At 43.3% G+C, this 71,744-nt stretch overlaps 1 protein-coding gene across 3 annotated transcripts; it reads right to left on the bottom strand.

The window, feature by feature from the left end:
- Positions 1-21,705: 21,705 nt before the first annotated feature.
- On the bottom strand, positions 21,706-56,295 carry LOC142759132 (embryonic protein UVS.2-like). Of its 3 annotated transcripts, XM_075861008.1 has the most exons (16): positions 56,213-56,295; positions 52,544-52,565; positions 51,720-51,785; positions 51,444-51,578; positions 51,222-51,339; positions 50,137-50,165; positions 49,930-50,011; positions 45,441-45,562; positions 38,333-38,442; positions 38,001-38,226; positions 36,019-36,137; positions 34,968-35,190; positions 22,911-22,955; positions 22,320-22,370; positions 22,161-22,214; positions 21,706-22,017 (listed from the first exon to the last, which is right to left on the bottom strand). In XM_075861008.1, exons 1-14 carry the CDS (start codon positions 56,276-56,278, stop codon positions 22,336-22,338), a joined length of 1,398 nt encoding a protein of 465 aa, XP_075717123.1. In that variant the 5' UTR covers positions 56,279-56,295; the 3' UTR covers positions 21,706-22,017; positions 22,161-22,214; positions 22,320-22,335. The 3 variants fall into 3 exon arrangements, with proteins under 3 accessions (XP_075717123.1, XP_075717125.1, XP_075717124.1); XM_075861009.1 differs by lacking the exons at positions 21,706-22,017; positions 22,161-22,214 and adding an exon at positions 27,553-27,609 and having other exon boundaries at positions 22,328-22,370; XM_075861010.1 differs by lacking the exons at positions 51,720-51,785; positions 52,544-52,565; positions 56,213-56,295 and having other exon boundaries at positions 51,478-51,574.
- Positions 56,296-71,744: the final 15,449 nt, after the last annotated feature.

The following is a 71,744-nucleotide window of genomic DNA, read 5'->3' as shown; positions in this document are numbered from 1 at the left end:
CCTAGCTTTGTGATTTGGACTTTCTGTTTACCCTCGGGCTGTCTTGTTACCTGTTCTAGAATTGCCTGCATTGCACCTCTTATCCAACACAGACATCTGTTAAAGCAACCTGGCTTCTATGCAGAAAAAATATCCTGCCTTGCGGTGGGCACTGGCAAAAACCATAGAGTAGCCTTAGACTCCGCTGATGAGAGTTGTGACGGATTTGCGGTTGCGGATTTACTTGCACGCTTGTTCCAGACAGTTTCCAGCAGCCTTTGGGGAATCGCTCACCTAGCAATTTCATAAACTATCAATCTGGAAATCGCTCAATTAGTGGTTCCACAACATATACTGCAACCCATAGTATATATGCTACTTCCCATAGTATACATGCGGCTTCCCATAGTGTATATGTTGCTTCCCATAGTGTATATGTTGCTTCCCATAGTATATATGCTGCTTCTCATAGTGTATATGCTGCTCCCCATAGTCAGGGGCGTATCTAGGGGGGCAGGCGGAACATGTGCCCTTGGCGCAACTAGGATGCAGGCAAAGGGGGGCACCGCAGAGCAGCAATATCAAAACATCTGATCACCGCTGATAGGCCCTGATAGAGTCCCAGCGCAGGCTGGCGTGATGACGTCACTGGATCACGCCGGCCTACGCAAGGGTCCGGAATTCGCATGGAGCCGGAACAAGGCTAGGTAAGCTGTGTGGCACCATCTACAAGGGAGGGCTGTGTACAATCATCTACAAGGTGGCCTGTGTGGCACCATCTGCAGGGAGGCTACGTGGCACCATCTACAAGGGAGGGCTGTGTGGCATCATCTACAAGGGGGCTGTGTGGCACCATCTACAAGGGAGAGCTGTGTGCAATTATCTACAAGGGACCTGTGTGGCACCATCTGCAGGGAGGCTACGTGGCACCATCTACAAGGGAGGGCAATGTGGCACCATCCTACAAGGGGGCTGTGTGGCACCATGTACAAGGGAGGGCTGTGTGGCATCATCTACAAGGGTTCTGTGTGGCACCATCTACAAGGGAAGTCTGTGTGGCATCATCTACAAGGGGGGCTGTGTGGCACCATCTGCAGGGAGGCTATGTGGCGTCATCTACAAGGGAGGGCTGTGTGCAATATCTACAAGGGGGACTGTGTGTGGTGCTATCTGCAAGGGGAGGCTGTGTGTGACACTATCTACAAGGGGGGGCTGTGTGTGGCGCTATCTATAAGTGGGTTTGTGTGTGTCGCTATCTACAAGAGGGGGGCTGTGTGGCGCTATCTACAAGAGGGGGGCTGTGTGTGGCACTACACCGCGTTCCAAATTATTATGCAAATTTTATTTTTCGCTGATTTTCCTAAATAGTCGATGCAAATGACAGTCAGTATAATCTTCAAGCCATCAACCGTTGGATTATAATGCACATTTTATTGAACAAATCTCCTAATGATAACAGATTTTTTTTTTAGAAGTAAAAAACTAAAAATGCACTGCTTCAAATTATTATGCACAACAGAGATCAAAACATTTTAAAGGTTGTAAAGAGAACTAAAATGGTCATTTGTTGAATTTGCAGCATCAGGAGGTCATATTTACAGAAATCAAAAGCTCTTTCAATCAAAAAAAAACTTAACAAGCCAAGTTACATATTAACATAGGATTGATATCACCTTCACAATTCTTGCATCCATTGAATTTGTGAGTATTTGGACAGTTTCTGCTTGAATTTCTTTACAGGATGTCAGAATAACCTCCCAGGGCTTCGGTTTTGATGTGAATTGCCTCCCACCCTCATAGATATTTTGCTTGAGGATGCTCCAAAGGTTCTCAATAGGGTTGAGGTCAGGGGAACATGGGGGCCACACCATGAGTTTCTCGCCTTTTTTGCCCATAGCAGCCAATGACACAGAGGTATTCTTTGCAGCATGAGATGGTGCATTGTCATGCATGAAGATAATTTTGCTACGGAAGGCATGGTTCTTCTTTTTGTACCACGGAAGAAAGTGGTCAGTCATAAACTCTGCGTACTTTGCAGAGGTAATTTTCACACCGTGACTGACCCTAAAGGGGCCTACCAGCTCTCTCCCCATGATTCCAGCCCAAAACATCACACCGCCACCTCCTTTCTGACGTCGCAGCCTTGTTGGGACATGGTGGCCATTCACCAACCATCCACTACTCCATCCATCTGGACCATCCAGGGTTGCACGGCACTCATCAGTAAACAACACGGTTTAACCCGTTAGTGATCGGCCCATAGTCTTTTTACGTCGGTCACTAACGGGCCTTATTCCGATGCCATAGACTTTTTACGTCGCGGCATCGGAATAAGTAAACAGAGCAGGGAGCTGTCAAATCTCCCTGCTCCCAGCTGTCAGATAAGATCGCCGAGTGTCTGTGTCTCCCATGGCAGCCGGGGGTCTTAAGAAAGGCCCCCAGGTCTGCCTGTAATGAATGCCTGCCAGACAGACAGTAATACACTGCAATACAAAAGTATTGCAGTGTATTATAATAGCGATCGGAGGATCGCATAGTGAAGTCCCCTAGTGGGACTAGTAAAAAAGTTAAAAAAAAAAGTTTAATAAAGTTAATAAAAAAAAATTTTAAAAAAAAATGGAAAGCCCACTTTTTCCCCTTTACTATTAAAAAAACAAAATAAAGTTAAAAAGTTACACATATTTGGTATCGCCGCGTCCGTAACGGCCCCGACTATAAAGCTATTACATTACTTAACCCGCACTGTGAACGCCGTAAAAAATTAAATAAAAAACTACGGAAAAATTGCTGTTTTCTGTGAGTCCTGACTTTAAAAAAATGTGATTAAAAAGTGATCAAAAAGTCGCATGTACTCCAAAATGGTACCAATAAAAACTACAAGTCTTCCCGCAAAAAAAAAACCCTCATACAACTGCATCGGCGAAAAACGTTACGGCTCTTCAAATATGGAGACACAAAAACAAATAATTTTGAAAAAAAAGCCTTTTTACTGTGTAAAAGTAGTAAAACATACAAAATCTATACACATTTGGTATCGTTGCAATCGTAACAACCCGCTGAATAAACTTCTTGTGTTATTTATACCACACGGTAAACGGCGTAGATTTAGGATGCAAAAAGTAGTGGCAAAATGTCAGATTTTTCTATCCCCCCCCCAAAAAAAGTCAATAAAAGTTAATCAACAAATAATATGTACCTCAAAATGGTGCTATTAAAAAATACAACTTGTCCCGCAAAAAACAAGACCTTATACAGCTATGTCGACACAAAAATAAAAAAGTTATAGCTCTTGGAATGCGACGATGGAAAAACTTAGAAAATAGCTTGGTCATTAAGGTCTAAAATAGGCTGGTCATTAAGGGGTTAAAAATTAGTCTTCATGTATTTCTGAGCCCACTGCAACCGCTTCTGCTTGTGAGCATTGTTTAGGGGTGGCCGAATAATAGCTTTATGCAAACCTCTGGAGGATCCTACACCTTGAGGTTTGCGGGACTCAAGAGGCACCAGCGGCTTCAAATACCTGTTTGCTGCTTTGCAATGGCATTTTAGCAGCTGCTCTCCTAATCCTATTAATTTGTCTGGCAGAAACTTTCCTCATTATGCCTTTATCTGAACGAACCCGTCTGTGCTCTGAATCAGCCACAAATCTTTTCACAGTACGATGATCACACTTAAGTTTTCTTGAAATATCCAATGTTTTCATACCTTGTCCAATGTATTGCACTATTTCACGCTTTTCGGCAGCAGAGAGATCCTTTTTCTTTCCCATATTGCTTGAAACCTGTGGCCTGCTTAATAATGTGGAACGTCCTTCTTAAGTAGTTTTCCTTTGATTGGGCACACCTGGCAAACTAATTATCACAGGTGTCTGAGATTGATTACAATGATCCAAAGAGCTCTAAGACACAATACCATCCATCAGTTTAATTGAAAAACGAATAATTAAATGTTTATGACACTTAAATCCAATGTGCATAATAATTTGGAACACGGTGTATATATGCTGCTTCCCATAGTATATATATGCTGCTCCCCATATTATCATATGCTGCTGCACATACTTTAATTGCTGCTTCCCATAGTGTATATGCTGCTTCACATAGTATATATGTTTCACCCTATAGTATTACTGTAAATGCTGTTTTCCGTAGTTTATATTCTGTTTCCCTATGGTGTATTTGCTGCTTTCCTTAGTATTATATGCTGCTCTTCATAGTATATATGCAGCTATTATATGCTGCTCTCTGTAACGTCTATGGCCGCGGCCCGTTGTTCTGACTTACCCTCTGACGGCGTGAGCCATGGACATGTAAGTTCTCAGCGGCATCACCCTCCTGAGAGACGCTGGAACGCACTTCCTGGTTCAGAGACTGTCTCCCGCAGGGCGCGCTTGACCACGCGTGCACGGCCTTAAAGCGAAATCTGCAATCAGCCCAGAATGCTGCTGGACTATAAAAAGGGCTCTGCCCTCTTGATTATTGCCTGAGCGTTGTTGTATACCTAAAGTTTGTCTTGCAAATGGTCTCCTAGTGTCTTCCAGTTCCCAGTGTTACCCGTTCCTGCTGCCTGTACCCTGTATCCCGTGCCTCTGTGCCGTCTAGAGTTGAAGTCGAGTTGTGTCTTCCGCTGCATCTACTGTGTCACACCCTGCCGGGTGTCCGTCTACTGCCGGAGCCTTATCTTCAGCCTGAATTACCGCTACTGTCTACATTGCCTCAGGTACTCTTTCTGAACTATAGACTTTGTATTGTACCTGTTTGGCCAGCTGCTATGCCGCTACGCGGTACGGCCCAGTGGGACCACACCCTGCGCCGTGACAGTACGCTCAGGCCATGGACCCCACTGGTCAATTCAAGGGCCTGTCACCCTCACAAGCCATGCAGGCACACCTGCAGGTTCTGCGAGCACGACAGGATCAACTTCTTGTGGCAGTAGACTCCATGGCACAACAGCTAGGGGCGCTAGCTGCTTCCTCCTCTGCTCCTGTACAATCTCCTCCAATTGATCCTCCTGGTACACCTCCTGGCAGCTCCGGTTCTGATCCTCGGTTCTTGCTGCCGTTGCTGCCTCGTTTTCATGGAGACGCAAGTAAGTGCATGGGATTTCTTAACCAGTGTCATATCCACTTCACCCTGCACGCCACAGCATTTCCTTCGGACAGAGCCAGGATCGCCTTCATTATTTCATTACTTTCCGGCAAAGCCCTGGCATGGGCGAACCCAATCTGGGAACGACAGGGACCCGAGATGCTGAACCTTCGCCAGGAGGACGCCTCTGTGGGCGAATACACCATCCAGTTCCGGACCCTGGCAGGAGAACTGTCCTGGAACAATGAGGCGTTGGTAGCTTCCTTCTGGCGTAGCCTTTTGGCCAAGATCAAGGAAGAACTTGCTGTTCGGGATCTACCATCTATCTTGGACGACCTAATTCTACTAGATACTCGAGTGGACATAAGGCTAAGTGAGAGATCTCAAGAAGTTCGACAAGAGAGATGGCCTCCTAGACTGGCGCCCAACTTCCAGCAACCCCTCTTGCCTTCTTCTACTGCTCCACCCGAGGTTTCGATGCAGTTGGATAGGCTTAAACTGTCAGTTCAGGAAAAACAGCACACTTCTGGACTTTATTGCGGCCTCACTGGCCATGTCGTGTGTCTGTGTCCTCAGAAGCCAAAAAACCCCAACGCCTAGGATTGGTTGGAGAGACAACCCTGGGCGATACAGCATTTAATAGAGAACTCTCCTCCAAACTGTTCATGCCTGTGACCATCGTCACTGGCGAGAAGCCCCACCCGGTCTCTGCCTACCTGATCTCTGGCTCTGCAGCCAATTTCATCTTGTGGATCTTCTTCAGTTGCCCACTGTTCTGCTGGAAAGGCTGTTGATCGTTGCCTCGGTAGATGGACTTCTGCTGCCTGACCCAATTTTGTCTGTGACCAAGCTGTTGAGGCTTCAAGTGGGAGCTCTTCACTCTGAGCTCATCTCCCTGTTTGTCCTGCCCAAGGCCGTCAACCCCGTGTTGCTGGGTTTGCCTTGGCTCTGTCTACATGCCCCTGTCCTGGATTGGAACTCCGGAGAAGTTCTCCAGTGGGGTCCCAAGTGCCTCAACCGCTGTCTGGGGCATTTCGATCCGCCTCAGTCTCCTCGGCATCAGTCATTGGCAGGTTTGCCTCCTTGTTACTCCCTGTTCTCAGATGTCTTCAACAAGAAGGAAGCAGAGACGTTGCCACCACATCGGGCATATGATTGTCCTATCGACTTGATTCCTGATTCGTCTCCTCCTCGCGGTAGAGTATACCCTCTCTCCTTACCTGAAACGCAGTCTATGTTGGCCTACATAAATGAAAATCTGTAGAGGGGCTTCATACGTAAATACTCATCCCTGGCCAGAGCCGGGTTTTTCTTTGTCAAGAAAAAAGATGGATCCCTCCGACCCTGCATTGACTACCGGGGTCTCAACCAAATCATGGTGAAGAACAGATAGATACCCATTGCCTTTGATTTATGAACTGTTTGATCGCATATGGGGGGCATTTTTTTTTTCTAAACTGGACCTGCGGGGGGCCTACAATCTAATCTGGATTCGTCAGGGTGACGAGTGGAAGACTGCATTTAATACACGTGATGGGCACTACAAATACCTGGTCATGCCCGTTGGCCTGATTAACTCCCCAGCGGTGTTTCAAGAATTTGTCAATGACATTTTTCGTGATCTCCTCTGTCTGTGTTGTGGTGTATCTCGATGACATTTTGATTTTTCCCCCAGATCCTGTAACTCATCAGAGACATGTCCGCCAGATATTGCTTCGATTAAGGGAGAATCATCTTTATGCCAAGCTGGAGAAGTGCGTGTTTGAAAAAAAGTCTCTACCCTTCCTGGGCTATATCATCTCCGACAAGGGCCTCAAAATGGAGCCTGAGAAGGTAAAGTCTGTCCTGGAATGGCTACGCCCCCAAGGCTTTAGGGCCATACAACACTTCCTGGAATTCGCCAACTTCTACCGGCTGTTCATTCCCAACTTCTCTTCACTGACAGCTCCCATCTCTACCCTCACCAAAAAGGGCATGAATGCCAAGGTTTGGACTCCGGAAGCAGAAACCACATTCAAAACCTTAAAACAGGCCTTCACGCCAGTCTCTATTCTTCATCACCCTGATGTATCCCTACAGTTTACGTTAGAGGTGGACGCTTCCTCTGTTGGTGCTGGTGCACTTTTGTTCCAGAGAGGTTCGAAAGGCAAGACTGTGGTATTTGGCTTCTATTCTAAGCTGTTTTCTCCCGCAGAGCGCAACTACTCGATTGGGGATCGGGAGTTACTGGCCATCAAGCTGGCCCTGCAGGTGTGGTGACACCTACTAGAAGGCGCAGCTCATCCTATCCTGGTCTTCATGGACCACAAGAACCTGACCTATCTTCAGACAGCTCAACGGCTGAATCCTAGTCAAGCCAAGTGTTCGCTGTTCTTTGCTCGGTTCCGGATGGAACTCCACTACTGATCTGCCGACAAGAATGTGAGGGCCGATGTCTTGTCTAGGTCGTTTGAGACAGAGGACACTGTGGAGTCCCCACAGAATATTATTGATCCTTCCTGCATCTTCTCTATTAACCCTCTGCAATTTATAGATATTCCTACAGGTAGGACTTTTGTACGTCTGGCAGACAGAGGAAGAATCCTTCGCTGGGGTCACAGTTCCAAGCTGGCTGGTCACGCGGGTGCCCGTAAGACCCGAGACCTAATTGCCCATCAGTTCTGGTGGCCCACGCTGCCCAAAGATGTCATGGACTTTGTCTCCTCCTGTACGATATGCGCAGCAAATAAAGTTGCCCACTCCAGACCAGCTGGTCTGCTCCAACCACTGCCTGTGCCCGATGCCCTCTGGCAACATATTGCAATTGACCTTGTCACAGATCTGCCTCTCTCTGCTGGATGCAGTGTGGTCTGGGTGGTGGTGGATCGATTTTCCAAAATGGCTAATTTTGTTCCCTTGACTGGCCTGCCTTCTGCTGCTCGACTGGCCGATCTCTTCGTTCAACACATCTTCCGTCTGCATGGCTTGCCTATGCATATTGTCTTGGATCGAGGGGTCCAGTTCACCTCGAAGTTCTGGAGAGCACTCTGCGGTCTCCTCGGTGTAAAGTTGGACTTCTCCTCGGCCTACCATCCCCAGTCCAATGGTCAAGTCGAGAGGGTTAACCAGATTATAGAGAACTATCTGCGGCACTTTGTCTCCAGGCGGAATGATGACTGGGTGCAGCTGCTCCTATACTAACCATTCTAGTGAGTCCACCACCTACAGTCCATTCTTCATCTTCTACGGCCAACATCCTCGAATACCTCTTCCTGTCTCTACTATGTCCCAGGTGCCTGCAGCTGACTCTACCGTCAGAGACTTTCTGCAGATATGGCAACAGACCCGATCTTCTATTCTGCTGGCTGTGGATCTTCCAGGAATATCCGGCTGAGGGTGCCGTCTTGCAAATTTGCTCCCAGGTTCCTCGGACCCTTCGAGATTCTGCTACAAATTAACCCTGTGTCTTACAAGCTTCGGCTGCCTCCTACCCTCAAGGTCCCTAACTCCTTCCATGTCTCCCTGCTGAAGCCCGTGGTCCTGAACCGCTTCTACAGGACTCCTAGTTTTGCAGTGGCTCCTGGAGGCTCGTCAGGGACTTTCAAGTAAGGGATATCCTGGCCACCAAGAAAGTGGGAAGAAGGACGTTTTATATGGTGGATTGGAGGGGATTTGGTCCAGAAGAGAGATGTTGGGTGCCAGAGCAGAACATCGGTGCCCCTTTCCTCGTGAAGAAGTTTCTCTCCCGCTCTGGTCCCAAGAAGAGTGGGGATACTGTAACGTCTATTGCCGCGGCCCGTCGTTCTGACTTACCCTCTGACGGCCGCGGCCATGGACGTGTGAGTTCTCGGCGGCATCTCCCTCCTGAGAGACGCCGGCACTCACTTCCTGGTTCAGTTACAAGGTTCGGATATCACTAGGTAATGGTGTGGGTGCATGAGTAAGGGTCCAACCCGATCCAGTAGAGAAACAAAGTACTATGCACACCAATATGGAATTATTTATCCAAGTAAATAATTTATTTATTCGTAGCCAGTGACAGTGCGTGCGACGTTTCGGTCAAAACCTTGAACTTCCTCAGGCACTTTAGTCAATGCTGGTCCTGCGTGGCTGGCGCTGTAAGATTGGTGGGTAACCGCTGTGTGAGGCGCCTCACACAGCGGTTACCCGCCAATCTTACAGCGCCAGCCACGCAGGACCAGCATTGACTAAAGTGCCTGAGGAAGGTTAAGGTTTTGACCGAAACGTCGCACGCACTGTCACTGGCTACAAATAAATAAATTATTTACTTGGATAAATAATTCCATATTGGTGTGCATAGTACCTCACTTCCTGGTTCAGAGACTGTCTCCTGCAGGGCACGCGCACCCGCGCGTACACGGCCTTAAAGGGCCTTTGCGCGCACAATTGCAGGAAATCTGCAATCAGCCCAGAATGCTTCAGGACTATAAAAAGGGCTCTGCCGTTTTGATCATTGCCTGAACGTTGTTGTCTACCTAAAGTTCGTCTTGCAAATGGTCTTTTATTGTCTTCCAGTTCCCAGTGTTACCCGTTCCTGCTGCCTGTACCCTGTATCCCATGCTACCGTGCCTCTGTGCTGTCTAGAGTTGAAGTCGAATTGTGTCTTCCGCTGCATCTACCATGTCACACCCCGCTGGGTGTCCGTCTACTGCCGGAGCCTTATCTTCAGCCTGTATCACCGCTACTGTCTACATTGCCTCAGGTACCCTTTCTGGACTCTAGACTTTGTATTGTACCTGTTTGGCCAGCTGCTATCCCGCTACGCGGTACGGCCCAGTGGATCCACACCACGCGCCTTGACACTCTCCATAGTATTATATGCTGCTCTTCATAGTATACATGCTGCTCTCCGTAGTATTATATGCTGCTCTCCATAGTATTATATGCTGCTCTCCATAGTATTATATGCTGCTCTCCATAGTATTATATGCTGCTCTCCATAGTATTATATGCTGCTCTTCATAGTATATATGCTGCTCTCCATAGTATATATGCTGCTCTCCATAGTATATATGCTGCTCTTCATAGTATATATGCTGCTCCCCATAGTATTATATGCTGCTTCCCATAGTGTATATATATATATATATATATATATGCGGCTTCCCATAGTATATATGCGGCTTCCCATAGTATATATGTGGCTGCCCATAGTCTATATGCTGCTTCCCATAGTCTATATGCTGCTTCCTATAGTATACACCGTGTTCCAAATTATTATGCACATTGGACTTAAGTGTCATAAACATTTAATTATTCGTTTTTCAATTAAACTCATGGATGGTATTGTGTCTTAGGGCTCTTTGGATCATTGTAATCAATCTCAGACATCTGTGATAATTAGTTTGCCAGGTGTGCCCAATCAAAGGAAAACTACTTAAAGAGGCTCTGTCACCAGATTTTGCAACCCCTATCTGCTATTGCAGCAGATAGGCGCTGCTATGTAGATTACAGTAACATTTTTATTTTTAAAAAACGAGAATTTTTGGCCAAGTTATGACCATTTTTGTATTTATGCAAATGAGGCTTGCAAAAGTCCAACTGGGCGTGTTGAAAAGTAAAAGTACAACTGGGCGTGTATTATGTGCGTACATCGGGGCGTTTTTACTTCTTTTACTAGCTGGGCGTTCTGACGAGAAGTATCATCCACTTCTCTTCAGAACGCCCAGCTTCTGGCAGATCACGCTGTGACGTCACTCACAGGTCCTGCATCGTGTCAGACGAGCGAGGACACATCGGCACCAGAGGCTACAGATGATTCTGCAGCAGCATCGGCGTTTGCAGGTAATTCGATGTAGCTACTTAGGGGTTGCAAAATCTGGTGACAGAGCCTCTTTCAGAAGGACGTTCCACATTATTAAGCAGGCCACTGGTTTCCAGCAATATGGGAAAGAAAAAGGATCTCTCTGCTGCCGAAAAGCGTGAAATAGTGCAATACCTTGTACAAGGTATGAAAACATTGGATATTTCAAGAAAACTTAAGCGTGATCATTGTACTGTGAAAAGATTTGTGGCTGATTCAGATCACAGACGGGTTCGTTCAGATAAAGGCATACTGAGGAAAGTTTCTGACAGACAAATTAATAGGATTAGGAGAGCAGCTTCTAAAATGCCATTGCAAAGCAGCAAACAGGTATTTGAAGCCGCTGGTGCCTCTGGAGTCCCGCGACCCTCAAGGTGTAGGATCCTCCAGAGGTTTGCAATTGTGCATAAAGATATTATTCGGCCACCGCTAAACAATGCTCACAAGCAGAAACGGTTGCAGTGGGCTCAGAAATACATGAAGACTAATTTTCAAACCGTATTGTTTACTGATGAGTGCCGTGCAACCCTGGATGGTCCAGATGGATAGAGTAGTGGATGGTTGGTGAATGGCCACCATGTCCCAACAAGGCTGCGACGTCAGCAAGGAGGTGGCGGAGTCATGTTTTGGGCTGGAATCATGGGGAGAGTGCTGGTAGGCCCCTTTAGGGTCCCTGACGGTGTAAAATTGACCTCTGCAAAGTACGTAGAGTTTATGACTGACCACTTTCTTCCGTGGTACAAAAAGAAGAACCGTGCCTTCCGTAGCTAAATTATCTTTATGCATGACAATGCACCATCTCATGCTGCAAAGAATACCTCTGTGTCATTGGCTGCTATGGGCAAAAAAGGCGAGAAACTCATGGTGTGGCCCCCATGTTCCCCTGACCTCAACCCTATTGAGAACATTTGGAGCATCCTTAAGCAAAATATCTATGAGGGTGGGAGGCAATTCACATCAAAACAGAAGCCCTGGGAGGCTATTCTGACATCTTGCAAGATATTCAAGCAGAAACTGTCCAAATACTCACAAATTTAATGGATGCAAGAATTGTGAAGGTGATATCAAAATAGGGGTCCTATGTTAACATGTAACTTGGCCTGTTAAGTTTTTTTTGATTGAAAGAGCTTTTGATTTCTGTAAATATGACCTCCTGATGCTGCAAATTCAACAAATTACAATTTTAGTTCTCTTTACAACCTTTAAAATGTTTTGATCTCTGTTGTGCATAATAATTTGAAATTTTGAGTTTTTTACTTCTAAAAAAAAATCTGTTATCATTAGGAGATTTGTTCAATAAAATTTGCATTATACTCCAAAGGTTGATGGCTTGAAGATTATACTGACTGTCATTTGCATCGACTATTTAGGAAAATCAGCGAAAAGTAACATTTGCATAATAATTTGGTAGTGTATATGCTGCTTCACATAGTATCTATGTTTCTCCCTATAGTATTACTATAAATGCTGTTTTCCGTAGTTTATATGCTGCTGCCCTATGGTGTATTTGCTGCTTTCCTTAGTATTATATGCTGCTCTTCATAGTATATATGCTGCTCTCCATATTATTATATTCTGCTCTTCATAGTATTATTGTAACGGCTGCCGCGCCGTTCCCCAACTTCCCCACGGCCTCTGCTCCGATTCCTGCGCCCTCCATTCCCTCGTGCTCATCCCGAGCTCCACTTACCAGACCCGGACGCTCTGCTGGCCCTGGGCAGCGTCAGGTAAGTGCATCCCTTACCTTCCTCCGCGGCCGTCATCCTCGATGTACGGCTGCAGCCACTATAGGGCGCGCGCTGACTCGTCCTTTCTTAAAGGGCCAGTGTGTGCCTTAATTCAAAGACTTCCTATTTAAGGATCCTCCTTCCTCTAATCCATGCTTGTTTAACCAAGTTTCCAGTGAGCTTCCCTGTACCCTGGTTCTCTGTTTCCGTCCCTTCTGCCTTTGTCTGGATTTCCAGTTGTGACCTCTGCATGAAATTGACTATCCTTGCCTGCTTCCTGCCTTGACCTATTGCTATCCATACCCGTTACGACGTCTGCTGGCTATCCTGACTTCTGGCCTCACCATCTGACCGCCTCTAAACCCGCTGTGCCAAGCATTGCCCTGGGTTCCAAGCACCATCTCCCAGACAACACAGAGGATCCACAAACAAACCGGTGAGAACCATTATAGCTTGAACAAGCCATGGATCCCCTTGACACAGCCCTGCCTGACACGTCTGACATGGCTCAGGAGCTTTCTAGACAATGAGTCCGCCAAGATCAGCTTTTTCAGCTGCTGCAAAATGTGTCCACTCGTTTGAATGAACTAGCGCCTCCGGCGCCTCTGATACAGCTGCCACCACCGCAAGCTCCTGTCTACAATCCAGGACTACATTTACCTACATCTGCTCGCTATGAGGGAGACCCCAAGACCTGCATGGGATTTGTTAATCAATGCACCATCCATTTCGAAATCATGGCGCATCATTTTTCCTCAGACCGGGCTAAGGTGGCCTACATCCTGTCCCTGCTGTCTGGCGAAACACTTTCTTGGACATCGCCCTTGTGGGAGAGAAACGACTCCATCATGTATAATATTCAGAACTTTCTCTCCACTTTTAAAAGGGTGTTTAAAGAACCGGGTCGAGCCAGCTTCCTCTCTTCTCAAGCTCCGGCAAGGAACCTCAACTGTAGGCCAATATGCCATTCAATTCCGCACCCTGGCTACTGAACTCCAGTGGAATAATGAGGCTTTGGTATCTACCTTCTTGGAGGGTCTGGCAGGCCGAATCAAGGATGATTTTGCTGGCGAGACCTTCCATCATCCTTGGTTGACTTGATTACTCTTGCTAATCGGATTGACATGCGTTTCCGTGAGAGACAACAAGAATCTGCTCGAGGCAATCGGACATCACATTTGGCACCAACTTTCCAAAGGCCTCTTCTTGCCTCATCTTCCTCTCGGTCGGATGAACCCATGCAAGTGAAGAGAACAAGACTCACGCCTGAGGAGCGCCAGAATAGACGCAAGGAGAACTTATGTTTATATTGTGGTGGAAAAACGCACTTCCTCAGAGACTGTCCAGTGAGGCCGGAAAACTCCAACGCCTAGGGCAAGTAGGAGAGGCTACCCTAGGTGGAATACCTTCCTCTCGAAAGATGACCATGCCAGCAAAACTGTCCTTTGCAGGAACCACTTTCTGCGTCCAAGCCTTTCTTGATTCCGGATCCGCTGGGAATTTTCTGTGCCAGTCCTTGGTAAATCGCTACCAAATCCCAGTGCAAAAATTAACCAAACCTTTGTCCATTGCTTCTGTGGATGGGGGGCTTCTACAGGAGACTATCTATCTTGTCACCGAGCCCATTCTCTTGTTAACAAGGGCGCTGCACCAGGAACGGATCTCCTTCTATCTTTTAAAGAACTCTCTGAACCCTCTGCTACTGGGTCTACGGTGGTTGCAGAAGCACTCTCCTGTTATTGACTGGACTGGGGGTCAAATTACCCGCTGGAGTCACTTCTGTCACCAACATTGTCTACAAGTAATTCACCCACCTATGCCTCAGCCTACAGAACCTAACTCAGCAGGACTTCCTACTCCATACAAGCTTCTCGTGTGTTTTCTGTAAACATCAAGCTGAATCGCTGCCTCCTCACAGGCCATACGACCGTGCCATTGACCTGGTTCCCAACGCTATGCCTCCCAGAGGTAGAGTCTACCCTCTGTCTTTGCCCGAGCCGGAGGCCATGTCTCGGTATATCTTACAGAATCTGGAGAGAGGATTCATCCGTAAGTACTCCTCTCCTGCTGGCGCGGGGTTTTTCTTTGTGGGGAAAAAAGACGGCTCCCTGCGTCCTTGTATTGATTACTGTGGGTTGAATAATATCACGCTAAAGAACAAGTACCTGTTACCATTGATCTCTAAACTCTTTTACCGCCTACAGGGGGCGAGAATTTTCACCAAACTAGACCTTCGTGGAGCTTATAAACTCATCCGTATCCGCGAGGGAGACAAATGGAAAACCGCATTCAACACTCGTGATGGGCATTTTGAATACCTCGTCATGCCTTTTGGACTTTGTAATGCCCCTGCGGTTTTCCACGCTTTTGTTAATTACATTTTTCGGGATCTGTTGTACAGCTGTGTGGTGGTATACCTAGATTAAATTTTAATCTTTTCTCCCAATATTCAAACTCATCGTGTGCATGTGCGCCAAGTGTTACAGCATCTGCAAGAAAATTCTCTGTTTGCCAAACTAGAGAAATGCCTCTTCGAGAAAACCAGCCTGTATTTCATTTTCGACCAGGGATTTCAAATGGATCGAGCCAAGCTATCCTCCATTCTCAACTGACCTCGTCCGCAATGACTCAAAGCTGTCCAACGCCTGCTGGGATTCACTAATTATTACCGCCAGTTTATTCCTCATTCCTCCTCTATGACAGCTCCTATTTCTGCACTGACCAAAAAGGGGGTTAATGCCAAAGCCTGGACCACGAAGGCCAAAGCCGCATTCCAAGCTCTTAAAATTGCCTTCTCTTCTGCTTCAGTCCTTCATAGACCGGATTCCACCAAACCCTTTGTTCTGGAGGTCGATGTTTCATCTGTGGGAGTTAGAGCTATTCTTTCACAAAAGACTTGTAGAGGGAGACTGGTGGCTTGTAGTTTTTTCTCCAAATCATTCACATCCACAGAGAAAAATTATGGTATTGGAGATAAAGAACTTTTGGCTATTAAATTGGCCCTGGAGGAATGGAGACATTTGCTTGAAGGTGCTCGGCATCCTATCATCATCTGCACAGATCATAAGAACCTCCTATGCTTGCAGACTGCTCAACGTCTAAATTCTGGTCAAGCATGGTGGGCATTATTCTTCTCCAGATTTCATTTTCAGCTTCACTACAGACCCGCTGGAAAGAATACCAAGGCTGATGCCTTATCTCGCTGTTTTGACCTCCCAGACCAAGAGCCCAGTCCTCAGTTTATTATAGATCCAAAACGTATTATGATCACTGCTCCAGCTGAAGTGGTACACATTCCCTGAGGAAAGACCTACGTACCCCTAAACAAAGGGATTGTTTTCTTCGCTGGGGTCATGCCTCCAGGGTTTCTGGGCACCCTGGCATCAAAAAGACTCTCCATTTGATTGGACGTCAGTATTGGTGGCCTTCCATGTCCCAAGACACTAAAGACTTTGTTTCAGCCTGCTCCACCTGCTCTCAGAATAAAGTCTCCCATTTAAGACCTGCCGGCCTTTTGCATCCTCTACCCATGCCTGACTCTCCCTGGTCGCACATTGCCATGGACTTCATCACCGATCTGCCTAGTTCTGCTGGGTGTACCGTGATCTGGGTAGTAGTGGATCGCTTTTCCAAGATGGCGCATTTTGTACCCCTCTCAGGCCTTCCGTCATCTTCCCTACTGGCAACACTGTTTATCAAGCACATCTTTCGCCTTCATGGTCTTCCTAAGCATATTGTTTCTGACAGAGGAGTACAGTTCTTATCCAAGTTCTGGAGAGCCTTGAGGTCAAACTAGACTTCTCTTCCGCTTACCATCCTCAATCCAATGGTCAAGTAGAGCGGATAAACCAAATACTTCAAAGCTTCCTCAGGAATTTCGTGTCTCCAGGACAAGGCGTCTGGGCAAGTCTACTTCCATGGGCCGAATTTGCCTACAACAACCATACGGGGGAATCCACCCGCTCTCCTTTCTTCTTGGTGTATGGCCAGCACCCAGGAATTCCCCTACCAGTTTCTGTGCCTTCTGAGGTTCCAGCTGCTAACATGGTCCACCGTGACTTTGTACGGCTATGGCAGAAGGCCAAGGACTCCGTCCACAAAGCCGTATCCATTTTTAAGAGAGACGAAGATAAAAAACGCAGGATACCGCCGCAGCTCTTTCCTGGGGATAAAGTCTGGCTGTCCACCCGGTACATACGTCTAAAGACCCCTTGTTACAAGCTAGCTCCTCGGTTTCTAGGTCCTTATGAGATAACAAAACAAATCAATCCAGTAACCTTCAGACTTCGCCTTCCTCAGTTTCTGAAAATCTCTAATTCCTTCCACATTTCTCTGCTGAAACCCACTATACTTAACCGATTTTCCCAAAAAGTTACTGCCCATCCTGCTCCTGTGGCTGAAGCCGAGTTTGAGATTAAAGAGATCCTAGATGTCAAAAGAACACGGGGGAGATAATGGTACCTAGTGGACTGGAAAGAATATGGTCCTGAGGAGAGGTCATGGGAGCCCGTGGAGAATGTCAACGCCCCAGCTCTCATCCAGGACTTTGAACGAAGGTTCCCAAGCAAGCCAAAAAAGAGGGGGCGTAAAGGGGGGTACTGTAACAGCTCCCGCGCTGTTCCCTGCCTTCCCCACGGACTCTGCCCCGGTTCCTGCGCCCTCCATTCCCTCGTACTCATCTTGAGCTCCACTTACCAGATCCGGACGCTCTGCTGGCCCTGGGCAGCGTCGGGTAAGTGCATCCCTTACCTCCCTCCGCGGCCGTCATCCTCGATGTGCGGCTGCAGCCACTAGAGGACGCGCGCACTGACTCGTCCTTTCTTAAAGGGCCAGCATGCGCCTTAATTCAAAGACTTCCTGTTTAAGGATCCTCCTTCCTCTAATCCATGCTTGTTAAACCAAGTTTGCCGTGAGCTTTCCTGTAACCTGGTTCTCTGTTTCCATCCCTTCTGCCTTTGTCTAGATTTCCCATTGTGACCTCTGCCTGAACTTGACTATCCTTGCCTGCCGCCTGCCTTGACCCATTGCTATCCATACCCGTTACGACGTCTGCTGTCTGCCCTGACTTCTCGCCTCACCATCTGACCGCCTCTAAACCCGCTGTGCCAAGCGTTGCCCTTGGTTCCAAGCACCCTCTCCCAGACGACACAGAGGATCCACAACCAAACCGGTGAGAACCGTTATAATTATATGCTGCTCTTCATAGTATATATGCTGCTCTCCATAGTATTTTATGCTGCTTCCCATAGTATAGATGCTGCTTCCCATAGTATATATGCTGCTTCCCATAGTCTATATGCTGCTTCCCATAGTCTATATGCTGCTTCCTATAGTATATATATGGTGCTCTTCATAGTCTATATGCTGCTTCCTTTAGTATATATGCTGCTCTTCATAGTATATATGCTGCTCTCCATAGTATTATATGCTGCTCTTCATAGTATACATGCTGCTCTCCATAGTATACATGCTGCTCTCCATAGTATTATATGTTGCTTCCCATAGTATGTATGCGGCTTCCCATAGTATGTATGCGGCTTCCCATAGTATATATGTGGCTTCCCATAGTATATATGCGGCTTTCCATAGTATGTATGCGGCTTCCCATAGTATATATGTGGCTGCCCATAGTCTATATGCTGCTTTCCATAGTCTATATGCTGCTTCCTATAGTATATATGCTGCGCAGCATAGTCTATATACTGCTCCCCATAGTGTATATTCTGCTTCCCATATTATATATTCTGAGCTTCATAGTATATATGATGCTTTCTATAGTATATATGTTGCTCTTCATAGTGTATATACTGCTTCCTGTAGTTTATATGCTGCTCCCACGGTATATATGCTGCTTTCTATAGTATTATATGCAGGTCTTCATAGTATATATGCTGCCCCCCATAGTATATATGCTGCTCTTCATAGTATACTGTATATACTGCTCTTCATAGTATATATACTGCTTTCCGTAGTTTATATTCTGCTCTAAATAGTATATATGCTGCTCCCATAGTATATATGCTGCTCTTCATAGTATATATACTGCTCTTCATAGTATATATACTGCTTTCCATAGTTTATATGCTGCTCACATAGTACTGTATATATGCTGCTCTTCATAGTATATATGCTGCTCCCATAGTATATATACTGCTTTCCATAGTTTATATGCTGCTCTTCATAGTATATATGCTGCTCCCATAGTATATATGCTGCTTTCCATAGTATTATATGCTGCTCTTCATAGTATATATGCTGCCCCCCATAGTATATATGCTGCTCTTCATAGTATATATGCTGCTCCCATAGTATATATGCTGCTCTTCATAGTATATATACTGCTCTTCATAGTATATATGCTGATCCCCGTAGTATATATGAGAATAGATGAGAATGTCATCCAGTTAGACCAGAACAAATTGCTAAAAATCATCCCGGAAGAGGTTGTTTTCAGACTGCTGAAATCTGGCGAGGGCAGTGCATCGCCCAAAGACATGACAACATCCTCATAATGCCCGTCCCGAGTGGTAAATACCGCGTACTACTCATCTCATTCCTTGATTTAGATCAAGTTATAAGCTCATTAATCCATCTTAGTAAAGATAGAGGCCTCTTGATACGGGCAAATACCTTGGAGATAAGCGGAAGCCGGCAGTCGTTTTTCATAGTGATCTTATTTAGACCAGAATAGTGAAGTCATGGACTCATGGATGATGATTTGTAACCGGATACGGCCGTCCACGGCGAATAGAGAGCCACCAATAGGGGGCATGTTCTGTAACTTCTCCTTCTAAGCTCTCTCTCCAGATATTGAGGCTGTTAGGACAAGCTGCGTGTTGCGGTTTTTAGTATGTTGAGCAATGATTTCCCAATTTCTGTATCAATTCCTCACAGTTTTCAAGACCTCTGCTTGCCGTCATTGAATATGAACCTTCAAGGTTTGATTTTAATTGCAGTAGCGGTAAGCAATGAACGTTTCTATTGAATGACGGCAAGCAGAAATGTAAAAAAATATGAAGTTGATACAGAAAGTATGTTTTTTATTCTACGGATGTTAGATGAAACTGGAACATTCCTTTTTATCATTGTCTAATGTTCTGATCCAGCTGACAAAGAATATAGATTTTTTTAATACAGTCCAAAAAGGACACCACACAGTTCAGTGTCATAGGGGAATCAGCGCACTCAAAAAATACAAGTATTATCTAAGCTTAAAGGAGAAGTAGCCAAGAGCTGTCAGGACCACAGATGCTAAACCTGGAGAATTTAATATTGCACCAACCCCCCCACCCCCGGTGTTTTTCGGACATGGATAGTGTACCCATCCTCAGATAGGACAGGGTCCCAACAGTCACAACACAGAGCCCAGAGCATCCACCAATTCCTCCATCAATGGCGAAACGAGTTGCAGCCAATGCCTAGCAATAAATTTACAGGTGTGATAGAGTATTTTAGCAATGGCTAGCTACCACATAACATCAGCAGGGATCTCTCCCACATATCCCAGTAAACCTGTCAGTGGGGTATTAGGTAAACATGTCCCATATTCTGTGTTGTCCAAATGGTTTTTACAGGTAAATCTCTGTTACCTGCAAAATATTTTCTCCACCAAGAATGAGTCAGATGATCCCGAGCCTTCACTATCTGTTATGGTGTTGATGTTTTACAAGGCTTTTAAATAAGTTGAAAAACATCTAATAATATGAAGCGTAGTTCAATGGTGACATTAATGTGGCAGGAAGTAGCGAGCTTTTCCTCCTGCCTGGAATTTTGTAGGTTTTAATATAGCTGGCAATGGTATTGAGGCAATGACTGTGGCTGGGAGTATTTATGAAAGCACTATTGGGCTTCCTACGTACACCTCTGACACCTACAATTGCCTATACAAAAAATACACAATCACAATCTATAAAGTACAAAATAAAATAAAAAAACTTTTGAGTAGAAATGTTATACAAATTTACAATTCATGATTTAATAAAATATAATCCGACTATAATACATATAAATGAACACAATCCCTGGGAAGAATGTGATGTACGGTGAATGTAAGATAGAGTGACTCCTTAAAGGGTTTTGCATAATTTAAAAAATTCTGCATTTGGGCTCAAACTAGAAAAAATACCAGGCTATGTAATATACTTAGAGATTCCACTCCAGCCCTCGCGTCTAGTGTGCTCCCCAGCGTTCCTGTTGCACCTCTGTGCTGACCGGACATGATCATCAGGTAACCGCAAGGGAAAGTCCAACACAGATCTCCAGATTAGAAAATCTCCAGCGATAAATACACAAGATAATTTTGCCTTTATTCCTGTCATGACCATGGCCGCAGGACACCAGGTTTGCTTACCTCCTGACGGCCGCAGCCATGGATCAGTGAGTGCTGGTCCCCGTCTCCTCCTCAGGAGATGCCAGCGCTCACTTCCGCTTCGCTCTGCTGTGTCCCGTAGGGTGCCTGAATTAAAGACCAAATTAGCTCATAAGCACACTAAACTATAAGAAGGGCTCTGCCCCTTCCTGCATTGCCTGAGCGTTTTTGTCGTTACCCTAGTTGGTCTCTGCAAATGGTCTCCTAAGTATCTTCCAGTTTCAAGTGTTCCCGTTCCTGCTACCTGTATCCCGAGTTATCCTGCTTCAAGTGCCGTATTGAGTTGGAGTCATGCTGCGCTGAGTACTATGCCTGTCCTGCTACACCACGCCTGGTGTCTGCCTGCTGCCTAAGTCCCATCCGAGCCTATCTTCCTACTGTCTGAAGCTACCATAGGTACACCTATACGAACTATAGACTTTGACCTGTGTCCTGTTGGCCAGCTGCCATACCGTTAAGGCGGTACGGCCTAGTGGGTCCACGCACCCAACGTGACAATTCCGACAAGTGAACCGATACTTAGGAAAGGGGAATATATTAAAAAAGATATTTACATTGATTGGAATTAATTTCCTCCATAGAGAATGGTTATAAAGCCGAGTGACAACCATTATGGTCATCATCAGAACTCCTCCATGACTTTCCCGGACTCTCCCCTCTCCTCAGCCTCATAACTCTGTTTATTTACCCATCAAGCAGAAAACACATGAAGTGAAAGGTGAAAGAGAAAACAGAAGAACAGAGTTTTTAAAATATTTTTTTAAAATTTCCGCAATAATAATAATGAATTAACTAAATCCAGGTGCCAAATTTAGGAAAGGTATTGCCGCTGATGATGATTGATGTTCGGGCTCTACATGTTGTCTCGTAGCTTTGTGTTTGATGTCCTATATGCCGCCTCAAATAAAATCCTTTCTTTCCCTTTCGAGGATCCAGTAAGTCTTCGTCGACTTTTGAATGTTTGTTGATAAAAAAGTTATTTTCTGCGTTTTTCTTTTTTATAAGATGTCAAATTGCGCCTATTAAAAAGTGATGATGGTTCTTCATGGTGACCTGTAGAAGAACACATACGTTATAACCAGAAGAATATCCACACTCACACCTACTATTTACGAGGGGGTGGCTGCTTAGTATTATTATTGCACACAGATAAGACTTCTGAAAGGATGCCAGTCACACGGTTGACACATACTCACTGATGTATTGATGTTCTGGTGTCCATATCTGATGAAAATTATCGATGGTAATGTCTAGAAAAAAGAGGAAGGAATGACTTAAACACATTGACTGTAGTTATATACATAATACACATCCAGAATAACTGTCCCGGACTGGGGAGGGTCTCAGATACTTACTGTTCATTCTGATTCTTTACTGCCCATATCTGAAACTGTAGATGTTATTATCTAGAAAAAGGGCAATGAATTAAGCAGATTGATTGACAGGTCACTTTCACGTGGCAGTATTTTGGTCATTATTTTCCACCAGTATTTATAAGCCAATACCAGAAGCAAAACATAAATATAAAAAGTATAATGGAAAGATTTGTAACTTCATGTTTTGGACCAACTCCTGGTTTTTGCTTATAAATACTGATACAAAATAATATATAAAAACTGCTGTGTGAATGTGGCCTTATATCCTTATAGGACATAATATACAAACAGAATACATGTCCTGGACTGGGAAATGTCCCTGACTGGGGAGAGTCTCGTATACTGACTACTGATGTTCTGATGTTTTTCTAATATTTTGCTGCACATAGCTGATAGAAATTGTTGATGTTATTGTCTAGAAAAAAAGGAAAGGAATGGGTTAAGGAAATTGTTTGACTGTAGCTACGGTATATACACATGTGGTTTATACAAACTATACACATAATACACATACAGAATATAAGTCCTGGACAAGAATGGCCTGGTCTGGTGGGGGTCTCCTATACTCACCCTTTATTCCGATGTTTTTCTTCCCATGACACTTGATGTTATTGTCTAGAAAGAAGGGACAGAGTTAAGCAGATTAATTGACAGGTCATTTGTCAGTTTCACACAGCAGTATTTCGGTCAGTATTTTGCTTCAGTTTTTTTTTAAAGCTAAAACTAGAAACAGAATAAATAGAAAAAGTAAAATGGAAAGATTTGCACCTCTTCCAAGTTTTGAACCTACTCCTGGTTTAGGATTATAAATACTAATACAAAATAATAAGAAAGATACTGTGTAAAAGTGGCCTTATAGCTATAGACTATATCAGGATTCAAACCCAAAAACTCCTGTATCCGAGGCAGCAGCTCTTCTCATTGAGCTATAGGGGATGTTGGACAGCTCCACTGCTGAATCTGTTGTGTCGGTTTTATTGACTTTTGCCTCTCTGGATTCCTTTCCTTTAACCCCTTTAGGACACAGCCTGTTTTGGCCTTGTGGACACAGATGATTTTTTCAAATCTGACATGTGTCACTTTATGTGGTAATAACTCCGGAATGCTTTTACCTATCCAAGCGATTCTGAGAATGTTTTCTCGTGACATATTGTACTTTATGTTAGTGAAAAAATGTGGTCGATAAATTCAATATTTATTTGTGAAAAACTTCAAATTTTAGCAAAAATTTTAAAAAATTAGCATTTTTCTATATTTAAATGTATTTGCTTGTGAAACAGATCGTAATACCACACAAAATAGTCACTAGTTAACATCCCCCATATGTCTACTTTATGTTTGCATAATTTTTTTTCACGTCCTTGTATTTTTTGAGGACGTTACGAGGCTTAGAACTTTAGCAGCAATTTCTCATTCTTTCAATAAAATTTCAAAAGGCTATTTTTTCAGGGACCAGTTCAGTTCTGAAGTGGTTTTGAGGGCCTTATATATTAGAAAGTCCCCATAAATCACCCCATTTTGAAAACTGCACCCCTCAAGGTATTCAAAACCACATTCAGAAAGTATTTTAACCCTTTAGGCGTTTCACAGGAATTAAGGCAAAGCAGAGGTGAAATTTACAAATTTCATTTTTTTTGCCAAAATTCATTTGTAATAAAAAAAAATCTGTAACACAGAAGGTTTTACCAGAGAAACGCAACTCAATATTTATTGCCCAGATTCTGCAGATTTTAGAAATATCCAACATGTGGCCCTAGTGTCCTAATGGACTGAAACACAGGCCTCAGAAGCAAAGGAGCGCCAAGTGGATTTTGGGGCCTCCTTTTTTTAGGAATATATTTTAGGCACCATGTCAGGTTTGAGGAGGTCTTGTGGTACCTAAACAGTCGAAACCCCCCCCCCCCAAAGTGACCCCATTTTGGAAACTACACCCCTCAAGGCATTTTTCTAGGAGTATAGTTAGCATATTGACCCCACAGTTTTTTTGCAGAATTTAGTGGAATTAGTCTGTGAAGATGAAAATCACCTATTTTTCTGTGGAAACATAGAATTTTTTCATTTTTACAAGGAATAAAGGAGAAAAAGCCGCCCAACATTTGTAAAGCAATTTCTCCCGATTACGGCAATACCCCATATGTGGTCGTAAACTGATGTTTGGACCCACAGCAGGGCTCAGAATGGAGGGAGTGCCTTTTGGATTTTGGAGCGCAGATTTTGCTGGATTGGTTTTCAGTGCAATGTCGGGTTTGCAACGCCCCGGAGGGACCAAAACAGTGGAAACCCCCCAAAAGTGACCCCATTTTGGAATCTACACCCCTCAAGGAATTTTTCTAGGGGTATAGTGAGCATTTTGGCCCCTCAGGATCTTTTTTAGAGCTAAGGTGACCAAAAAACAGCGATTTTGGCGCTTTAAATTCTTTATTTATTACAGCGTTCACCGTGCGCAATAAATTACGTTTTCATTTATTCTGCCGGTCGGTACGATTACGCCGATACCATATGTGTATAGTTTTTTTTAAGTTTTGCCGCGTTTGCACAATAAAATTACGTTTCTATAAAATAATTTATTTTCTGAGACACGCTATTCTGAGCCGTAACTTTTTTATTTTTTCGTCAAAAAAGCTGTGGGAGGTCTTGTTTTTTGCGGGACGGGTTGTAGTTTATATTGGTACCATTTTGGGGTAAATGCGACTTTTTGATCACTTTTTATTCTATATCTTGGGAGGGGTGGTGACCAAAAAATAGCGATGCTGACAGTTTTCCGTTTTGTTTGCGGCGTTCACAGTGCGGAAAAATTAACATTATAGTTTCATAGTTTGGGTCGTTACGAACGCAGCGATACCAAATATGTGTACTTTTTTTTAACGTTTTCATTTTTTCCCTATAATAAATGACTTATTATAGGAAAACAAAACCTTTTATTTTTACACTTTTATAAAACATTTTTATTTACTTTTTTTTACACTTTATATTTTTGTTAATTATCTTTTTTTTTACTTTTTACACTGCAGCACTGATCGCTGCTAGAATACATTACACTACCTAGGTAGTGTAATGTATTCCAACTGTCAGTGTGACGTCACAGTCACTCTGACAGTTGGTCTATGAGGATCAGCAGAGGATGATCCTCATAGGCCGACATACATGGCAGACTTGGGGGCCGTTGTCTGGCCCCCGGGTACCATCACAAGCATCAGAAGCCCCCACGATTGCATGGGGGCTGCTGATGCGCTACAAACCCGCTACATGCGGAGATCGCAATCGAGCCCCGCATGTAACGGGTTAATTGCCAAAATCAGCGCGATGAGCCGCTGATCGGCAACACTGGAGAGTGTCAGCTGTCGGGGACAGCTGATTTCCAAGTTCCCGATGCACACTGTCGCCGACAGTGTGCATCGGGAACGACACAGTGACTTCCTGTCACTCTGACAGGAAGCCTATCAGGACCAGCCGAAGGTTGGTCCTGATGGGCTTCCGTCCATGGCAGACCCGGAAGACATTGTTTGGCTTCCGTTTGCCATACTAACTATCGGCAGACCCCGCGATTTCGGACGGGGGTCTGCCGATATGCTAGAAACCCCTAAAATTCGGCGATTGCACCCGATCGCCGAATTTAAGGGGTTAATTCGCCGAAATCAGCGGCAAAGGACCGCTGGCCGGCAAGAGGGGAGTGTCAGCTGTCGGCGACAGCTAACCTCCCGGTTCCCGGTGCACACTGTCGCCGACAGTGTGCACCGGGACCAACTCAGTAACTGTACGTCCTCGTGCGGGAAGTAACCTCCCGCGAGGACGGACAGTTACGTCCTGGTGCGGATAGGGGTTAATGCCTTTTAGGTCTCACTCTTTTGGCTTACTATATAAACCTGTCCCTTGCCCTTCCTGAGTGTCAGACCATTGATGTTCCTGCCTGTAGTCTAGTTCCTTTCTCTACAAACTGTAGCAGCTTATTTGTGTACCGAAATGTAATTCATCCCTGACCACGTCTCTGCTTTATGCTACAACTTGTTGCTGCTTATCTGTGTACTGATGGCTCCAGTCAACAATAGCAGCCATGCTGCAGTACTGCAGATCTTCTCCTATTCAAATGAATAGGAGCAGTACTGCAGCATGGCCGCTATACAATTTACGGAGCCATCTGCTTCCGACACCTGCCACTGCATAACATCTAGAGCCCAGAGGAATCTGGAATAGTTGATCGGTGCAGGGTCTTGGTTTTGCACCCCCACCAATCATATACTGATGATCTATCCTGTGGATATGTTATCAGTATATAAAAAAAAAAACGCCCTGTGCCTGTACAACCCCTTTAAACTGATTAATTTAGTTATAGCTATATACATAATACAAAGACGGAATACATGTCCTGCACTGCAGAAAGTCCCTGTCTGGGGCGGGGGGTCTCGTATACTCACTTCTGATGTTATGCTGGCCAAGTCTAATGAAAATTATTGATGTTAATATATAGTAAAAAATTTTAGAAATTAGTTATACAGATTGGTTGACTTATAGATATACAGTATATGCAAAGACAGAATACATGTCCTGGACTGGAGAATTCCCCTGTCTGGGGTGGGTCTTTTATACTCACTAATGATGTTAAGATGTTATGCTGCCAATGTCTCATAAAAATTATTGATGTTAGTGTCTATAAAAAAAAAAGGGAAGAGATAAGTTAAAGCGGTTGTCCGGGCACAGGGCGGTTTTTCATACTGATTATGTATGCAGGATAGGTCATCTGTATATAATTAATTGAGGTTCGACACCCGGACCCCCGCACCAATTAGCTGCTCCGGCTGACTCTGGGCACCGGATGTCCGTGCCGGAAGCAGATGGCTCCGGTCACAGTATAGCGGCCATTCTTCAAGACAGCAGCTCTGCTCCTATTCAAGTGAATAGGAACAGGGTTGCAGTACTGCAGCACGGCCGCTATACTGTGATCGGAGCCATCTGCTTCCGACACCATTTACTGCATAAAATCTGGTGCCCGGAGGCAGACGGAACAGCTGATCGGTGCGGGGTCCGATATACTGATGATCTATCCTGTGGATGGGTCATCAGTATGGAAAACCGCCCCATGCCCAGACAACCGCTTTAAACAGATTGATTTACGGTACTTATAGATAAATATATATGCAAAGACATGTAAAATACATACAAATACATGTCCTGGACCTGAGGATGCCCCTGTCTGGGGAGGGTCTCGTATACTCACTAATGATGTCCTGATGTTATGCTGCGAATGTCTGATGAAAATTGTTGATGATAATGTCTAGAAAAAAAGGGAAGGAATGAGTTAAACAGATTCATTGACATAGCTATATACATAATACAAGACAGAATACATGTCCTGGACTGGAGGATGCCCCTGTCTGGGGAGGGTCTCGTATACTCACTAATAGAGATGAGCGAACTTATCAAAAGTTCGGTTCGGCTAGTTCGCCGAATTTCACAAAAAAGTTCGGTTCGGACCGAACTAGTTCTGACCGAACCTGTCACTTACGTGCGCCGAGCATGCTACTGTCCAGGGTGCTGATAGAGTTAATGGGCTGCACTAACTCTTTCAGCAACCTTCACAGTACATGCTCGGCGCGCGGAAAATACCATTTAAATGTAATAAAAAAATAAAAATTATACGTTCGTACTTACTTTCCTCCTGTCCGGCCTCCAGCGATGACGTTTCATCCCTTTCGCCGCTGCAGCCAATCACAGGCTGTAGTGGCGGTCACGCACGTCAGGATGACGCTTCATCCCACGTGACCGCCTCTGCAGCCAATCACAGGCTGCAGCGGCGACATGAATGAAACGTCATCGCTGGAGGCCGGACAGGAGGAAAGTAAGTATGAACGTATTATTATTATTTTTTGGCATGTATGTATGTTGGCATGTATGTATGTATGTATATCTGTGCATGTATGTTTGCATGTATGTTGGCATGTATGTATATATGTGCATGTTTGTATGTATATTTGCATGTATATATTTGCATGTATGTATTTTTGCATGTATGTTGTCATGTATGTATGTATGTATGTAGTCATGTATGTATATATGTGCATGTGTGTATGTATATTTGTATGTATGTTTGCATGTATGTTTGCATGAATGTATGTATATTTGCATGTGTGTATATATATATATATATATATATATGTATGTATGTTGTCATGTATGTATGTATGTTGTCATGTATGTATATATGTGCATGTATGTTGGTATGTATATATGTGCATGTGTGTATGTATGTATATTTGCATGTATGTATGTTGTCATGTATGTATGTATATATGTGCATGTATGTTTGCATGTATGTTGGCATGTATGTATACATGTGCATGTTTGTATGTATATTTGCATGTATATATGTTTGCATGTGTGTATGTATGTTTGCATGTATGTATGTTTGCATGTATGTATGTTGTCATGTATGTTTGTATGTATGTTGTCATGTATGTATGTATATATGTGCATGTATGTATGTTTGCATGTTTTTATTTTTGCATGTATGTTTGCATGTATGTTTATATATGTGCATGTATGTAATTATGTTTGCATGTATTTATGTTTGCATGTATATTTGTGCATGCTTGTATATATGTATGTATGTATCTTTGCATGTTTGTTTGTATGTATGTATGTTTTCATGTGTGTGTGTATGCATGTATGTATGATAGTTTGCATGTATATATGTATGTATGGCCATGTATGATACTGTCTGCTGGCGCCCTGTATCTAAGTCAACTTCGCGGCAGGCTTCTATACATGGTATAACAGTCAGTATCACACATTAAACTGAATCTAAGCCGACAACATGTTTTATTTCATTATTTTATTTTTTTACAGGTTTGGTGTTTGGACTACGTCGGTTTCGAGGACTACTTCGATGACGGTTTTTTTTTCTACAATAAAATGGTTAATGAGGGTTGTGTTGGGGGTGCTTTATTTCAATAAAATATTTTATCTATATCTTTGTCTTTTTCTTTTCAAATTTTATTATTACCACTTTAGTAATGGCCGCTGTCTGAGTGACAACATCCATTACTAATGCGAGGCTTAGTGTTAGCCGGTGCAGAGGCTAACACTAACCACCATTATTACCCCGGTACCCAAAACCACCAGGGGTGCCGGGAAGAGCCAGGTACGATCCAGTACCCGACCATCTGTTGTGATGGTCGGGCCCTGGGGCGGCCGCAGGCTGGTATTATGAGGCTGGGAAGGGCCAAAAACAGTGGACCTTCCCACCCTTGTAATGCTAGGCTGCTGCTGCTGTGTTGTATCTGGCTGGTTATAAAAGTGGGGGGGGACCCCACGTCATTTTTTAAAATTATTTATTTATTTACATTTTTTTTTTAAAAAAGACATGGGGTTCCACCCAATTTATCATAACCAGCCACATACAACACAGTGTTATTAGCCTGGGAATGGACAAAACCAGTGGCCCTTCCCACCCATGTAATGCCAGACTGCTGCGGCCTTGTATATGGCTGGTTATTAAAAATGTGGGGGACCCGTCTATTGCTAAATTTGTTAAATTCCAAAAAAAAACGACGTGGGGGTCCCCCCCATTTTTATAACCAGCCCGATACAACACAGCAGCAGCAGCCTAGCATTACAAGGGTGGGAAGGTCCACTGATTTTGGCCCTTCCCAGCCTCATAATACCAGCCTACGGCCGCCCCAGTACCCGACCATCACAACAGATGGTTGGGTACTGGATCGTACCAAGCTCTTCCCGGCACCCCTGGTGGTGGTGGGTACCGGGGTAATAATGGGTGGTTAGTGCTAGCCTCTGCACCGGCTAACACTAAGTACCGCCTTAATAATGGACGCTGTCAATCAGCCAACTGCCATTATCTAGGCACTAATAAAGTTTGAAAAAAAAAACACAAAGACAATTCTTTTTTATTGAAATAAGAAATCCCCAACAAAACCCTCGTTAACCATTTTATTAAAATTTGAAAAAACGCAGATCTACGCAGTAGTCCAACGAATCGTAGATGTAGTCCAATCGGTACATCAAAATCTGCAACAACATAAAAAAACAGTTATCAATGTGAACAATACCAATACTTCTACTCACCTACACACATATATACACGCACACACAAACAAACAACCATACACAGACACACACATATATACACAAACACAACAAGATATACACACACACATAAACAGACAAACACACACATATACACGAACTCACACATATACAAACAAAAACACACATATCCAAACACACACACACACAGTTATACACACATACACGAACACACATATACACAAACACATATACACAAACACACCCATATATACACACAAACACACACCCATATACACACATATACACATATACAAAAACACACACAAACATCTACACACAAACATATACACAAATACACCCATATATACACAAACATATACACAAAACACATATACACAAACACACCCATATATACACACACACATATAAAAACAAAAACAGACAAAGTCACATACCCAAACACACATATATACACAAACACACACATACACAAACACGGTTTCTTTTAAATGCTGCTGGGGAACCCGCTCGATCCACTATATACGGCTGCGCTACAGTGCAGCATTTAAAAGAAACAGGATCCTGACCTGTCCATAGAGTTTAAGGCAGCACAGAGTATTTCAGGAGATGAGCGTGCAGATTCAGTGCTGCTGCGAACTCTGCTCTTACCATTACGTAGCTCTCAGTCTGTTACCTCTCCTCCACTCCTGTCCTCCAGAACACCTTCACATGATTGGCAAGTCACCACGTAATGGTAAGAGCAGAGTTCACAGCAGCACAGAGTATTTCAGGAGATGAGCGTGCGGATCTTGTGCGGGGTGGTGACTTGCCAATCACGTGAAGGTGTTATTGAGGACAGGAGTGGAGGAGAGGTAACAGACTGAGCTACGTAATGGTAAGAGCAGAGTTCACAGCAGCACTGAATCTGCACGCTCCTCTCCTGAAATACTCTGTGCTGCTGTGAACTCTGTTCTTACCATTACGTAGCTCAGTCTGTTACATCTCCTCCACTCCTGTCCTCTATAACACGTTCACATGATTGGCAAGTCACCACCACGCACAAGATCCGCACGCTCATCTCCTGAAATACTCTGTGCTGCTGTGAACTCTGCTCTTACCATTACGTGGTGACTTGCCAATCATGTGAAGGTGTTCTTGAGGACAGGAGTGGAGGAGAGATAACAGACTGAGAGCTACGTAATGGTAAGAGCAGAGTTCACAACAGCACTGAATCTGCACGCTCATCTCCTGAAATACTCTGTGCTGCCTTAAACTCTGTGGACAGGTCAGGATCCTGTTTCTTTTAAATGCTGCACTGTAGCGTAGCCTTATATAGTGGATCGAGCGGGTTCCCTAGCAGCATTTAAAAGAAACAGGATCCTGACCTGTCCACAGAGTTTAAGGCAGCACAGATTATTTCAGGAGATGAGCACGGGCAGCCGTTCGTTTTTCCGAGCCGTGCTCCCATCATGCACACGACCGTAAAAACACCCGTTATTGCGGGTCGTAATTACGACCCGCAATAACGGGCTCATAGACTTCTGTTACCCACGGGTACCTTTCCGTATTCTCACGGGAAGGTGCCCGTGCCGTTAAAAAAATAGAACATGTTCTATTTTACGGGCCGTGCTGCTATAATTATAATGACAGCACGGTTCGCAAAAGCGGCCAGCTGCCCGTGGCCGGCCGTGCTCGTACTTACGAGTCGTAATTACGAGCACGGCCCGTAAAATAAAAAAATAGAACATGTTCTATCTTTTTAACGGCACGGGCACCTTCCCGTGAGAAAACGGGAAGGTACCCGTGGCTAACAGAAGTCTATGGGCCCGCTATTTCGGGTCGTAATTACGACCCGTGATAACGGGTGTTTTTATGGTCGTGTGCATGAGGCCCCGTAATGATGGGTGGCTACAGGTGTGCACCCGTCATTACGGCAGCGTTGCTAGGCGACGTCAGTAAGGGTATGTGCACACACACTAATTACGTCCGTAATTGACGGACGTATTTCGGCCGCAAGTACCGGACCGAACACCCTGCAGGGAGCCGGGCTCCTAGCATCATATTTATGTACGATGCTAGGAGTCCCTGCCTCTCCGTGGAACTACTGTCCCGTACTGAAAACATGATTACAGTACGGGACAGTTGTCCTGCAGAGAGGCAGGGACTCCTAGCATCGTACATAAGTATGATGCTAGGAGCCCGGCTCCCTGCACTGTGTTCGGTCCGGTACTTGCGGCCGAAATACGTCCGTCATTTACGGACGTAATTAGTGTGTGTGCACATACACTAAATAGTCACTGTTCAGGGTGCTGAAAGAGTTAACTGATCGGCAGTAACTGTTTCAGTACCCTGGACAGTGACTACCGATCACAGTACCTGTAAAAAAAAAGACGTTCATACTTACCGAGAACTTTCTGCTTCCTCCAGTCCGGTCTCCTGGCCGTTGCCTTGGTGACGCGTCCCTCTCGACATCCGGCCCGACATTCCTTGATGACGATGCAGCCTTGTGAGCGCTGCAGCCAATCACAGGCTGCCGCGGCCTCTGCAGCCAATCACAGGCTGCAGAGGCCTCTGCAGCCAATCACAGGCTGCCGCGTCAGAAAAGGTCGGACTGGAGGAAGAAGAGGGACTCGTCAACAAGACAACGACCGGGTACGTATGAAATGCTTTTTATTTTATTTTTAATCAGCAGCCTCTTTTCTCTATCAGTGATTGATAGAGATAAGTGGCTCCCGATTTGTATAATGTTTTTGACCGGGTTCGGTCAAAACGGGTTCGGCCGAACCCGGTGAAGTTCGGATTCGCTGCGAACCGAACTTTACCGGAAGTTCGGACCGAAACCGGGTTCGGTTGTCCCGGTTCGCTCATCTCTACTCACTAATGATGTTTTGATGTTATCTAATGAAAATGTTTGATGTTAATGTCTTGGAAAAAGGGAAGGAATGAGTTAAACAGATTGATAGCACATACAGAATACATGTCCTGGACTAGAGAATATCCCTGTCCGTGGAGGGTCTTATATACTCACTGTTTAATCTGATGTTTCTGAAACTGTTGATATTATGTTCTAGAAATAAAGGGAATGAGTTCAGCAGATTGATTGACAGGTCACTTTCACACTGCATGATTTTGGTCAGTATTTTGCATTACTATTTATAAGCCAAACCCAGAAGCGGAACATGAATAGCAAAAGTATAATGGAAATATTTGCACGTCTTCTGTGTTTTGGACCAACTCCTGATTTTGGCTTATAATGCAAAATACTGGGTGTGAAAGTGGCCTTAGAGCTATATACACAAAGAGTATACATGTCCTGGATAGGGATGCATGATGCATCGAAACTTCGATACTGTTTCGATACCGTGGACCCCAAAACGGTTCGATACCGTTATTTCATGTATTTCGATACTAAGCTGTGCGGCCGCACAGCTCAGTATTGTAACACATGAATGTATGAGAGCGGGGCTGCAGCTGTCTGATACAGCCACTGCCCTGCTACTGAGTTCTGACAAGTGCATCGGGAACTGGGAGGCCAATTGTCCCCGACAGCTGACACTCTACTGTTGCCGATCAGCGGTTCATTTCCGCTGATTTCGGCAATTAACCCCTTAAATGCGGCGATCTATTGCAATCGCCGCATTTTAGGGGTTTCTAGCACATTGGCAGACCTCACAATGAAATCGCGAGGTTTGCCGATGGCTAGCATGGCGACCGGAAGCCAAACAATGGCCTCTGTGTCTGCCATGTATGGAAGCCTATCAGGACCAATCAGAGTGACAGGAGGAGGTCACTGTGTCGTTCCCGATGCACACTGTCGGTGACAGTGTCTATGACAATGTGCATCGGGAACCACTGGCTGGTCCTCGTAGACTTACTGTCAGAGAGACTGTGACGTCACACTGACAGTTGGAATACATTACACTACCTACATAGTGTAATGTATTCTAGCAGCGATCAGAGCTGCAGGTCAAAAAAGCAAGTGTAAAAAGTAAAAAAAAAGTTAATAAAAATGTTTTACAAAAGTGTAAAAAAAATACATTTTTTTTCCTATAATAAGTCTTTTATTATAGGAAAAAAATGAAACCGTTAAAACACAGTACACATATTTGGTATCACCGCGTTCGTAACGACCCAAACTATAATGTTATTTTTCTCGCACAGTGAACACCGAAAAAAATAAATGAAAAACAATGTTAGAATCAGTATGTTTTGGTCACCACCCCTCTCAAAATATAGAATAAAAAGTGATCAAAAAGTCGCATGTACCCCAAAATAGTACCAATAAAAACTACATCCCATCTTGCAAAAAACAAGACCTCCCACAGCTTTTTTGACAGAAAAATAAAAAACGTTACGGCTCTCAGAATATGGTGACACAAAAAATAGGGTATATGACCAGGACTTGTCTTTATTAGGCAACCCATTTACGTCATTGACATTTTATGGCCTCAACCTTTGTGTACAAGGATAGGACAATATCCATGTAGCTATACTTGTGTGGTCAGTAAGGTCTGAAATATGACAGTGGCTGGTAAAATAATTTGAAAACTGCTCAACGTGGTTCAACAAATATCTGATCTCACTTACCAAACTTATACTTTGCATAAAACCCATTATATTCAATAAGATTCCCACTGTGGAACTGTAGAAGTACTATATTGCCAGTAGACGCCACCTGTATGTTGTCAAGACGTCCACAATATGTGCCCAGGATTGGGGATGTGGTTAACGGACCATCTCTAATTATCAAATACTCTGGGATGCATTTTGGTGAATTTTGAATCCAAAAAAATAGGAAGTTTAGAACCACCTGTAAAAAAAACAAACATGTAAAGGATGTATGCGTGAGTCTGGGATTGGTGGAATTACAATACAGTACAATGGGGTGATTGTCAATTTAATATTTTGACTAAGCCACCACTGCTTCTCAAAAAGTGGGCGTCACTAGTGGTCGACATCCTTACCAAAATATGGGCATATGGATGTCGTGTGGAAAGTGTGCTGGATAAAAGGCCACACAGCGCCCACATGTAAGCCACAGTGCCCATTATCAGTCACTGTATCCAGTCGCCCCCGGCCTTTTTTGCCACAAGAAGAAATGTAGAAGTTCCCTCCTGTCCTGTGGAATCTGGGGTGTTCGGCAGGCATGCAGTGCCCTGTAAGGAACTGTATGGCACCTCACCAGTTAGGGCCCTTGCACAAGACCGTCGTGCCGCCCGAGTCCCGTCCGTGGAAAGATAGGACATGTTCTCTCTTTCCATGGATCGGAACGTCGGGTCCGTGTTCATGTACCCAATTCACCCACTAAGTGAATAGGTTAGTGAAAATTATCGGGTGCCACTCGGATGCCATGAAATATGGTCCGAGTGGCACTCGGTTGTGTGCAACTGGGTATAGGCCCAACTTACAGTTTGAGAAGCAATGCTTTAAACAATGATTTTTGTTGCGTAAAATCAACATTGACATTATTTTCATATCTAATATTATGATAAACAGACTGCATCGATAACAACAAATATCTTGAGTCAATCAGAAATGTGGGATTGTACTTTTTGGAATGTGATGTAAATGTCCAGTCACACTTCAAACCTAATGAAAATCATGAGAGATTATCAGCCTTTGAGATGTAACTTTTTACCGTATATCCTTCAGGGGCTATGATGCTATATACAACGTCCAGATGGGTTGGATATATATTAGGAAATCCTGGAGATTTCACAATCCCGGTTTGCGCCACGAAGGTCTCTCCGTATTTCACTATGTGAAAAGAATTTGACTTAGTGTTCATTCTCGGTTTGTTTAAATCATAACTTTTTAGTGTGTAAGTTTAAAAAAAGTCATAGTAGTCACTTTTTCTTGTCTATAATAACCCAGAAGAACAAGTAGGGGTGTAAAACAGAGTTATGGGGTTTCATATCAAAACTTTAAATGGGGTCCCAGTCTACCATGACTACTTTCAGCAGGAAGTGAGTTCACGACATGAAGTCCTCAGTGGTCTCCGGTGTTTCTCGTCCTTTCTTTGGTGGATGAATGTTCTGCATTTAATTTTCCACTGCCGTTCCCTGTACTCATGGCCGGCGTCAGCACCTGGCAAACCCGGGCAAGTTGCAGGGCCCACTACCCTTGTGGGGCCCCGTCGTCATGGCATCACTGTACATATATGGACAGTGATCTCAGGAGGAGAGAAGGAGTCCCAGGCAGAGTGCTAGCAGCTCTGCTGCGGGACTCTGTCTCTGGAAAGCTCCTGACATCACTGTCCATGTATGGACAGTGTTGTCAGGAGCAAAGCAGTGTCCCAGGCAGAGTGCTAGTATCGCTTTTCCCGGTATCTTTGGCTCTGGGGTTGCCCCTGACATCAGTATCCGTATATGTACAGTGATATCAGGGGCTTCCCCAGAGCTGGAGTACCGGAGCAGAGCCTTTATTAGCGCTCTGCCCAGGACTTAAGCTCTGTTCCGGACATCACTATCCATATATGGACAGTGATGTCAAGAGCAGAGCATGGTTCCCAGGCAGAGTACTAGTAGCGCTCTGCCCGGGACTATAGCTCTGGGGTTGCCCCTGACAACACTGTCTATATATGGACAGTGACATCAGGGGCTTTTCCTGGAGAGGAATCCCCAGTCAAAGGGTCGGCAATTCTCTGGCTGGGTATTGCACTCCTACAGGGAACCTCAAAGGCGCTACCTACAGGGAGGGGGACTGTGTGGCACTACCAGGGAGGGTGGCTGTGTGGCACTATCAGGAAGGGGAGCTGTGCAGCACTACCAGGGTGGGGGACAGTGTGTCCCTACCTGGGAGAGGGGGCTGTGTGGCACTACCTGGGAGGGGGGCTGTGTGGCACTACCAGGAAGGGGGGCTGTGTGGCACTGCCTGGGAGGAGGGGACTGTGTGACACTACCTGGGAGGGGGGCTGTGTGGCACTACCTGGGAGGGGGGCTGATTGGCACTACCTGAGGGGGCTGATTGACACTACCAGGGAGGGGGCTGTGTGACACTACCAGGGAGGGGGGCTGTGTGGCACTACCAGGGAGAGGGGGCTGTGTGGCACTACCTGATAGGGGGGCTGTGTGGCAGTATCTACAGAGTGCGCTAAATTTATGGGGGTACAAACGGGGGGCCTAACTTCTATATTGGGGCATAAACAGGGCCTAACGTCTATATGGGGGCACAAAGTGACGTTTGACATTTTACTGCCACCATGAGTTCCCCCACAAAAGGACATACTAAGTCTGTCACCCAAGGGCCCACATAAACCTTGAGCCGGCACTGCCCCTACTCTTCCACAGCGATCACTTACTGCACCTCACCAATAAGTGGAGGTGGACCTAGAGGCGTAACTTGAAACTCCTGGGCCCCAATACAAAATCTTTCACAGCTCCCCCACCTACCATATATAATTTATAATACTGGTGTCCTCTTATGTGGCTGAGGGGATTTTGGGCCTCCTCAGTCTCCAGGGCCCGGGTGCAACTGCTACCACTGCATCCCCTATATCTAAGCCCCTGTATGGACCCCTTAGCTGCTGGGCCACATAGCAGCTCCCATGCCTCCTACCTTGGTAGTTATTTTTCCAGCATGTTTTTGTTTAGGTGGATTTGAAAAGTGGAGGACACTTACCTGATTGATAGGAAGCACTAAATGTGCTCTCAACTGATGGCTGGTTGTTCACAATCTCTATCAGCATGTAAAATCCGGATGAAATTAGAGGTGGAACTACGTTGCTTCCACATGTCTTGTCCAGCAGAAGACGCGATGATTTACTGACTCCATCATAGACTTTAATGTAGGCATCATCACAGTCAGGAGATGATAAGATGTTGATGTCATTGAGCTGCAGGGAAACCTGGGATGGAAGAGAAGGAAGTAACAGTGTAAGCTCAAAGCCAATAAGCTTTTGTTCAGGAAAAGTATTTAATACAACAGATGTTTGTTTGATATTTAATATGTACCTTGTAGACAGATTGTATAAGATAAAAGCAGCTGGGTCCTCCTTGGCTTGATAGAGTTGAGCTATAGATGAAAGTTCCTGATAATTTCACAAACTTTCTTGAACACACATCTTAAAAAAAATACAAAATTTGCCATGAAATTATACTTAAACTTGCAGCATAAATGCATAAAAAATATGAAAACTAACAATTCATTGGAAAACATAATTATGCCCAGAAGAAAAGCAGGGAAAAGAAGAGGACAACAAATGGATGGGTGGATGCAATCACAGAAGCCATGAGAATCCTGAAGACCCAGCAAAGAAAAGGACACGGAAAACAGAAGGACGTTAAAACACATACATACCCTCAAACCACAGCTGGATTATAGGGGAGGCAAAATGGGCAAATGCCCTTCACCATCCAGGGGCCTTCACCACTCTCCCCATGACAAATCATAGCAGGGTGCTACAAGTCTCTGATACCATAACTATACACACAAGATAGTCGGCACAACACGCGTTCAGGTGATATATCTATTTCTTCCGTTTCCCCATAAGCATGCATGCTCAGATCAAACAAGTGTGCATATCTATTTCAATAGGGAGGAAGATATTGGCCAATAGCAGAACTCTCTGGCAGCACTTATCTCTGAAAGTCACCAGACTGCCCAAATCAGCAGGTTCGGTGATATTTATTATATAGGTCGTATATAGAGGTATTATTTGGGCATTATATGGCAATATTATTTTGGCACATTATAATGCTGTTGTTTGGGCATTGTTATGCCATTGTCCGAGCACTTTATGGTGGTATTATTTTAATGCTGCATGGTTGTTGTGATAGATTGTGATACCATTTGTATCTTTAAATATAGTGTAGCTATATTATTTTCATTTTTCATCTGTACTGTAGCTTTTTATTTTTTTCTAAGATAGTATTCATTCCTTCCACAAATAAAAAGGATAGCCCAGGAACCAGTGGCGTAACTACCGCTGTAGCAGCCATAGTGGCTTCTACGGGGCCCTTGGCATGAGGGGGCCCGTGCTGCCCGCCAACACGCCCCCTCCCCATATGCCCGGTGGCGCCGCTAGCAACCGTTATGGCTGCTACGGCGGTAGCGACGCTACTGCAGGGCCCGCGCCGCCGAGCCTCTAACATTTATGGTCTGGGCGGCACGGGACCTCTCATGCCCGGTGGTGCCGCTAGCACCGGAGGGGGCCCTGGTGCTAGCGACAGCCACCCCCTTTTGCAGTAATTGTACCTGCGTCTATAGCGATAATTGTACCTGCGCCTAATGACTTGCCCCGCCAATCAGCGCCTTTCAATGACGCTAGCGGCACGATGACGTAATCACGCCGCTTCCGTGGTTGAAGGGCACTGATTGACGGGGCAAGTCATTCTGCCCTTTCAATCAGCGCCTTTCAACGAAGTGCCGCCTGCGTCGTTCAGCTCCAGCAGACCAGCTCAGAAGATAGCAGATCTGCATTGCCACCGGACGGAACGGGATCATGTGAGTATGTAACATTTTTTTTTTCTACTAAAACTGAGTAGCATTATCTACAGTGGGGCTCTATCTACAGGGGGGGGTCTATGTGTGGGGATGTGGATCACTATATATGGGGGAGCTATATGTAGGGCACTATCTACAGGGGTGGGCTATATGTGGGACACTATACAGCGGTGCGCTATATGTGGAGAACTATCGTGGGAGCTATTTGTAGGGCACTATCTATAGGAGTGGGCTATATGTGGGACACTATATACAGGGGTGGGTTAGCTGTGTGGCACTATCTATATGTAGGTCAGCACGGTGGCTCAGTGGTTAGCACTATTGCATTGCAGCTCTAGAGTCCATATTTGGGCACTATATACAGAGGGCTGTATGTGGGGCACTATCTACAGGGGCTTTTATGTAGGGCACTATCTACAGAGGCTCTATGGGGGTTACTATCTACAGGGGGGCTATGGGGGCACTAACTACAGGGGGCATGATGTGTATGTGGTACACAGTGTATGATACTATAATAATCAGGGACACAGTGTATGGCGCTCTTATAGTTAGAGGTGCAGTGTATGGCACTTTTATATTTAGAGGTGTTGAGAATTTATCTTCGTTTATAGGTGCAGAAATGTTTTGAAAGTGAGAAGCTGAAGACTTCTGAGCTGAAAACTGCAGAAATGGGTTGTGGCCGGGAGAAATCCATCATAGAGGTCTGGATTGGTGGGAGAAGAAAAGAGAAAAAGAACTAGAATCTGAGACGGCACCGGTGAGTCACTTAATAAAAATGTTTATTCTGCCTCTAATCAGCACTGTAGTCATTGTATGATCTGCAGCGAGATGATGGGTGGTTTGATTTTTTTTTTTTTAAACAACATCTCCCAGCATATCCTTACCATTGTTTGGGCCATGCTGGGAGCTGCAGTTTTACGCCATACAAACCTATACGGCAGGGGTTGCACTAAATATAGCTGTATTTGTTCTGGTGCTGTATATATGTACTGAGCTTGGTTCTGGGGCTATATATATGTACTGAGCTTTGCTCTGGTGCTGTATATATGTACTGATCTTGGTTCTGATGCTGTATTTAAGTACTGAGCTTTGTCCTGGTGCTGTATATATGTATGAGTTTGGCTCTCGTGCTGTATATATGTATGAGCTTGGTTCTAGTGCTGTATTTATGTATTGAGCTTGGTTCTGGGGCTGTATTTATGTATTGAGCTTTGTTCTGTTGCTGTATATATGTATGAGCTTTGTTCTGGTGCTGTATTTATGTATTGAGCTTGATTCTGGTGCTGTATTTATGTACTGAGCTTGGTTCTGGTGCTGTATATATGTACTGAGCTTTGTTCTGGTATTGTATATATGTACTGACTTTGGTTCTGTTATTGTATATATGTACTGAGCTTGGTTCTAGTGCTGTATGTATGTACTGATGTTTATTCTGTTGCTGTATATATGTCAGAGCTTGGTTCTAGTTATGTATTTAAGTACTGAGGTTGGTTCTGGTGCTGTATATATGTATGAGCTTGGCTCTTGTGCCGTATATAGGTATGAGCTTGGCTCGAGTGCCGTATATAGGTATGAGCTTGGTTCTCGTGCCGTATATATGTATGAGCTTGGTTCTAGTGCTGTATTTATGTACTGAGCTTGGTTCTGGTGCTCTAATTATATAGGATATATTTATAATAACAAAATTGCAAGGCACATACAATTGTTTTTTATTTGTTGTATATTTAATGGAAACCTGTCTGGTAGTTTTAACCCCTTGAACCGCCACCATGCGGTAATACATGACCTGACAATATTTCCGAATGTATGCTGTTTTTTCAGACGCAGCAAAAATCTATAAAATCCACTTTTAGACGGCGCACACCATATGCTAATTACTCATTAAAGGGTCATGGGGTGGTGCCGCTATCCTGAAGAGTCACATAGTCCTGCCTCCAAACTCACCTTTCCATGTTTGATTGACATTCCCCCTGGCTGATACAACTTTCTCGGATGTGCCATTGCCTTGTACTATTTCGGGGGCTGTGTGGCACTATATACAAGGGGGGCTGTGTGGCACTATACACAAGGGGGAGCTTTGTGGCACTATACACATGGGGGAGCTGTGTGGTGCTATATACAAGGGACTGTGTGGCACTACTAAGGGGGGCTTTGTGGCACTATCTACTAGGGGGGCTGTATGGCACTATTTACAAGAAAGAGGGCTGTGGCTCTATCTACAGGGGGCTGTGTGTGGCACAATCTACAGGGTTCTGTGTGTGGCACTATCTACTAAGGGGTAACTGTGTGGCGCTATCTACTAAGGGGGGCTGTGTGGCAATACATACATGGGAGGGGAGCTGTGTGGCACTATATACAGGGAGAACTGTATGGCGTTATATACAGGGGGGTTTCATGCCGATATCCACAAAGGGCTGTATGGCACTATCTACAAGGGAGGTGGTAGGGGGCGCTATCTACAAGTGGGATGTGACTGTTTACAGGCGGGGCTGTATAGCACTGTCTACAGGGGGGCTGTATGGCACAATCTATGGGTGGCACTATCTATAAGGGGGGCTGTGTGTGGCACCTGAGGGGGCCCCATTTAAGAGTTTGCTATAGGGCCCAGTGTTTCCTAGTTACGTCCCTGCTAGGGACCCATATTACTCAGGGACCTTCACACACCTTGATCTAGCCCAGCCATAGACATAACATATAGAGATTAACTACATGCCGACTCAGGATGAGAATACTCGTCCTGAGCGGCGGGTGCTTTGCGCAGTAGGACGAGCATTCTCGTCCTGTGTTACAGTCATGTCCGTGAGTGATCAAGAGCGGGGCAACGGCTATAATAGACAGCCGCAGACCCACTCCAACGGCGGAGAGAAGAGGTTAACTCCTTGCACAATCAAAGCTGATTGCAGCATTCAAAGTAAATAAGAGGAGGGTGGACTGCCCTTTGATCGCATCACAGAAAATCCCTGTGACTCGATCTAAGCCCAAAACTTGTATGGCCAGACAGCCTAGGATCCATTGAGGGACCCCAGGGCTGTCTGACCATATTGTCTGTTGTTGGGGCATACTGAGATCAGGGGCGTAGCTAGGGGGGGCAGGCGGGGCATGTGCCCTGGGCGCAACCCGGTGGTAGGGAAAGGGGGGGCACCGAAGAGCAGCTGATCGCTGCTGACAGGCGCCCCGTATGTCGGACACCTGCAGCAGCTTTAGGAAGAGCCAGGAAATTACGGCGTTCTGACTGGGGTCTGTGACGGCCAGGGAGTGGACCAGTCCAGTCACCTGACTTGTCACCTGACCTCACATCAGTGACATGAGGTCAGATGAGACTCAGGTCAGGGCACAGGTCCACTCCCGTGCTGCAGCCTTCCAGCATCTGCCTCTGTGCTCTACACACACGCCGAAGCAGAGAGGAAGCTCCGCCCACAGCCCGTCCTGACCTGTCAGCAAGGAGACATGGTGAGTGTCTGTGTGTATATGTCTGTGTAGTGTGAATACATTGTGTGTGTCTCTGTGTTTGTATGTGTATATGTTACAGTGTGTGTGTGTGTGTGTGTGTGTGTGTCTCTCTGTCTGTCTGTGTCTCTGCATGTGTTTGTCTCTTACATCTACTACATTATCTGTACTCAGAGTTATCACTGTGTTATCTGTGGTGTTACATAGGACTGCAGGTAACATCTGCTACATTATCTGTACTCAGAGAGTTATCACTGTGTGTTATCTGTGTTGTTACATAGGACAGCAGGTAACATCTACTACATTATCTGTGTTGTGTACATGTGTGCCAGTGTGGGTATATATGGGTCTGTTTGTGAATGTGTCTTTGTGCTTGTATATTTGTGCCTTTTATGTATTTGTATATGTTCCGGTCTGTGTATTTATTTGCCGGTGTGTGTGCGTATATGTGTCTGTACGTCTATATATTTACCTGTATGTGTATGTGTATGTTCCAGATGTGTGTATGTATATTTGCCTGTATGTCTAAATATCTGTCTTTATGTATGTACAGTATATATGTTCCAGCGTGTCCATATATGTGGTTAATTTTTGGTTTGTGTAGGGGGCGGCAATAGAGAGTCCCGCACAGGGCGCCATCCAAGCTAAGGTCGGCCCTGGCTGTCACCAACCCTAGTCAGAAGGAACTCCGCCGCTGCCTGCACCGAATGACCTCGTCGGCTTCTCCGGTAAGTCACACCAGGCAGAGCGGAGAGTGGTAGCGGTAGGCTACCGCTGACCGGTCTGTTCCAGTGTGGCGCTAAGTACAAGGGGGGGGGGAGTGTGGCGCTATTTACAAGGAGGGAGTGTGGCGCTATTTAAAAGGAGGGAATGTGTCACTATTTACAAGGGGGGGAGTGTGGCGCTATTTACAAAGGGGCAGCGGGCTGTGTGTGGCACTATCTACAGGGGGCTGTGTGGCGCTATCTACAGGGGGCTGTGTGTGGCCTCTTTAATTTATTTTATTTTCATTTCTTTTTATGTTAATTACATTATAGAACTACATCGCTTGTAAAATGTAGAAATGCTTTTATACTAGAGTTACATTAAAAAAATTGTGAAAAAAAAATTACACCTCATTGATTGGTAAAGAAAGAAAACATGGCGAGGGGGAAGGAGATGTCGGGAAATAAATTGGGGGGGGGGGGGCGCCAATCTGAATCTTTGCCCCGGGTTCAGGAGAACCTAGCTACGCCTCTGCTGAGATATGGCCTAACAACTGCCTGTGTACAATCAGTACACAGGCTAATGTACTGGCATATTAATATATGCCAGTACATTACAGTTAAAAAATCAAAATGAAAAATCCGTCTATGGGATTAAATAAAAAAAATGTAAAAAAATGTAAAAAAAAATAATGTTAAATAAAGAAAAATTGTCAAAAAAATACACAGAAATACAAATTTTTTTGAATAAATAAACTTTTTGAAATATACAGTAAGTCCCAAAACATGAAATAATATAGACATATTTGGTATCGCCACGACCATAACAACCTGTACAACAAATGTATAACATTATTTATGATGATCGGTGTTGGGTGTAAAAAAAATAAAATAATAAAACTGCAGCGGAACTGCTTTTTTTCAGCATTTTCACCAAAATGAAAATGTATATAAATTAAACGATAATATATTTGTACCAAAAAATGGTACCTACATAAAGTACAACTCGTCCCGCAAGAGACAAAGTCTCATACAACTACGTCGTAAAAAAATAAAAAAAGTTATGTGCGTCGGGATGCAAAGAGGGAAATATAAAAAAAATTGTTCTTTCCTCAAGGCCAAAATTGTCCTTGTCCTTAAGAGGTTAAAGGGGTTATGTGTGGACCAAAAATTATTTACAGTGTACTCATTTCAGTATGTAGGTATACTCGCTAATATACATTCTGGTCCCCCGTCGTGCTGATTCTGAGATTTTCATAGATTTTTATACCGCTGCCGGCGGACCGGAAGTCTAGGTGCACAGTCTTTTTTGATGATGATACGACTCTTCATTATATGACCTGCCCCGTTGTACTCTATGTACAAGTAGTACAGTGAGTACGTAGAGTACAGCAGGGCCGGTCACATGATGCAGAGTCGTATCGTCATCACTATTATAACATCAGGGTGAAATATAAGTACTTACTGCAATTATAGAGCGTGTTGACCTTCTTCACATCCGAATCATCCAGTCCTACATTCTGTCCAAGAGTTATGGTAGGGTCAGATTTAACGACCATTGATGGCTTTCCTGTGCTGTAGTAATTCCTATGGGAGGTGGCTATTGTTAATCATATGCCTAAAGAAGCGCATGTAGGTTATATTTAAAATTAGATTAGACTTCATGGGTTTTCATTTTTTCATGTACAATGATGGAGTGGGGGTAGTTCCCCTTCTAGTGCCTTACAAAACGTGGTTACAAAAAGCATCTCTTGCTCTGGAGCACCCAGCATGATCATGCATTACACAGATAGCCTATCGATTTAAAGGGACACTGCGTAATGCTTAATTTCCTCTGTGGTGGCGCTGCAGGGGAACTGAACACTTGCTTCTGGGTTCTCTCGCTGATCACAACTGATCATTTTGTAAAAAAAAAAATTTTAAAAAATGGATCGGATTCTTATGTTCCTGGTTAGTTACCTTAATCCCTTCTCGACATTTGTTGTATAGATACTTCATGGAAAGCTACTGCTTCCCGCCTTTTGCCGTATCCATACGACAAATGGTGAACACCGGCCCAGAAGCTGAGTTGGTGCCCCCATACCTGGGTGTCGGCTGCATGTTATAGCTGACACCCTGGGGAAATGGTGAGGTCCGAAGTTTGCTCCGATCCCCGCTATTAACCCCTTAAATGCAGCAGTCAAAAGCGATCGCTGAATTCAAGGTGTTTGCAGCTCATCTGCACCCCAGCAATGAAATTGCCGGGATGCCGGTGTCTGCAAAGACAACCGGAGGCCTAACACTAGCCTCCCGGTATCGAAAGCGATCGCTGCATCTTAGTGGTTGGCAGCAGATCGGCAGCTCTGCACTGCAATCGCAGGACTGCCGACTGCAACTATGGCAACAGGAGGCCTAACAATGGCATCCTGCTTTGCCATTATGGAAGCCAATTAGGCCCTGCCCGGGGGCGAAGCCTAATCGGCTTGTTGTTAGTGAATGACTGACAGATCTAATACATTGCACTACGTAGATAGTGCAATGTATTAGAAAAATAATCTGACAGTTGGACCTTCAAGTCCCATAGTTGGACTAAAGAAAAGTTTAAAAAAGTGTAAAAATAAAAGTTGTTAAAAATAAAATAAAAGTTTCAAGTGATAAAATAAAACAAAACACTATCGCCCTTTTTCTCTTATCAAGTCCTTTATTATTGAAAAAAATAAACAAACCATACATATTTGGTATTGCCGCGTCCATAATGTCCTGAACTATAAAAATATTATGTTATTCATTCTACGCGGTGAATGGCGTAAAAAAACCTTAAAAAACAATGCCAGAATTTCGGTTTTTTGGTCACTTTGCCTTACAAAAATTGGAATAAAAAGGGATCAAAAAGTCGCATGTATCCAAAAGTAGTACGAATACTAACTACAGCTTGTCCTGCAAAAAAAACAAGCCCTCATACAGCTCCGTCGACTAAAAAATGTAAAAGTTATTGTTCTCAGAACATGGCGACAGAAAAAATACCTTATTTTTACAAAAGTAATTTTATTGTGCAAAAAGTTATAAAACTTAAAAATTGCTATAAATTTGATATCGCCGTAATCGTACTGACCCGCAGATTAAGTTAACATGTAATTTATGACACGTGGTGAACGTTGTATAAAAAAAAGAAAAATGCCAGAATTGCTGTTTTTTGGTCACCTTGCCTCCCAAAAAATAGGATAAAAAGTTGCATGTACCCCAAAATGGTACCAATAATAATTACAGCTCGTCCTGAAAAAAAAACAGCCCTAATATCACTACGTCTATGAAAAAAATAATTTGTTAAGGCTCTAATATGTCAGGAAAGCAAAATATGCAGTTGTGCCGGCCCGAGGGGAACGTTTCTTCTCTTTCAAAAGGCAATTTATCAAGGCCCCAAAATTAGGGAACCAGGAAGGGGAGGGCCCAAACATATCTGCTGGAAGCGAGGGTGCCCGTATTATAGCAGGACGACAGTTCCCACCAAAATTCCCCAAACTGTAAAGGTGCGGAGTGTGGACCAAAAGAGGATAAGAAAGGACATTTATCAGCGCGACACCGGCCTGTGCAGAGAGGATTGCTTCACAGCGTAACAAATATTTATGGATTATTTTGTTTTTTAAAACATTATTATACCACCTGACTATGCCCCTGATGTACTCTGCCCAGCTTACATATGCCCCCACATTATAAACTAAAATACCAGTAAAACTCCAAACAAAACTACTACAAATCAAAATCAACGCTCCAAAAGCAAAAAATGGCGCTCCCTCTCTTCTGAATCCTACAGTGTGCCCAAACACCTGTTTACTTCCACATATATGGCATCACCATACCCGGGAGCACACTTTTAACAATTTTTGGGGTGTGTGTCTCCAGTGGCACAAGTTATGCATGGCATATTTGCCACTGAAATGGCATATCTAGGGAAAAATTTAAATTTTTACTTTGCACCATCCACATCACAATCATTTATGGAAAAGACCTCTAGGGTGAAAATGCTCACTGCACCCCTAAATAAATGCCTTGAAGGGTTTAGTTTCCAAAATGGGGTCACTTCTCAGGGGTTTCTTTTATTATTTCACATCAGAGCCTCTGCAATTGTGAACCAATACTGTGTATGTCGCCAAACGAGGCCTCAACTTCGCATGGTACTCTTTCACTCCTGAGCCTGGTCGAATATCCATGCAAAAGATTATTGCCCCATGTAGGGTGGTTCTAAAACCGGGAAACACAGCATAATAATTAGAGAGCTGTCTTGTTATGGTGGCACAAACTGGGCACCACATATTGGTACATCTATGCAAAAAAAACCATTTTCACTCTGCAACATCGAGTGCACACTAATTTCTGCAAAACACCTGCCTGGTTAACATGCTCAGTACACCCCTAGATGAATACCTTGAGGGTGTAGTTTCCAAAATGGGGTCAATTCTGGGGTGTTTCCACTGCTTTGTTCCCACAGGGGCTTTGCAAATGCGACATAGCGACCATAAACCGATCCAGCAAAATCTGCACTCCAAAAGCCAAATGGCGCTCCTTCCCTTCTGATCCCTGTCGTGTGTCCAAACAGCAGTTTATGACCACAAATGTTGTATTGCCGTACGAGGGAGAAGTTGATTTACAAATGTTGGGGTTCTTTTGTTCCTTTATTTGTGGAGAAAATGAAACATTTTGAGCTAAAGCTACATCTTATTGAAGAAAAAGGATTTTTTTTTTATTTTCACTGCCCGTACTCTGGAGAAGTTGCTTTACAAATGTTGGAGGGCTTTTTCTCCTTTATTCCTTATGGAAATAATTTTTTTATAGCTACAGTACGACAACATCTTATTGGAAAAAATAAAACTTTTCTTTTTCACGTCCAAATTCTAATAAAACCTATGAAACAACTATGGGGTCAAATGCTCACTACACCCCTAGATGAATCCTCAAGGGGTGTAGTTTCCTAAATGGAGTCACTTTTTGGGCATTTTCATGATTTTGGTCCCTCAGGGGCTTTGCAACATGGTTTTGGTCCCTCAGGGGCTTTGCAAATGCAACATGGCCTCCGCAAACCATTCCTGCTAAATTTGAGCTCCAAAAGTCAAATGGCGCTCCTTCCGTTCTAAGCCGTGCTGTGTGGTTTATGACCACATGTGGGGTACTGTTTTACTCAGGAGAAATTGCTTTACATACGTTGCAGTGCTTTTTCTCCTTTAATCCTTGTGAAAATGAGAAAAAAATAGCTAAACCTACATTTTCTTTGAAAAAACATTTCGATTTTCATGGCCTACTTCCAATAATTTCGCCAAAAAACCTGTTGGTTAAAAATGCTCACTATACCCCTAGATAATTTCCTTAAGGGGCGTAGTTTCCAAAATGGGGTCACTTGTGGGGGGTTTTCACTGTTTTGTCCCCTCAGGGGCTGTGCAAATGCGACTTGGCCTCCCCCAAAAATTCCTGCTAAATTTGAGCTCCAAGAGCCAAATGGCGCTCTTTCCCTTCTAAGTCCTGGCGTGTGTCCAAACAGCCATTTATGACCACATGTGGGGTATTGTTTTACTCAGGACAAATTGCTTTACAAATGTTGCAGTGCTTTTTCTCATTTAGTCCTTGTGGAAATGATAAAAAATTAGCTAAACCTATATTTTCTTTGAAAAAATTTTGATTTTAATTTTCACGGCCTATTTCAAGAGCAAATTTTTCCATTGATGTAAAGTCCAATGTGTCACAAGAAAACAATCTCAGAATTGCTTGGATAGGTAAAAGCATTCCGAAGTTATTACCACATAAAGTGAAACATGTCAGATTTGAAAAATGAGGCTCTGTCAGGAAGGTCAAAAGTGGCAAAGTGCGAAGGGGTTAACAGATCATGATAATCTTGTTATTTGGTGTGACTATAGCTTACATGATACATCCAGAATGGGGTACTCTACAGTAATGTACGTGTACTTTCAACTTTTTCATATACTTACGAGTTAAATTGCAAGATTGAGTTGTAGCCATATGGTAGCTGAAAAGTATCTCCTCCATCCAAGATAAAATTGCTGTAATCCCCTATTTAAGAAAAAATAATGAGATATCAGTCTCGTGATCCTTCAAGTCAACATTGTGCATGAATTCATGTGGTACCAGAGTGTATTTTATACAGGAAGGCATATCAAGGCTCAATATCTGTCTACCTCCAACCTTCCCAACATACGACCAACACCTGAAAAACATAACAGCATCAAGTACCATATTAGTACATGAACAGTAAACACATTAAAGGGGGTTTCTGTTTTTTTTGTACATAAAGCTTAAAGAGACTTCTGGAAATGTACATTGATAGCCTATCCTTAGGTCAGGATATCAATGTGTGATGAGTGGAGGTCCATACCCGGGATACCCCAATAATCAGCAGAAGAAGATGCTGCATCTCTACAGGCACAGCAGCACATCCATGCACATGATCAGTGGGGGGGGGGGGGGTCCCTGGGTCAAATCCCCACTGATAACTCAATGGTTGCCTATATTAAGGATAGGCTATCAAAGTACATTCCCATAAAATTAATTTACAATAAAAAGTTCTTCCATTTTTTTGAACATACATGGCATTTTATTTCCTCACCATTTCCAAGCCCTTATTTTGCTGTCAGTGAATGAAAACATACATTTAGAGGTTAAAAACCTGTAAAGACCAGAACCTTCTCACACTGGGAGTTTACTACACTTATATCCAGTGTAGACAATACTCTCTGGTCTAGCTTGCTCCAATGTATCAGTGTAGGTAGCCTTGACTGTTAGGCTTACAGAGGATAGCTTAGATTACATACCACTGTAGCAAATTCCCAGCTGCGAGAAAGAAGAATTTTGCTATTTACTGACTGCAAAAAGCTTGAAAATAGTGAAGAATGGAAAATCTTAATTTTTTTATACATTTGCAAAACTAATAGAGTACTTATACTATAATTTAAGGGGTATTCCCATCATAAATACTTGAGAGGTAAGGGTCCCAACTCTGGGGCCCTCACCCATCGAGAGATCTGTGAATCCATGACCCCAGTTCAGGACGACCACACTCCCCATAGAAGTGAATGGAGAGTTGGCTGCACACTGGGAGTTACAAAAAAAGCCAAGAGCGCTGTTGGGTGCCTCGGTAGCTGGACTCATGGCTATAATATTAAAGAGGTTGTTTGTGATGAGACAACTCCTCTGATTTTCATTCTTCATGGATTCATTTTTGTGGACACTGTTATAGTTAAGCTTAAATGATAGATTTCCATACCCTCCTCCAGTCTCTATACTGATATAGTCTTGTTCATTGCTTCTATTGACAAACTGTACACAGGTCATAATCTCAAATTCCTTCATGAGCGTATCGAACATTGATATTTCGAAACTAGCTGGAAACAGAAGAACAGAGTTATGTTTTTAGGTTTAAAATATTGACAAACTTCATCTCTAGACAGAAGCATCTCAGGTCAGATCTATAATAGGGATAACTTACAATAATCAGGGGACACGACAAACGGAACTATTACCATTCCATTTGCTGATTTTTTCCATTGGCACCCAGGACATACTTTGGCACTACGTGAGTGTTTAACGTCAATGTCACCACCCACAAGGAAGACAGCGATGTCTGCGATGAGAAAGGACAAATAGTTAGATCTATATTGACAGATTTTCACAATGATGAAAAAACACCCAAAAATTGCCCCAAAAAGTTTTGTTTATCAATACAATTCAGTAATTTCATTAGCAAATATTACACAAATCTCACCTTTGTTTGCTTCCTTAATTATTTCAAACATTGCTCTGCTGTCAGCGTAAGGATAAGGGGCAATTGCTAAAAAAAAAAAAGAAATTAAAATGTAATACCAAAGTAGCAGCACAAATGTTAGAACATTTTTACCCTTAGCAAAACACTGCGTTCACTAGAGTTCACTTATGATGATTTTTGGGGAGAATTTTGTTTACTTAAATTTCAGGAGATTCAAGTAACGCCTCTGCAAGAACATAATTTGAACAATGCAAATAGGGGCATCAATGTTGGATTAGAAATAAGAACCACCAGCACAATAATGATATTTCCCATCCTAGCCTCACAATTTCAGCAAAAACAATACTCAAGATGCAATTGTTCTCTCACTGTACGGATAACATCTACCATGCAAGATCATTATAATTCACATAGGCAACAATTTTCGTGATACATAATAACCATCTGTAGAAACAAAAAAATCCGTCCCAAAAGCAGACTAGCCTCTATTGAACATGTTGAATACTGACAAAATAAAGTATGTTTTCCATTTGATAATACAGTGAGTACTCTTCTATGTGTTTTTAGAGTCAGGAAGAAGCAGAGAAAGCTTAAGATTTTTGTCATTTTTATACATTTGTATTGCCAGAGTTAGTACAAGTGAGGATGGAGCAACTTTAAAGTGGCAATTGGATAGGTGAACTGAATTACTAGTAACTGTTTTATTACTGACTATGGAAACCATAACAAAAAGCATGAGGGAAAGAAGGAAAATTAGCAGAGTTAATTGGGAGAAGAAAAATGGAAATAAGGTTAGATAGATAGATAGAAAAATCTTAACTTACTTTTTCCAGCATCTTTTGTTTTCTATGAGAAAATAGAGACATGTTTATATTGGGAGAATGAGAAAAGTGCTAAATACAGGTCTTTTTACCTCTCCTTGTAAGAGAAGCAGGGATACAGTTACAGTTCAGAGACTGAAGCATCCTTACTTACACTGGCGTAGCTATAGGGGTCGCAGCGGTCGCAATTTCGACCGGGCCCCGAAGCCAGGGGGGCCCACGGCCCCCCGCACCACATCAATAAAAAGTTACTATAGTAACTCGGGCCGCGGGCCCCTGTTACTATAGTAACATACTTTACTTACCTTCCTGGTTCCGGATCGCAGCGGAGGTCCTGACGTCAAGCGCTGTGCGCAGCGCATGACGTCACAGCGCTATGCCGCCGCGCACAGCATAGAGACTACAGAACTCCCGCCGCGGCCGAAGAGGAAGGTAAGCTTAGCCCTGACTGGCGGGGTCCGACTCCCGGGACCCGCCAATCAGCTGTTTTGAAGGGGCCGCAGCACTCGTACGAGAGCTGCTCCCCTTCATTCCTGTCACTTCATTCCGGTCACACTGTGAATCGGTGTCGGCGATTCACAGTGTGAGCGAGTAGTGAAATGAAGGGGAAGCCGCTCTCGTACGAGTGCTGCGGCCCCTTCAAAACAGCTGATTTGCGGGTCCCGGGCGACACATCAGCTATTGATGGCCTATCCTGTGGATAGGCCATCAATGTTTAGGGACTGCACAACCCCTAAGCCTACGATGTAGCAGGCTTAGGGGGCCCATGAGACAGGATCACAGATTGTGTGATCCTGTCTGCTGGGCCCTGTATCTAAGCCAATCACATGGTAGGCTTAGATACATGGCCCATGCGTGATCCTGTCTGCTGGGCCCTGTATCTAAGCCTACCACACTGTAGGTTTAGATACAGGGCCCCAGCACACAGTAATCTTATACTGTATAAGATTACTGTCTGCTGGACCCTGTATCTAAGCCTACCTTGTGGTAGGCTTAGATACAGGGTCCCACAGACAGTATCACACATGGGCCCTGTATCTAAGCCTTAGGGTATGTGCACAGACACTAATTACGTCCGTAATTGACGGACGTATTTCGGCCGCAAGTACCGGACCGAACACACTGCAGGGAGCCGGGCTCCTAGCATTATACTTATGTACGATGCTAGGAGTCCCTGGCTCGCTGCAGGACAACTGTCCCGTACTGTAAACATGTTTTCAGTACGGGACAGTTGTCCTGCAGAGAGGCAGGGACTCCTAGCGTCGTACATAAGTATGAATCTAGGAGCCCGGCTCCCTGCAGTGTGTTCGGTCCGGTACTTGCGGCCGAAATACGTCCGTCAATTACGGACGTAATTAGTGTGTGTGCACATACCCTAACACATGTGTTACTAATCATTTTTTGTGTGTTTTCTTACAGGTTCGGTCGTTGGACTACGGCGGATTCCAGGACTACTTCGATGACCGCTTTTTTTTTATTAATAAAATGGTTAATGAGGGTTGTGTGGGTTTTTTTTTTTATTTCAATAAAATATTTTTTCTATGTCTTTGTGTTTTTTTTTTAAACTATATTACTACCGCCTTAGTAATGGCCGCCGGCTGATTGACAGCATCCATTGCTAAGACGGGGCTTAGTGTTAGCGGATGCAGAGGCTAACACTAACCCCCTTTATTACCCCGGTACCCACCGCCACCAGGGGTGCTGGGAAGAGCCGGGTACGATCCAGTACCTGACCATCTGTAGCGATGGTCGGCCACTGGGGTGGCCGCAGGCTGGTATTATCAGGAGGGGAAAGGCCAAAAACAGTGGCCCTTCCCATCCTGGTAATGCTGCTGCTTTATTGTATCTGGCTGGTTATGAAAATGGGGGGGACCCCACGTCATTTAAAAAAAAATAAAATAAAAAATAATTGGAAAGAACGATGTCGGGTCCCCCCCAATTTTCATAACCAGCCAGATACAACACAGCAGCAGCAGGCAGCATTACAAGGGTGGGAAGGGCCACTGTTTTTGGCCTTCCCCAGCCTAATACTACCAGCCTGCGGCTACCCCGGTGCCTGCCCGTCACTACAGATGGTCGGGTACTGGTTTGTACCCGGCTCTTCCCAGTACCCCTGGTGGCGGTGGGTACCGGGGTAATAATGGGGGTTATTGTAGCCTCTGCACCGGCTCACATTAAGCCCCGTCTTAGTAATGGAGGTTGTTAATCAGCCAGCGGCCATTACTAAGGCGGTGATAATAAAGTTTAAAAAGATACAAGCACATAGAAAAAATATTTTATTGAAATAAAAAAACAACCCTCATTAACCATTTTATTGAGAATAAAAAAAAAGCCGTCATTGAAGTCCTCGTATCCGAAGTCCAACAACCGAACCTGTAAAAAAAACACAAACACACAAAAATAATCAGTAACACATAAAGAAGCAAAATTATTATTCTTACCTATCCTGGGTCCAGCGCTGGATCCGCAATGTCAGCCAGCTGAGCCCTGTATCTAATCCAATCATGTGTGATACTGTCTGCTGAGCCACTGTATCTAATCCAATCATGTATGATACTGTCTGCTGGGCCCTATATCTAATCCTATCATGTGTGATACTGTCTGCTGAGCCACTGTATCTAATCCTATCATGTGTGATACTGTCTGCTGGGCCACTGTATCTAATCCTATCATGTGTGATACTGTCTGCTGAGCTGTGTATCTAATCCTATCATGTGTGATACTGCCTTCTGAGCCACTGTATCTAATCCTATCATGTGTGATACTGTCTGCTGAGCCACTGTATCTAATCCTATCATGTGTGATACTGTCTGCTGAGCCACTGTATCTAATCCTATCATGTGTGGTACTGTCTGCTGAGCCACTGTATCTAATCCTATCATGTGTGATACTGTCTGCTGGGCCACTGTATCTAATCCTATCATGTGTGATACTGTCTGCTGAGCTGTGTATCTAATCCTATCATGTGTGATACTGCCTTCTGAGCCACTGTATCTAATCCTATCATGTGTGATACTGTCTGCTCAGCCACTGTATCTAATCCTATCCATAGTTTATAGGGTCGTAGTGCTATAGATATGCTATGTTGTCTCATATACACACTTTTTTTTGGGGCGGACACATGTATTGGGGCTATTTCCCGGACATTTTAAGCCCTGAGGGTCTGTTCACACGGCAGCGTCTGTTTCGGCTGAAATTACTGTGCTGTTTTCAGGAGAAAACAGCACCTTAATTTCAGCCGTAATGGCATGTGCAGGCGTCTTTTGCTGCGTCCATTACGGAAGTAATTGAAGCTGGTTTTCCATGGAGTCCATGGAAAACTGCTCCATTTACGTCTGAAGAAGTGACAGGCACTTTTTTACGCGCCGCCTTTTGACAGCGGCGCGTAAAAAAAAATTACCGTCGGCACAGAACATCGTAAGACCCATTCAAATGAATGGGCAGATGTTTGCCGACGCTTTTGAGCCGCATTTTCGGACGTAATTCAATGCTAAAACGCCCAAATTACGTCCGTAAATAGTGTGTGTGAACCCAGCCTTAGTGACGCCCCGGCTGCTAGTGCTGCATTGTTGGGTCACTTAGGCCATGAGAAGTTTGCGGGGGGGGGGGGGGGCCAGTAAGAATTTTTGCATCGGGGCCCATGAGCCTCTAGCTACGCCCCTGCTTACTTACCTTTATTGGTGTCGCCTGAATTAGTAAACAGCCAACTAACCACAGCAACATGATACTAAGCGCCATTATCTTGTGTGTCAAGTTTCTCTCTTCTGCTAGTACATGTGCATCATAGACTCTATTTAAACCCAAAATTGGGGATGAAACAGCCAATCATCACACGGGCATGTGATCATAAAGAGGGAGTGACCCCCCCCAAGGAAGGATTGTAATGTGATAGGGTCCACCCACATATTGGCTGGATTTACATACACACAATGAAGAATAATATCATTATCCGGATAATTGGTACCGTATATTCACAGATATCTTGTTAGGATTAAATTAATTCTTAACCAAAAAATTTGGCTCCAATCTTGACATAAAAATAAATCCAGCACGCCGATTCTAATGAACTGGCCTGCACAAATGCAGGAATTAATCCGTGACCTGTGTACAAGAAGATCCAGGCAGTGCTACTGAGTCCACACATTAGGTGGAGAGAAGAAATCAAAAGAACACCAGGGGGCACCAAACCATGTATGTAACAAAAATATCTGCACATGGGAACGTTTTTAAAAAAAATTACAATTGAAAAATTTTCTGTTTTGTGAGATGTAACACAAAATTTATTATTAACCCCTTCCCGCTGCAGCCACTTTTGACCTTCCTGACAGAGCCTCATTTTTCAAATCTGACATGTTTCACTTTATGTGGTAATAACTTTGGAACTTGTGGAAAAACACCAATATTAAGAGAAAATTTGCAAATATTAGCACTTTTCGAAATTTCAATGTATCTGCTTGTAAGACATGCAGTAATACCACACATAATAGTTGCTACTTAACATTTTTAATACGTCTACTTTATGTTTGCATCGTTTTTTTTAACATCCTTTTATTTTCCTAGGACGTTACAAGGCTTATAAGTTTAACAGAAATTTCCCACATTTTTTAGAAAATGTCAAAAGCCTATTTTTCTAGGGACTAGTTCAGTTCTGAAGTGGCTCTGAGGGGACTATATATTAGAAAGCCCCCATAAATCACCCCATTTTAAAACTGCTCCCCTCAAAGTATTCAAAACAGCATTTAGAAAGTTTCTTAACCCTTTAAACTTTTTACGAATTAAAGCAAAGTGGAGGTCAAATTTACAAATTTCATCTATTTTGCAGAAATTCCATTTTAATCAATTTTTTCTGTAACACAGAAGGTTTTATCAGAGAAACACTAATTAATATTAATTGCCCAGATTCTGCAGTTTTTATAAATAACTCACATGTCCTAGTGTCCTAATGGACCGAAAAACAGGCCTCAAAAGCAAAGGAGTACCTAGTGGATTTTGGGGCATTCTTTTTATTGGGGTATGTTCAAACGGGCTATTTTAACCATTTAACCATTTTTTCGGGCCGTAAACGTCCAGAAAAACGGCTGGAAAATCGGAAGCAGAATGCCTTCAAACATCTGCTCATTGATTTCAATGCGAAAACGGTCATTGACTCTATAGACAAACAGCTCCAAAAACGGCCTAAAAAATGCAGCAAAAAATGCGAGGTGCTAAAAATACTGCTTTTTCCCTTGAAAACAGCTCTGTATTTTGAGACGTTTTTTAGTAAGCGTGTGAATATACCCTTGGATTAAATTTTAGGCACTATGTCAGGTTAGAATGGGTCTTGTGGAGCCAAAACAAAGGAAACACCCCCAAAAATACCCTATTTTGGCAACTAGATGCCACAAGGAATTCATCTAGGGGTGTAGTGAGCATTTTGACTCCACAGGTGTTTCATAGATTTTATTAGAATTTGGACGTGAAAATGAAAAGTTTTATTTTTTTCCAATAAGATGTTGTTGTACTGTAGCTATAAAAAAATATTTCCATAAGGAATAAAGGAGAAAAAGCCCTCCAACATTTGTAAAGCAACTTCTCCAGAGTACGGAAATACCGCATATTTGGTAATAAATTGCTGTTTGGGCACATCGCAGGGCTCAGAAAGATAGGAGTGCAGGATTGGTTTCTCGGTACCATGTCGCTTTTGCAAAGCCCATAAGATACCAGTACAGTGGAAACTCCCCAAAAGTGACTCCACTTGGGAAACTACACCCCTTGAGGAATTCATCTAGGGGTGTAGTGAGCATTTTGGCCCCACAGGCGTTTCATAGATTTTATTAGAATTGGACAGTGAAAATAAAAATGAATTTTTTATCAATAAGATGTAGCTTTAGCTCAAAATTTTTTATTTTCTCCACAAATAAAGGAGAAAAAGAACCCCGACATTTGGAAAGAAACTTCTCCAGAATTCGTAAATACCCTATATTTGGTCATAAACTGCGGTTTCAGCACATGGCAGTGCTCAGAAGGGAAGGAGCACCATTTGCTAGAATCGTTTTTGGGTGCTGTGTCGCATTTGCAAAGCTCCTGTGGGACCAAAACAGTGGAAATCCCCCAATAGTTACCTCATTTTGGAAACTACACCCCTCAAGGTATTCACCTGGTAGTGGACTGAGCATGTTAACCCCACAGGTGTTTTCCAGAAATTAGTGTGCACTCGATGTTGCAGAGTGAAAATGGCAATTTTACCATGGATTTGCCATTTCAGTGTCCAATATGTTGTGTCCAGCATGTGTTACCATGAAAACGCAGCTCTCTAATTAATATGCAGAGTTTCCTGGTTTTAGAAACACCCTACATGTGGCCCTAATCTTTTACCTGGACGATCAATAGGTTTCAGGAGTGAAAGAGTACCATGCAAAATTGAGGCCTAATTTGGCGATTTACAAAGTATTGGTTCACATCTGCAGGACTGATGTGAAATAAGAAAATAAACCCCTGAAAAGTGACTCAATTTTGGAAACTACACCCCTAAAAGCATTTATTAAGGGGTGTAGTGAGCATTTTCACCCCACAGGTCTTTTCCATAAATTATTGCCCTGAGGATGGTGCAAAGTAAAAATTTCAATTTTTCCCCAGATGTGATATTTCAGTGGCAAACTTGTTGTGCCACTGGAGACACTCACTACAAAAATTGTTAAAACGGTTCTCCGGATATGGTGATGCCATATATGTGGATGTAAACTGCTGTTTGGGCACACTGTAGGGCTCAGAATAGAGGGAGCGCCATTTTGCTTTTGGAGCGTGGATTTTGCTTGGTAGTAGTTTTATTTGGAGTTTTACTGACATTTCAGTTTATAATGTAGGGGGTACATGTATGCTGGGCAGAGTACATCAGGGGCATAGTCAGGTGGTAGAATAATGGGGTAAAAAAAACAATAAAATAATCCATAGATGTGTGTTACGCTGTGGAGCAATCCTTTCTGCACAGGCCGGTGTCGCACTGATAAATGTCCTTTCTTATCCCCTATTTGGTCCACACTCTGCACATTTGCAGTTTGGGGAATTTTGCTGGGGAAGTGTTGTCCTGGTATAATACAGGCACCCTCGCTTCAAGCAGATATGTTTGGGCCCTCCCTTTTCTGGTTCCATAATATTAGGGTCTTAATAATCGCCTCTTGAAACAGAAGAAATGTTCCCCCCGGGCCTGCACACATGCATATTTCTTCTTTCCTTACTTATTGGAGCCATAACATTTTTTTTTATATATAGACGTAATGGTATCAGGGCTGTTTTTTTGTAGGATGAGCTGTAGTTTTTATTATTACCATTTTGAGGTACATGCGACTTTTTGATCACATTTTGTCCTATTATTTGGGAGGCAAGGAGACCAAGAAACAGCAATTCTGGCATCGTTTTCTAGGTTTCCTTTTATGCAGCATTCACCGTGCGTTATAAATGACATGTTAACTTTATTCTGCGGGTGAGTATGATTCCGGCGATACCAAATTCATAGCGCTTTTTTATAACTTTTTGCACAATAAAATTACTTTTGTAAAAAATTATGTCTCTTTTCTGTCACCATGTTTTGAGAACCCTAACTTTCTAATTTTTTCGTCGAGGGATCTGTATGAGTGCTTGTTTTTTGCGAGACGAGCTATTGTTTTTATTGATATAGTTTTTCGATACATGCAAATTTTTAATCACTTTTTATTCAAATTTTTGGAAGGCAAAGTGACAATAAAACAGCAATTATGTATGATAGTATAATGGTTGCCTTCTTGAACACAAAAAAAATACATGGAAATATACCCAACATTTCCTTAATTAGTTTGAAACATCTTGTCTCCAAAGTATACGTACATATATTTTTTAGACAAAGAACAGATATATCCACCAACAAAGTAATAGACATTACTCACGCCTTGATGCAAAATCTTGAATCCGGTCGCGCAATGTTTTGGCTCAATAGCGTTCCTCAAGCTCGATTTTAATGCAGATCACGGGAGTCCAGGAATTTAGATATAACACATGTCCAGCCCCGCATGAGCAATCCACTGGTCGCATCTATTCTAGACCCAATCAGTGGATGCCGATGCACTTGTGGCACACGTGTGCATAGACAGACGCAATATAGGACTGCAGACGCTGGTACTTGGGACACATGTTGACTTACCCATGGCGCCATAATGGTACATAGCTATCAATTATTGCAGCGTATATATTGACTACACACGCAGCTATCTATATAAAAATTCTTGATTCAGCCACTGTTTTTAACAGACCCCTGAGAAAGCCGGGTCCCTCCGGCTATACGCGTGGGGAAGGGATTGAGGCCAGCTTTACACTTAGTGCCCATTCAGCTGGTTTACCTTGTCCAGGCTTTCCCATCTTGAGATCATAAGTAGCCACAGTTGGTATTGTATATTGCACATGGCACTTTATATATGTATATTTATGTAGCATTTGTTGCATTGTATTCTTTACCATAATTGATTTTCTTGCTGGGTTGGACTAGTGTGTATCTATGTCTTACATTAGTGCTGGTCTCTGGTCACGTGTCTTATTTTGGACCTGGCTTTGATACTACAATATATGGAGTTTTGCCCGCTTTGTTTTGTGTGTTTTTTTAACGTTTTTCTTTATCGTTTTTAGTTCTTGTATTTCAGAATCAAGTCATTTTGTGATTGCTGTAATTCTCATAGTAGAGCAGTATTAGTAACTGAAACCGTAAAGTTGGGCGTACATACTTTAAATCACTGGTTTCCCGACTCAACCATAAGCTTGCTTGTTCAGCTTGGCTTTCCCTATCTTCAATGGTGAGAGGGGAATAATCCGCTGCCAAAATCCCTCTTGCAGCGGCTTATTTCCCACTGGAACAAAAAATTGGACATGTTGATCTCCATCATGCCCAATCCTTCGTTCCACGACAGCAGATGTTGGAGACCCCCATACACATCGGGTAGTCAGCCAAATCTCCAGACATTGGCGGGTTCAGATAAAATTCATCTGAATGTCATCTGAATGTCATCTTTGTCATGTGACCGGCCCCACTGTACTCTATGTATAAGCAGTAGCAGTAGTACATCAAGTACATAGAGTACAGCGAGCCGAAGAGTCCTATCGTCATCAAATAAGACTCTTCAATGGATAGAGGGGAATAATCCACTACCAAAATCTCTCTTGCAGTGGCTTATTTCCCACGGGAGCAAAAAACTGGACATGTTGAAATCCAACATGCCCAATACTTCTTTCCACGACGGCAGATATTGGAGACCCCTATACACATTGGATAGTCAGCCAATCCTGCAGACATTGGCGGGTTCGGATAAAATTTATCTGAATTTCATCTGAATGTCATCTGGTGCAGTGGCATCTGGTAGATAAGAGGACAGCAGAAACGAGAAGAGGTGATTATGTTGTCAGGACGCAGGGCACATAGGAGATTTGCCTATGTATAAGCAGTAGCAGTAGTACATCGATTACATGGAGTACAGCGGGGCCGGTCACATGACTAATTCGTATTGTCATCAAAGAAGATTGTGCAACTAAGCTTCCGGTCCCCAGGCAGCACTTTAAAAATATATGTAAATCTCAGAATCAGTGTAAAGGGGGACCATGATGTATATTAGTGAGTGTACTCACATACTGCAGAGAGTACACTGCTAATAATTTTTGGTCCCCACATAACCCCTTTAAGTTTTGTTACTGTTGTTTTACTCACTACATATGTTGAATTTTGGTCCCACATGTCTACCTATAACCCTAGTCTTAATCTTAGGACCCTTTAGTGTGGAGCAGTATGTGTCACCTGCAGGCTACTGTTTATCATGGTCAATGCATTATGCATTAGGGATATTTAGGAGGTCTGACAGAATAGTTACAGCCGAAAATTCAGGTTTATTTCACTTTGTGTTTAGTGCTATGTGATTATTATGAAGATCTTTGAGTAAACAGGACTTTAGAGTGAAACGGAATTGAAGATTATAGTGAATAGCCGGTTTCATGAAGAAAGTAACAGTACAGTAAATGGTCTCATTATTTTTGTCAAATTACCGTCTTGGGTGGTGGAAGAGGTGACACGTACTGGTCAGTTGTGTTCATGTTTGTCCTGGGGATAGTTTGAGATCTTGCTGTGAATGGGATGTTAAATTCTTTTGTATCATTGACACACAAAGAACAATTATTTTTGAAGGGCTACTGTAACGATTCTAACGGCTTCTGACCTTCTCCACCTACAGGTGTAACGTGACCTGCAGGGCATATTTCTAGTGCAAGAAAGAAACACATCCTGTGCGCCTGCACACATGCACATACACACATATACAATGTCGTTATTTTTTCCAAACCCTATAATTCAGTAACGTGTAGAACCACTTTTAGTAACAATAACTTGAAGGAAATGTCTTCTGTATACATTTTTTAGTCTCGCACATCATTTAAGAGATTTTTTTTCCCACTCTACTTTACAACATTGCTTCAGTTCATTGCTGTTTGAGGGTATTCAGGCCCTTTTACACTGGCCAATTATCGGGAAAAAGAGCGGTCATAGAACGCTGGTTCCCGATCTTTGCCCTGTGTAACAAGCTTTCGTCCCCATACATATCTCCTTGTGAAAGGAGCAAACGAGCGCCAATCAAGGAGCTGTCTCGTTCATTGGTGCTCGTTTACATGGCCCACGTCGGGCCATGTAAAAGGACCCTTAGTTTATGCAAAGCTTTCTTAAGACCAATAAGGTTGAGATCTGGACTTTGCCTTGTCCTGTCCTCACCTTTAGCCAGATTCAGTGGCGTAGCTAGCGGTGGGGGCACCATGATCGTCAAGGCCACGCTACAGTATTAACGGAGAAAGGAGGGGAAAAAAATGGATCGTCTGGAGGCGCTGCTGCGTGGCAAAATTTGTAGAAATGACGGTAAAGTCCAGATATAATAAAATCGTTTATTTCAATATGTGGCTACGCGTTTCAACGCTGAACGAGCGTCTTCTTCAGGCCATGTACACATTGTGCTTCTGACACTTTATATAACATAGTGAGTTCAAATTAACAGGAGTGAAAAACCGCCAAATCTGCCGAGGTCAGAGTGCGACCGTGACGTCACACCCGGTTTTTTTCAACTAAAGGGCAGTTAAAACAGATGAACCATTATAAAAATAAATACTTTCTTTTGTTTACAAAACATAGACACTTGATGATTGGGATACAGTGGGATAGTGCCTGAATTGTATAAATTACAGAAATAACCTAAAAGTAGTGGTCTTTAAAAGCCGGGAGTGTGTTCTCATCTGCAATGCATTAAAACAGGTGTATTAAAACCAGTAAAACAAGCTCTGAATTGACAATTTTATATTTTTATATAAAAGATTAGTTAAACTTTCAATATTGTTGATAAGTTTAGCGTGAAGTAACTTTGTAATGAAAGTAGTTGTGTTGCTAGGTTACACTGAGAACGCTTGGTTGAGCCGGTATCACATCCTTCAGATAGGGGTCATGTTTTATAATATGCCAATGTTTGTGCAGGATGGCCCTGACTGCTTTGTTCCCTTGATTGAAAGTAGTGATAAAATTCGTATTGTATTTATTGGATTCTAATTTTTTATGTGTTGGATTTATACAGAAGTTTTGGGACAAATCTGAGGCTTTACGACGTGCACCTTTGATGAGGTTCAAAGGGAAATTCTTAAATTCTTAAAGGTTCAAGGAGAAGAATTTCCTTTTGAACCTCATCAAAGGTGCACGTCGTAAAGCCTCAGAGTTGTCCCAAAACTTCTGTATAAATCCAACACATAAAAAATTAGAATCCAATAAATACAATACGAATTTTATCACTACTTTCAATCAAGGGAACAAAGCAGTCAGGGCTATCCTGCACAAACATTGGCATATTATAAAACATGACCCCTATCTGAAGGATGTGATACCGGCTCAACCAAGCATCACATTCAGACGGTCTCTGACTTTGAAAAACATCCTAGCCCCTAGCAGGGCTCGGAAACCGAAAATGCCGCAAACAAACTTTTTGTCCACATTAAATGGCTCCTTTAAATGTGGTCACTCACGGTGTCTATGTTGTAACAGCATCACTCACAAGAAATATACATACACATCCACCGTCACAAAAGAATTATTTACTATTAAGTCATTCCTCAATTGCAGTAGTTCCTACGTAATTTACCTAATGGAATGTACCTGCCATTTACAATATATAGGGAGAACCACACAATGTCTGCCATCCAGATTGAACAAACATCGATTTAATGTGAACACGGGCTTTCTAAAACACAGCGTGTCCCGTCATTTCTCCCAGGTACACAATTGCCAGTTCAACCAAATCAACATTACACCAATTGAGGACATCCATCTAGATGTCCCCAATAGGTTCAACAAACTCAAACAGAGGGAAAATTATTGGATATTCAGACTACAAACACTACACCCAGGGGGTCTTAATGACATCTCTGAGTCCACATTAGATTAACCCCTTAAGGACACAGCCTGTTTTGGCCTTAAGGACACAGCCTATTTTTTCTAATCTGACATGTGTTACTTTATGTTGTAATAACTCCGGAATGCTTTTACCTAGCCAAGCGATTCTGAGATTGTTTTCTCGTGACACATTGGACTTTATGATACTGAAAAAATTTTGTCGTTAAATTCAATATTTATTTGTAAAAAACACCAAAATTTAGAGAAAATTTGCAAAAATCTGCATTTTTCTAAATTGTAATGTATCTGCTTGTAAAACAGATAGTTATACCACACAAAATAGTTACTAGTTAACATTTCCTATATGTCTACTTTATGTTTGCATTGTTTTTTGAACGTGCTTTTATTTTTCTAGGACGTTACAAGGCTTATAACTTTAGCAGCAATTTATCATATTTTCAAGAAAATTTCAAAAGGCTATTTTTTCAGGGACCAGTTCAGTTCTGAAGTGGCTTTGAGGGCCTTATATATTAGAAACCCCCTATAAAACACCCCATTTTAAAAACTGCACCCCTTAAAGTACTCAAAACAGCATTCAGAAATTATTTGAACCCTTTAGGCATTTCACAAGAAATAAAGCAAAGTAGAGGTGAAATTTACAAATTTCAATTTTTTTTACTAAATTCATTTGTAATACAGTTTTTTCTGTAACACAGAAGGTTTTACCCGAGAAATGTAACTCAATATTTATTGCCCAGATTCTGCAATTTTTAGAAATATCCCACATGTGGTCCTAGTGCGGTAAAGGACCGAAACACCGGCCTCAGAAGCAAAGGAGCACCTGGTGGATTTTGGGGCCTCTATTTTATTAGAATATATTTTAGGCACCATGTCAGGTTTGAAGAGGTCTTGTGGTGCCAAAACAATGGAAACCCCCCAAAAGTGACCCGATTTTGGAAACTACACCCCTGAAGGAATTTTTCTAGGGGTATAGTTAGCATTTTTAGCCCACAGGTTTTTTGCTAAATTTATTGGAACTTGTCTGTGAAAATGAAAATCTACTTTTTTTCTGAAAAAACATACGATGTTTTCGTTTTTACAAGGAATAAAGGAGAAAAAGCACCCCAACATTTGTAAAGCAATGTCTCCCGATTACGGCAATACCCCATATGTGGTAATAAACTGCTGTTTGGACCCACGGCAGGGCTCAGAAGGGAACTAGGGCCATTTGGATTTTGGAGCGCAGATTTTGCTGGAATGGTTTTCGGTGCCATGTCGTGTTTGCAAAGCCCTGGAGGGACCATAACAGTGGAAACTCCCCAAAAGTGACCCCATTTTGGAAACTACACCCCTCAAGGATTTTTTCAAGAGGTATATTTAGCATTTTTAGCCCACAGATTTTTTGCTAAATTTATTGGAACTGGTCTGTGAAAATGAAAATCTACTTTTTTTCTGGAAAAACATACAATGTTTTACATTTTACAAGGAATAAAGGAGAAAAAGCACCCCAACATTTGTAAAGCAATGTCTCCCGATTACGGCAATACCCCATATGTGGTAATAAACTGCTGTTTGGACCCACAGCGGGGCTCAGAAGGGAAGGAGGGCCATTTGGATTTTGGAGCGCAGATTTTGCTGGAATGGTTTTCGGTGCCATGCCGTGTTTGCAAAGCCTTGAAGGGACCATAACAGTGGAAACTCCCCAAAAGTGACCCCATTTTGGAAACTACACCCCTCAAGGAATTTTTCTTGGGGTATAGTTAGCATTTGGACCCTACATGGTTTTTGCTGAATCTATGGGAATTATGCCGTGAAATTGAAAATCTAAATTTTTTCTAATAAAATGTCGTTTTAGCTCAGATTTTTTCATTTTTACAACAGATAAAGGAGAAAACACACCCCAATATTTGTAAAGCAAACTCTTCTGAGCACAGCAATACCCCATATGTGGTAATAAACTGCTGTTTGGACACATGGCGGAAGTTAGAAAGGACGGAGCGCCATTTGACTTTTGGAGCTCAAGTTTTGCTGGAATGGTTTGCGGCCCCATGTCACATTTGAAAAGCCACTGAGGGGCCAAAATACTGCAAACCCGGCAAAAGTGACCCCATTTGGTAAACTACACCCCTCAAGGCATTTATCATTTGCCTGGACATATGACGGCTTAGGAGTGAAAGGCGCATGTGAGACCAATTTTGGTGATTTTCGCAGCATTAGCCCACAACGGCAGGGCTCTGGGGTCAAATAGTAAAACAAACCCCCAAGTAGTGACCCCCATTTTGGAAACTGCACCCCTGAAGGCATTTTATTAACGGGTGTAGTGAGCATTTTGACCACACAGGTTTTTTTTTTTTCTATTAGAAATGAATGCTCAGTGGATGGTGCAAAGTGAAAATTGCAAATTTCCACAGGTATGTGCCATTTTAGTGCACAATATTTTGTGCCCAGTTCGTGCCACTGAAGACAAATACCTCAAACTGTTAAGCGGGTTCTCCCGGGTATGGCGATGCCATATATGTGGACGTACACTGCTGCTTGGGCACGCTGCAGGGCGCACCATTTGGCTTTTGGAGCGTGGATTTTGCTCGCTAGTTGTTTTGTTTGGGGTATTGCTGGTATTTCAGTTTATGATGTGGGGGCATATGTAAGCTGTGTGGAGAACATCAGGGGTATAATAATGCGGTAAATAAATAATAATCCGCAGACGTGGCCGGTGTTGCACTGATAAATGGCGCCCGATATTATCCGCTTTTGGACACTCTGCACATTTTGCATCGCCATATTCTGAGAGCCAAAACGTCTTTATTTTTTTTCACTGGAGCTGGGTGAGGGCTTATTTGTTGCGGGACAATCTGTAGATCTCATTGGCACCATTTTGGGGTACATGCGATTTTTTGATCACTTTGTATTAAATTTTTTTGGCAAGCAAGGTGACCAAAAACCTGCAATTCTGATGATTTTTATTATTATTTTTTTTACGGCGTTCGCCATGCGCTATGAATGACAATTTTACGTTATTCTGCGGGTCGGTACGATTACGGCGATACCATATATATATAGTTTTTCTTAAGTTTTGCAGCGTCTGCACGATAAAATCACTTTTGTTTCAAATAATTTATTTTTGGTGTCACCAGATTCTGAGAGCCATAACATTTTTATTTTTCCGTCAAAAAAGCTGCGGGAGGGCTTGTTTTTTGCGGGACGGGCTGCGTTTTTTAATGGTATAATTTTGGGGTACATGCAATTTTTAGATCCCTTTTTTTATTCTGTTTTGCAAGGGGTAGTGACTAACAAAAAGCGATTCTGGAATAGTTTTTTATATAATTTTTTTACGGTGTTCACCGTACGGGTAAAATAGCGTGATATTTTTATAGTTTGGGTCGTTACGGACGCGGGGATACCACATATGTGTACTTTTATTTATGTTTTTTGGTTTTTCCTATAATAAAAGACTTATTATAGGAAAAAAGGCTGTTATAGTGTTTTTTAACATGAAACTTATTTTTTTTTTTACTTTTTTACAACATTTTTATTAACTTGTTTTAACTTTTACTTTTGTCCCACTAGGGAACTTGAAGGCATGAAGCCCTGATCGCTATTCTAATACACTGCACTACCTACATAGTGCAGTGTATTAGAGCTGTCAGCTATTCACTGACAGCAAGCCTATTAGGCTTCGCCTCCCGGCGGGGCCTAATAGGCTTCCGTACTAGGAAGCGATTGTTAGGCTATGGTTGCCATAGCAACCATCAGAACACTCGCGGGTGCCGATGGTTGTTATTAGCAACCATAGGGTACGATCTAATCACTTAGATGCAGCGATAGCTGCATCTAAGGGGTTAATCGGCCGGATCGGAGCCTTGCTCCGGTCCTGGCCGTTAGGGCACGATGTCAGCTGTGACAAACAGCTGACACCCGCGCCCGTGGCAACCATCGTGGTTGCCGACAGGGCTACAAGCCACTTCGATGCATCGATCACGTTTATCGATGCATCGAAGGGGTTAATCGGCCGGATCGGAGCCTAGCTCCGGTCCTGGCCGTTGCAGAGGGGCGTCGGGCAGCTGATTCCCGGCGGTGATAACGCTGGCTCAGCTTCTGAGCCAGCGTCATCACATACACACGTCATAGAGCTGTGATTGGTCAGTCTGCTTTGACTGACCAATCACAGCGATCGCCGGCAGGAGACCGCTGTGAATGGTCCCCTGCCGTCTTACTGTGCCGATCAACTGTCATAAACAGTTGACGGCACAGTTCTGTCACCTTGTCCTTTGACAGGGTGACAGTTTTTAGCCAGGACGCACCGGTACGTCCCTGTGCCTTAAAGCACTTCAATGCAGGACGTACCGGTACGTCCTGGTGCGCTAAGGGGTTAATATATCTTAATTTCAGGCAACGTGATCAACAAAAGCCATTGCTAACATGTTCATAACAGTGAAATTAAAATAAAATGAAAATAAGAATATAATTATCCCTAATGGGTGCTCCTTCTGGCATACCTACTATCTTATATCAATATCGATGTAAACCATTTGATGTGATAACTAAAAAGTTTGTCACTATGCCATTACCATTCATCTTATATATGCCAAATAAATACACATAGAAGTATTCTTACTTCTTCATCAACTTACCTATGTTCCGTTTGGCCCATCACGTCTTGTTCCCCCTGATGTCTTGACTTTCCTTGGTTGTCCCGGCCACGGAGACGCGTCTCAGCGTTCTCAGTGTAACCTAGCAACACAACTGCTTTCATTACAAAGTTACTTCACGCTAAACTTATCAACAATATTGAAAGTTTCACTAATCATTTATATAAAAATATAAAATTGTCAATTCAGAGCTTGTTTTACTGGTTTTAATACACCTGTTTTAATGCATTGCAGATGAGAACACACTCCCGGCTTTTAAAGACCACTACTTTTAGGTTATTTCTGTAATTTATACAATTCAGGCACTATCCCACTGTATCCCTATCATCAAGTGTCTATGTTTTGTAAACAAAAGAAAGTATTTATTTTTATAATGGTTCATTTCTGTTTTAACTGCCCTTTTGTTGAAAAAAACGGGTGTGACATCACGGTCGCACTCTGACCTCGGCAGATTTGGCGGTTTTTCACTCCTGTTAATTTGAACTCACTATGTTATATAAAGTGTCAGAAGCACAATGTGTACATGGCCTGAGGAAGACGCTCGTTCAGCGTTGAAACGCGTAGCCACATATTGAAATAAACGATTTTATTATATCTGGAATTTACCGTCATTTCTACAAATTTCGCCACGCAGCAGCGCCTCCAGACGATCCATTTTTTTCTCCTCCTTTCTCCGTTAATCAAGCGGTCCCTTCTGGGAACCGATCCGGAGCTGGCAGCAGCATATGTGGATCTACCCTTACGCTTTAAACATCCTACCTAGGTGAGCATGGTAATTGCCCCCTTACTTCACCCACCTAACATATTGACCTGCACAAGTTGGCGCCGTGTGTTTTTTGCTCTCTCTCTCTCTTCACGCTACAGTATTAGCAGACGTGCCGCATGCTAGGCACGTCTGCTAGAGCACACGTCTGACTCTGCCCATTAGGAGCAGAAGAAGCCTGCGTGAGGAGAGGGTGAGTAAGCACCCCTCCCTGATCGATACAGTTATTTAGTTAGGGTTACACAGGGATAATAGGTGGTATATATAGCGAACATGGGGGTTAATACATGATTAATACAGGGATGGCTGGACTACCCATCATCCCTGTATATTACCCCTATCATCCCTGTGTATAACAACTATCATTCCTGTATATAACCCCCATCATCACTGTATATACCAGCCAGGCTGGTATATACAGAGATGATGGTGGTTATATACAGGGATGATGGGGTTATATACAAGGATGATGGGAGTTATATAGTGATGATGGCTGGACCAGGCATCATCCCTGTATATAACCCCATCATCCCTGTATATACCAGCCATTATTCCTGCATATAACCCCCATCATCCCTGTATATAACCTCCATCATCCCTGTGTATAACCCCCATCATTCCTGTATATACCAGCCATCATCCCTGTATATAACCTCCATTAATCATCCCTGTATATACCAACCATCATCCCTGTATATAACCTCCACCATCCCTGTGTATACCAGCGATCATCCCTGTATATAACCTCCATCATCCCTATATATAATCTCCATCATCCCTGTATATACCAACCATCATCCCTGTATATAGGGATGATGGAGGGGTTATATACAGGGATGATGGCTGGTATATACATTAACAGGGATGATGGTTGGTATATACAGGGATAATGGCTGGTATATACAGTAACAGGGATAATGGTTGGTATATACAGAGGTCTACAACTCTTTATAATTCAAACTCCGCTGTCAGATGTCAGAGAAATGATTGAAGTCTATGTACACAATTTTTTTTTTTACAAAAGCAAAAATAATTTTTAGCAAAATCGAATTAGAAATTTGCACCAAACACACTGATACACACACACACACACACACACACACACACACACACACACACACACACACACAGACGCTGAACGAAACCATAGCTTTCCGTTTCCATTACTATTGATTTCAATGGTAACGCTTCCGTAGGAGACAAACGGAAACCATTAGCAACTGAAGAGTTACCATTGAATTCAATGGTAATGAAAACGGAAAGCTGTGGCTACCATCTCGCTTCCGTTCAGTTTCCGTTCATGGGTACCCCTGATGGAAATGTCTGACGGAACCCATGATCGGAACCCCGACGCAGATGTGAACGAAGCCTTAGATGTGATGGTAACAGCTC

Source organism: Rhinoderma darwinii, chromosome 4 (assembly GCF_050947455.1).
Source record: "Rhinoderma darwinii isolate aRhiDar2 chromosome 4, aRhiDar2.hap1, whole genome shotgun sequence".
Lineage (NCBI taxonomy): Eukaryota > Metazoa > Chordata > Amphibia > Anura > Rhinodermatidae > Rhinoderma > Rhinoderma darwinii.
This window is presented reverse-complemented; position numbering and strand designations above follow the sequence as displayed.

Excerpts from the sequence above, each read along its gene's own strand:
- LOC142759132 (XM_075861008.1), bottom strand. The coding sequence starts at position 56,278 with ATGGCGCTTAGTATCATGTTGCTGTGGTTAGTTGGCTGTTTACTAATT. Across the intron at positions 51,579-51,719 it reads AATTAAGGAAGCAAACAAAG|ACATCGCTGTCTTCCTTGTG; the intron begins GTGAGATTTGTG and ends TTCTCATCGCAG. Across the intron at positions 22,371-22,910 it reads GAAAAACATCGGAATAAAGG|ATAATAACATCTACAGTTTC; the intron begins GTGAGTATAGGA and ends CCCTTTTTCTAG.